Source organism: Talpa europaea (assembly GCF_964194135.1).
Source record: "Talpa europaea genome assembly, chromosome: 8".
In the NCBI taxonomy this organism is placed as follows: domain Eukaryota; kingdom Metazoa; phylum Chordata; class Mammalia; order Eulipotyphla; family Talpidae; genus Talpa; species Talpa europaea.
In genome coordinates, this window is record NC_140075.1 from 62,936,739 (window position 1) to 62,990,929 (window position 54,191).

The window sequence follows — 54,191 nt, forward strand, 5'->3', positions numbered from 1 at the left end:
ATGCAAGGGTGTTAAGTGGCTATGAAGCAATCCGCAGCCACAGTAGCACCGAGTTCAATCCCCTGCCAGGGAGGAGACCCACATGGCAGCAGATCTCTCCTGTTTTGCCTGCTTGCTCTCCTCAGCAGTGTATTTCAGCTAATCTGACTGCTCTGTTCTCCACTCTGTCTTTGATGAATCCTCTCCTCTGCACCTCTGGCCTGTACCCCAGTTCTTGTATGCATAAATAAATAAATCTTAAAGAGAGAGAGAGCAGTGCCTCCGTCCCTGTGCAAACTTCATATCCTACATTTTCTCTGTCATCAGCCATTGGTTTCTCAGTATTATAGATTTTTTTTCTCACCTCCAACCCCCTTCAAAGATTTTCTTTGTTAATTGTATTTTAGGGAGCTCCCCCTGTCTCCCCTGCTACCCTGAAAGGTTGTAAAGAGCATCTATACTGGTCTCTTTGCACCTCCTTGTGCAGTGAATAATAAAGGCCACTTCTGTGGTGCAGTTTATGAGACTGTTTTGTGTTAAAACTCTGAGCTTGCTGTAATTCCAAATCAAGCTCTTTACATCGCTCTTCAGCCTTAATCCTCTCCCAACAACACTCTCAGGACCTCCATTTCATAGATGAGGAAACTGAGACAGGGCGAAAGTCCTGTCTAGAGGCTCATAGCTCACCTGAGACCCAGCTGGGAGCTAAGTCTTCTCCTAACTCCAGATCCAGCTATCTTTTGCACAATCTTGCAGCCAATTCCTTATCACATGGGTGAAATCAGATTAAAAGTAAGCGTCCAGGCAGCCTTCCAATGAGGCAGCCAGACAGCCCAGAGGTTGGACTTCAGATTTTTAATCAAAAGTCCTGGGAGCCACGCTTGCCTTTGGCTATTGTCAACTATTTAGCTGGTAAAGTGCAGATAGACTGGTCCAAACAGCGCCTATGATTCCTTCCAATGGTAACTCTCCTGGAGCTAAGGTCACAAATGCAGTGTGCAGAGGTAGGAGATCCTAAAATGTAGACTACAAAGGCCCATCCCCTACTGCTGAAAGGGTGGAGTGGGAAAGGGATACAAGTTTGGGGTACATGGAAATAAATGGTAGAACTTTTTTGAGCCCTACTTTGCCTCTTCCCCTTTTCTTCATGTTCTTTAAGGATATGCCTCAGCTTCAGAGAGCAGACTGCTTTGTGCCTTGCCTTCCCTCATGCCAAGGGGGCCCTGGCCCTGCTCTGCCCTGGAACCCAGCCAGCCCCCACACCCTGTCTGCAGACACAAAGCCATGGGACTTGGATTTAGCCAGGTGTGGAAAGGCGTTATTACTCCTGATGTGACTGATGATACACGGTGTGAAAGGGTTTTCCAAAGCAGAGGAGATTAAGTTTCAATTTCATTTTGGATTGTTTTGTATGATTTTCTCTATCCTGAAAATTCTCACACTTCCTAACTTAGCACCCCGCTGGCTACTGACCACAGTCTCCTCTGGTTTTGATTTCCCTGTTTTGGGTGGATCTGGCTACACTCAGCTTCCGGCCTCCATCTGGACTCCCCATTGTTTCTTTGAGGTTGTAGTTGGTCAGGGTGACCTTCTTTCTCTTGCCCTCCCAAGAAGTAACACATTGTCACCAAAATTCTCCTTGGCTTAATTGTTAGCCATTCAAGATTCCATTGTTAGGCAATTTGCACTCAACAAGTATTCTTTTTATAAGGACTATAGAGCTGCAGGGAAAAGTGTTGTTCTCTTCTGGGATTAGAAAGGCATGCATGACAAAGGTCTACCTTCATGGTAGCAGCTATGATCAGAGCATATTCTATAGCCACATTTATTTATTCACATTTTAGGAGATCACTGTCTGGTGCCGTGAATGATTGGCATGGTGCTTTAATAACTTCTGCCTGTTATCTGTTGCTTTGCAACAAAGCACTTCAATTTGGTGGCTTAAATAATGAATTAAGTTTCCTCACAATCCTGTGGTTTCCTCTGGCACACTGATCTCACCTGGCACACTCACGAATCTGCCTTCAGTGGGTGGTTCAGCAAGTTGACCCTGGATGAATTCACACTTGCATCTGAGGCCCCAACTCGGGTGGCCAGAATGCCTGGGATGATTTTGCTTTTCTCTCACCACATGGTCTCTCCCTCTTGAGAGGATCCCAGGCTCCTTAACACAATGGCAGGGCATTCCAAGAGGGTGAAAGCTAAAGTCAAAAGGCCTCTTGAGATCTTGACTCAAGGCTGCAAATGTAACTCCCACTGCATCCTATTGGTCAACACAAGACTAGGGGCCAACCAGAATCAGTGGTTGGGGGAAATACTGGAGACACTCTGTTAATTTGTGTGTGTTTTTTTTTTTAAGATTTATTTATTTATCTATTTATTTAAACAAGCATTGGGTACAGTCAGAAGCGCGGGAGGGTGAGAGAATTCACCAGAGCCAGAGCGGGGAGCAGAGCAGGCAGAAGGACCGAAGTACACTGCTAAGGGGCGCAGCGGGCGGCAGGAGATGTCTGCGCACCATGTGGGACCCTCCTCTGGTGGCTGGGGAGCAGCCGGGGATCGAACCGGCTTCGCAACCCAGCGCTCAACCGCTGCGCCATCGGGGAGGCCCGACACTATTAATTTGTAATTTAATTGGGAAAAGTCCGGGTGCAGACGGTATAGGTATGGGAACTGTTGCCTTCGGAGACTGTGGGGGAGACATAGGGCCATTATCAATAATATAATCCTGTTTTGCTTGACTTACTTTGACCTCTGGAGCCCCCATTTGACAAGCTTTGCTCCCTACCCCTACCCCCATTTCTCAGTGGTTTCCAGGTGTATCTCAGCAGATACCCCAGGGTTCCCTCAGCCAGTTTGCCTGCCTCCAGGTAACTACTCATTCCACAAGCCCTACCACACCCATGTCAGAGGCTCATAGCTCTGAAACATTGTTGCTCCAGTTTTTTGCAGCAATTACCCAAAGTGCACTAGTGTCCTATAGCAGTGCTGGTGGGATAAGCATGGGAACTACTGGGGTCCTCGGGTGTCCCTGAGCAGCCAGGGAACAGATCCTAACAGCCCTGCCCCAGGCACGTTCTAGGAAAGGCTGGAGGTGCACCAAGGCTGAACAAGGCAGAGACCACAGTCTGATGTCAGTGACAGAGATTCTGCCAGCTCAAGCCAAGATAAACAGTAATCCTAAAGTCCTACGGATGACCCCCTGTTCCACAAATGAATCCCAGAGAAAAGTGGGAAAAAGTATTTTCTTGTCAGTTCTCATAACAGAAGCAAGAATTTTCTCTTTAGGTATGGATATATTTTCTCTAACAACAGGTGTACCTTTGCCATGTTAATATTATAAACCTATAAAGGCAATACTGACTTATTAAAAAGAAAACCCAAAGAAACTAAAGGACTGTGAAGCAGAAAGTGGCTGTCTCCTCCTGTGCTCCCTATCCACCCTCATTTTATTAATACAATAGTGCCTATGTCTTGTTCTGTAGCCAGTACCCTGCCCCTGCCCCCTTAAGAAACTGATCAATCATCTACCTCATTATTTTTATTGGTCACACAACTTTCCACAATATGAATGTATAAGTGAGCTATAATTCTGCCGAACAATCTAAACACACATGGCCTTTCATGCAGCAACACTGTTTCTACAAATGTATCCTATAGCAGCCAGCATTGCCCAGCCTGAAGGACTTTATTACCTGAAAGTTTGCCAGTGGTGAAACACTGGAGACACTCTGTTAATTTGTAATTTAATTGGGGAAAGACTAGGTGCAGACTGCTTAGGTATGGGAACCATTGGCTTTGGCAACTGTGGGGAAGACAAAGGGCCATTATCAAATAGGGGACATCTGTTTCTTACTAATAAAAGTTTCCCTTTTGGGGGTCAAACAGGATAGTGTCAGGCTACCAGGATTCCTGTGGTCTGAACCAGTAGGAGAGACACATTTAAATATAGACTTAAATATAAACACATACATACATATATATATACATATACAGATATATTCTTTTTTAAATATTGAAGACATAGGTTAGCAAGATGTGATGCATTTTAATTTCTGATAAAAATATAGAAAAAATCAAACTATTTTGCATATTAAAAAAGACTGACAGATACCACAAACACTTCTAAGATCCCCCCAAAGTGTCATGGTATTTTAAATCATTCCCAACTGCCTGACATGTGACTGTGTCCTCTCCCTTTGTGTGACCATTCCAGGTGTGGTGGCTCAGTGGGCATTAGGAATATTTTTGGAAGTCCTTTCAACACGGGAACAGCAAGTCATAACTTACTCCTTATGGAAGTTACTGCAAGCCACATAAATCTATACTGCTAAACTGCTACTGTATCTCCGACTCACCTTCCTCTTAGGCAGATCCCCAAAGTGCGCTTGGTGCCAGCTGACACAGGGACAGAAGTGTGACAGGAGAGAAGTTTGAAGGGAAAGACATTGTAGTCTTTTTTTTTTTTTTAAAGATTTATTTATTTATGCATACAAAAACTGTGGTACAGGCCAGAGGTGTGTGGGGGGGTGAGAAGATTCACCAGAGACAGAGTGGGGAGCAGAACAGGCAGACTGACTGAAATATATTGCTGACGGGAGCAGTAGGCAAGACAGGAGAGGTCTGCTGCACCATGTGGGTCAGCTCCTTGGCTGGGGATTGAACTCTTGGCTGGGGATCGAACTTGTGTTGCAGTGGCTGCTGATAGCTTTATTGTGCTAAGACTTAACCCCTTGTGCCACCAGGGAGGTCTTGTAAAAGGCATTATTTAAGTGTGCCTGCTACGTCACAGAACATATCCAGTTAAAATTTTCATGGACTGCTGCCCTGGGAGGATGTGCAAACAGGCCAACGCTGTGTGGGAGGGACCAACACTGTGTGTTAGCAAACTTTGCTAATTCTTGCTGCTTTGTAGGAGAAAACCCCTAGTTTGCTATAGTTTCAACTTGCATTTCTCATATTAGGGTGAAGGGGACTATTTTCTCAGATTTAAGAACCATGTAAGTTTCCTTTTTTCCTCATCTGTTTATATCCTTTCTCCATTTTTCTACTCTTAGTCTTTTCCTTATTGAGTTGTAAGAGCAGTTTAAATATCAAGGAAATTAGTCCTTGGTCTGTGATATAATTGCAAATATATTTTCCTAGCTTTTCATTTGTCTGTTAGCTCTATGGTGTTTATTTTCCCATCGAAAAAATTCTATATTTACTTAACTGGATGTTTAAGTAAAATTTACAATTTTAAAATGACTTCTGAAATAGCATCATTCTTAGAAAGGCCTGCTTCTCCCGATATAATAATAAAAACATTTCCCATGTTTTTTTGTAGTGCTTTTATTAATTCAGTTTTAACATTTAAATACTTGATCCTTCAGGAATTTGTTTTGGCTTTGGAGGTGAGATGCAGACATTTTATCTTAGAAGTTTCCCCCATCAGGGCCTCCCCGTTGGTGCAGCCATTGAGCGCTGGGTGGCGAAGCTGCCCGCAGCCTCTGCAGCACCAGTTTGATCCCCGGCTGCCAGAGAGGGTCCCACATGGCGCACAGACCTCTCCTGCCACCCACTGCTCCCCTCAGCAGTGTACTTCGTCAGTCTGCCTGCTCTGCTCCCTGCTCTGGCTCTGGTGAATTCTCTTACCCTCCCGCACTTCTGACTGTTCCCAGTGCTTGTATAAATAAATAAATAAAGAGATAAATAAATAAATAAAAGAAGTTTCCCCCATCATCCCAAGATCATTAAAGCACATCTTATCTCCATGGGCTAGAAGGTTACTTTATTCATATACAAAATGTCAGCTCTTCTGACATTAGTCTGTTCCATGGGGCAGTTTGTCTATTTATGGACTATTGCTCATTGCAGCTTTGTAGGTTTTGGTTCCAGACAAGGAGCTTCCAGAGCAGTGAGACAGTGCCTTTTGTTGTTTAAGACACCATTTTGTGATCATTTGTAACAGCAGCCCAAGGAAGCTGATAGAGTGCCAGGGCCAAGATTTGAACCCAAGCCTTCAGTTGTAAGCCCCGTGTTCTGAACGGAGGCACAACCCTTTTCCAGAGAAAGCATTTGTGAGGGGAAGTGTAGGGGAAACTAGTTTAATTAGCTTAATTCCACAGTCCTCAGGCCTCACCAGCATGTGGGTGCTGAGAAACTAAGGTTTTGCTGACTATTCTTTATCAGAAAGCTGACCTCAGCGGACTGCCTCAACCCCATTTTCTTATCCTCTGGCTTCTGATCAGGTTTGGCCAATGCTCACCACTGGAAGGTGGCTGTCCCAAGCTGGGCCACAGCTTGTCAGAGGCTGTGTGTGACCTCAGGGCCATATCTCCTGCTTGTGCCTTCTTCCTGCTCCAACTCCAGCCCATTGTTGGTCCAGTAACCACCTCTTCCTCTTTCCTATTCAGGCTTATGGGAGCATCCAGCCCTCCTGTTCCCATCCCACATTAGCTCTAGAGTACTGGACAGTCACTTATGGATTCTCCATAACTTTGCCCACCTCCCCATAAGAGATCCATTCTTTCAACACCTTTCTTTTTTTTTTAATTCTTTTTTTCTTAAAAATTTATTTTTATTTATTTATGCATACAAGAACAGGGGCTAGGCCAGAGGTATAGGGGGTGAGAGGCTTCACCAGAGCCAGAGTGGGGAGCAGAACAGGGGGATCTACTGCAATATACCGCTGAGGGGAACAGCGGGGAGGTAGGAGAGGTCTGCAGTACCATGTGTATTAGTCCCCTGGCTGGGGATTGAACTCATGTCCCATGTGGGTTAGTTCCCTGGTTGGGGGTCATACTCACACCACAGTGGCTGGTGATAACTTGATAGCACTGAGGGTTTAATCCCTGTGCCACCAGGGAGGTCCCTATCAACATCTTTCAATGACTCCTTCTGAGGGTGCTATGTAGTTCTGACTCAGACCCTGACCCCTGTGGGGGTGCCACCGCTAGAGCAGGCACTACAGTGTCCTGGGCCCTTACCTCCACTTGCTCCGTTTGCACCAACTGAAGTTCTGACCATCCCATGTGCCTCTGAGAATCCAGTCTGCTCTATAGGAGGTCTCCAAGAATGAAAGCTGCTCAGCTACTCTGGTAAAGGTGAGGAGGACAGAGGTCCCAAGCCAGTGTGTGGGTTGCTGGACAATGCCCTCAGCTCCAAGTGTGGATCTGGGCTTGGCAGGGAGACATTTCAATGCCAGAACACCTCTCCCTCTAGAGCCTTGGAGGGATAAGGATCTATTACTCTGTCAGGCTTATAGCTGGAGACCCCTCCTTTAATGGGGAGCTTTCTCCTGGAAGGTTTCTCATTCCTTATGCAAACAGGCTCCTGGCAGGGCATGCTTCCCTGCTGCCAGACATGCCTAGACATATTGAATTCTATTTGGACTTGAGCTGGGATCCTCTACACAAGTTTGGGAAAGTAAATTTGGGCCAGGTGGAGGAAGGCCTCCAACATAATCAAACAAGTTTTAAGCTAATATTTTAGGCAAGAAGTAGCTAACTGTATGTGAGCTGGGGAGAGAATTACATCAAAAATTGCTAAGAGCTCAAAACTCAGCACATAGCCATCTCAGTGCCTGCTCCTGCCCTCCCTCTAACTGAAATATCACCTGTCCTGGAGCCCCCCAAGGCACTCTCCATCACCACACCTTGTTTCACTCACCATGCCTTGTATCATTCCCTGAAGTCATGAAGTTTTCTTCTTTCTTTGCCCCTTGCATGAGGGCAGAGAAATGGGTGACTTAGTTGATGCTATATTCCCAGGGCCTGGCTCATAGTAGACACTCAATAAATATCACTGAATTTGTTGAGTGAGTGAATGAATTTGGCCCAATGAATGGATTTAGATGAGGAAGCCCAGAGAGGTCAAGAGACTTAGCTACCTGCTGAAAAGCCACAGAGCATTATGGGTGACACTATCCTGGAACAGGGTTATCTAACTGCACCTCATACATCCTGGTAGAGAGGTGGGAGGGTTGGGTCAGCAGCGCCCTATCTAGTAGTCAGGCTGGATACAAAAGGATGGGAAGTTGGTCCAGGGGTGGGGTATGGAGGGGCGCCAGGGAGGGAAGGTTAGGGCGGAAATCTGTGGGAAGGTATGGAGACAAGTGGCCTGAGCTGAGCTAGAGAAGAGACAAGATCTAGGTATGGGGAATGAGAGCACACTGGATGTCTCCTCTGTGCCAGGTACAGGCGTACCTGTGTGGTCTGACTCATGACTTGTGCTGGAGATATCACCGTCATTTTTATGAGCCAATGAAATGGAGGCACAAGAGTTTAAATAAATTACTCTCTTTTACCCACTTGATAAAGTACCTGACTCCTAAGTAAGACCTCTTGCCGCCCTCTGCTCCCCACTGTGCTCTTCTTTAACCCTTTCCTGGGAGGGAAAGGCTGAGCATAGTATTAAACCTGAGGGCTTTCCTTTGAGATGCTCTGGGGGTCAGGAATGTGCTAGCATGTCCCTGACCTGCATGTCCCTGGGGACACACTGAGGGACGAGTTGTGGACCAGGTTTGCAAGGCAAGACTGCTGCTCAGTGAGCAGCCCTCTTGCTATTTATTAGCAGTAATGATTAGCAGACAACGGCAGGAGGATCAGGGTCCAGGGGAGACAAGTGGTAATCAACTTTTATGGGGAACAGGAGGGGACATGTCAGCCACATATACAGGGAGGATGTCCCATGCAGGTGCTTGGTGTAATTTCTGAGCTTATCCCAGACCACCTCAGACCATGGCCACACAGTCAGTCAATGGCTACCTGGGCTTCCCTGACTGCCTCATGATGTGGGCCGTTGTCTTAAGGCAGTCACGCAGGACTGCCTCATCCAATTCTTTCACATACACACACACACACACATGCATAGAGAGGCCATACACACACAGGTGCAGAGGCCCCAAGTGATAGAGAGGCCACAAGATGCCACTGTGCTGGGTGATGAGGTGAGGGGGTTCATACTCAGAAGAGGATTTGAGTTAGCTATTTCTCTGGGAAGGAGTGGGGAGCGCCTGTGGCTCTCACCTGCTTTAGAGAAGGAATTGAGGCCTGAGAAGGCAGAAACCTCTTTCGAAAAAGGGAAAGCAGTGAGAGGTAGGGAGAGTGGAGAGGGGCTGAAATTGGCCCTGAGGGTCTTCTGCTTCCAGGGGCTGCAGAGGGCAGGGCAGGGATGTGCCAGGTGGCGCAGAGCAGAAGGCCTTAGAGTCAGAGGCCACACAGGTCACTTTTCCCTTTTCTGGATTCCAATGGAGGGAGAAGCAGGAGTGGGGGTGGGGTGGGAAGGCTGAGTCTAGTCTCAACTAGGAGTGGTGTGAACCTCTCTCTCCTCCCCCACTTGGGCCCCTTCCCTGGACTGGGGAGCTCCTGGCCCCTTGCCTGCAGGCATGCAAACACGCCCTGGCCCCACAGCCCAGATGTTCCAGGGCAGGCCTAACTTAAGGCCGTAGGTACACTTGTGCTTGTCGGACTGCGGCTCTGGATTTGGGTCTGGAAAATAAAGGTCACAGGGGCCCAGGACTAAGAGTCAGCAGAGCCAGCTTCTGTGCAGCCCCAGGGCTTCACAAGGCGTTCTTGGGGGGAGGGGCGGGTGACACGTCCAGGGCCCGTCCAGGGCCGGTTTTGGAGGCAGACCCCCAGCCCCAGGCCGGTGCCTGACCGCAGCTGCCTAGCAACTCATGTGGGTCAGGGGTTAGGGAACCTCAGGGCTTGAACCTCTCCCAGCCTAAAGCCTCCCCCCAAACTTGCTAAAAAGGGCTTTCATAAACAAGAAAGTCTGAAAGCAGCAGCTCTCTCCGCCCCTCCAGTCCTGGGGGCTTCAGGAGGGTCTGGGCCGCCTGCCAGCCCTGGCCGGCCCCAGACTTGGGGGGCGGGGAAGCGGTACAGTTGCCCTCTCCTTCCCGCGGCGTTTCCAGCCCAGAGTTTCCTCAGACCCCAGCTTCCCCACCCAGCTCTCCCTTAACCCTTTCCTCCGAGGGCAGGCGCAGGGCCGGCTCTCCGGGGAGGCTGAGCGCGGCGGTGAGGGCGAAAGGACCGGTCCCAGAGCTCCACCCCTCCCCACCTCCCGAGCGGCCCTCTCCTCTGCCTTCCACTTGGGAAAGGCGAGCGGGGAAGGAAATTAACTTTGACCCCTGGATTCTGGCTTTGGGCCCAAAACTTGGGTGGAGAGCGGAGGCTTCCAGGACCCTCCCGTTCCCTCCCCCTGCCGCCCCCTCCTATCCCCGCCCCCCGCGCCCCCTGAGCTTCCCGCAGACGGAGGTTCTCCTGCAGGGGCTGGCGCCCGGCGCGGGGAAGCCGGGGCGGAGGGAAGGGCGACGCGAGCCCGGCCGGCCCCACCCCTAACCGCAGCCCCTGGCAGGAAGAGGCTTTCGCGGGAGCCGCAGCGGAAAGGCACGGAGCCCCGAGGGGCAGCTGCCAGGCGGCGGGTGGGTCGGCTGCCCCGAGGGGGCGCGCCGCGGGGACCCAGGGGCGTGGCCTGCGCTCGCCGGCCGGGGCTGGGGCTCCTCGCGCGCTCGGACCCGGGTGACCCTGCTCCCCTCGTCCAGGGGCGGGCGGAGTAGTCATGCTCCTGTCTGGGGGCGACCCTCCGGCGCAGGAATGGTTCATGGTGCAGAGCAAATCAAAGGCCCGGGTGCAGCGGCAGCGGCTGCAAGTGCAGCGCATCTTCAGGGTCAAGCTGAATGCCTTCCAGAGCCGACCAGACACTCCCTACTTCTGGCTGCAGCTCGAGGGACCCAAGGAGAATATGAGTAAAGCCAAGGTAAACAGCTTCTCCCCACCCCCACCCATCCCTTATAGCCAGACCCTTGTGTGCCCCTTCCCACCCGTGACAGGGGAGTCCCCCACCTAGATGGCACTATGGGGAGAGGGAGGGGGGACGTCCTGGGCCATCCTCTTGCCTTTCCAGCTCTGCAGCCCTGGTTCCTTCCCTCTGATTCCTTCTTTCTTTTCTGCCCCACCCTCTCTTGCCTGACGCTCCTGTGTCCCTTAAGTGCAGAGAGAGCAGGGGTGTGAGCCCCTCCACCATGCTTCCCTAGCCAGGGCCCCTGCACCCACAACCTGGCTTCTCCATCTGGGGAGTAACCTAAAGTCCTGCCTGCCCATGATGCCTTCCACACATGGCTTTGTTCTCCACCAACACTCTGGAGGGCCCAGGTCCTTCTGGCTCCCTTTAAGTCTCCTTAAATCCTGGGCTTCCCCAAGAGTCTTTCAGAGTGCGGACCACAGGGGCCCTTAGAGGTTTCTAGAGACAAGCTAGCATTTTACAGATGAGATATTGAGTACAGGAGACAGTAAGGGGCCTCTGTGAGTGTTCAGGGCTAGGTAGTTGCCCGGTAGCAGGGTCTTAGACCAGACCTCGGGGCTCTGGGCTCTCTGCTGTGGATTTTCAATTCTCTAGGTAGTCTCTTGCAGGGTATGGGGGTTGGGGGTGTAGATGCCCTGGAAGATTCCAGCCTTTGGGAATGAGTGGGAATCTGGGAGGAGAGTGGTGGGCAGGTTAGGTCACAGGACACCTCTTGTGTTCTCCCTGACCTCTTCCCCAAGCTTCTCTACTTGGACCTTCTTGGTGAAGGTCTCCCTCTTCCCCCTGATTCCCTTATCTTATCTTTTCCTGGTCTGAGTGCTACAGCCAGAGACCACCAGCTTCCTGTCTCCTCCCCCCACCCCTCCTACTTCTTCTCCAGCTGGGTCTGTACCAACATCCTAATTGACCTTGGCTGGAAAGGGCCAGAACAGGCTGGAGAGCAGACTAGCAGGCAGCCTGGGAAGTTCCTCCCTTAGCCCTTCTGTGAAGCTGCTGTGTCAGCAGTTTTTCCAATTTTGACAGTGGTGCTGGGGGGAGGGTAAGGGTGCCTGCTCAGAGAACAGATGTGCAGGAGCCCCTGAGATGAAGAATTTTTGGCAGCTGGGATAAGGTGGGTTAACAAGAGGAGTCTTTGGTGTTGTTTGGCCTCTTAATCATTTTGTTAATTTGAAATACAGCAGCTCACCCTTTTGTAGGCCTGGCACTCAGTGAGGTGTGCTGTTCCCCTGCTCCCTGCTGGAATCTGGGATCAGCTTCTCCAGGGCAGTCTGCCCCAGCTCCCACTGCTGTTTTGGGGTTCCTGGGGCAACTGATCCCTCCCTCAACACCCCAGGTTTTGCTAACATAACCAGTGACCTCCTGGATCACCCCCCACACACACACCCGGTCACCTTTCACTTCAGAAAGGCATTGCTTCAGATGGAAACAATGTGCCCTGAGGGGTTCTGGGGGTGACTTCCTCCCTGCTGCACAGAATGAGTAGAAAGTAGAGCTGGCTGGAGGTTTGGAGCAGGAAGTCAGGGAAGGTGGGGAGTATTAGGCTTTGTCCCAGGAGTTAGGAGTCTGGGCTCAGTTTGCTGTCACTACTGGTAGAACAGAGGGGTGTGGTAGAGAGAGTTTAGATTGGGGTTTGCCATGTTTAACTGGATGCCCTGGGCCACATCATTTACCCTCTCTTTAGCCTTTTCCCTCATCCATAAAATAATATAATAAACCCACTTCATGAAAGGGTTGTGTCTGCTGAAATAATGCATGCTGAAATACTTTTGCAAAATGTGGAAACTGATAGAAGGTAGAGCTAGAAGCCAGTGCTTGTTGTTGTTAAGTAGCTGTCTAACCCCGAGCAAGTCCTTTCCCCTCTTGTGTCTCAATATTGTCCTGGGTTGTAAAGCAAGAAGTTTGAATTAAATGTTCTCCAAGGTCCAGCGATCTGGTACATGGGAATTCCCCAAGTGTAAGGCTGCCCCGGGGTCTCCATGGGGACCATGTGACTGCCCCCAAACCTAACTAGAGATGCAGAATTATCCCCTTTATAATAGCCTGCTGGCCATAGGCCACTGCAGAGAGGACTCCGTGAGACTAGAGCTTCAGGATGCAGGATGAGGAAGGTGGTGGGGGTTTGTGTGTGAGAGGAGGGGCCGTCAAGGATAGGTGTTGGTCTGGTAAAGGGCTTATGTGTATTTCTGCGTTACATGTGACTGGTTTCCCAGGAAAATCTCTGTAGAACTCAAGAGGACCTTTAAATTGTTTTCTGGTGGTGAGATTCAAAGAATAATGAAGGCATTGCTGGAAATCACACTCCCAGGCAGCAAAAACACACACTAGGGAGGTCTAGCCTCTCTGAGGTGAAATCAGCCAGTGGAAAGGAGGGTTTTTTTAGTGATCAGAGTGGCCCAGGGATAAGCCCTGCTCAGCTGCCTGTCCTCCTTGGTGATGATATGAGGAAGGGTGGGGTGCAGAGAGGAGAGGGGACCTGTTGGCTTCTCTCCTTTGCGCTAGTGATAAAGGGAGGTGATAGGAGCCAGAGACTAGGTCTGGAGCTGTCAGACGGACGTGATCTGCTGTGCTTCGCACCAACTGTGAACTGCACCATGGAAGTTGGTAGTGGCCAGGGCCATACTGGAGCTGGCTCCGTTGTTAACATTTCAGGAAGCTTTCAAGCCAGTGGCTCTCATTGCTAGTGTGAGATCAGCGTGGTGGGAGTATTTATACCACAGAAATTGGTGAATACTACAAATCAGGGCTATACCCTTAAATCTTTATGGTTAAACACTCACCAGCACAGTTAGTTGTGTTGTGGGTCACTCATCCTTCTCCTTTGTCGTTAAGCTCAGGTTTTCCTTTATCAAAGTAATACGCCATTGACAAGTCCAGTAGAGTTTTAAAGGCTCACAATAGAACACAAGAGATTTTCTTGCCTCTCTCAACTCCCTTTTCAGGGCCCTTTCACATAGGCACTATCCTGGCATCTCCACAGCTCTGCTTTCCTAAAAATATATGTAGATGCTGTTATCTTTTGAAGAATCAATTTGAGATGTTGTCTTTTTACTTCCTACTGTAGGGGAGGATTTAGCTCCCTTTTACTGCCATCCCTCTTTCTTGCCAATATTGATATATTTCAATTTTCTGCCGTCTATATTTACATTTAGTATTCTCAACATTATGCCTGTAAAATATTCACATCTGGGCCTCCCCGGTGGCGCAACGGTTGAGCGCTGGGTTGCGAAGCTGCCCGCGGCCTCTGCGGCGCCGGTTCGATCCCCGGCTGCTCCCCGGCCACCGGAGGAGGGTCCCACATGGCGTGCAGACCTCTCCTGCCGCCCGCTGCTCCCCTCAGCAGTGTACTTCGGTCCTTCTGCCTGCTCTGCTCCCCGCTCTGGCTCTGGTGAATTCTCTCACCCTCCCGCACTTCTGACTGTACCCAGTGCATGTATAAACAAAAACAAACAAACAAACCAGCAAACAAATAAATAAAGCATGCCTCTATATAAAAAAAAAAAATATTCACATCTAAGCATTTATGTGCACTGAGATCATGTTTTCTTTTTACATTTTTATTTCACCAAGGTGAAGAAACTCCTTGCTTTCTAATTTGCTTATTTTTCTTTACTTGTTAATTTTGACAACTGTCAGTAGTCTCAGTACAATTTTCTTCAAGGCCAATCTGTTGGCTGAAGGAATCCTTTTAGTTCCAAATTTTCTTTTGGAGTTCTCTCTCCTCTCTGGTCAGGCTGGCACTGCTGTCATCTTGGCACCTCTGCGCCTTTTTTCATTGCTAAATACCTTATTTCCTGGACCACATGCTTTTCTTTTCTTTGGGTTGGTGGGGGGAATCCATCAGCTTCATTATGTTCAAAGGACGGTGCTGTGCTAAAGAGTGCTAATAACTACGACATGCTCATCTCGCTTTTTTTTTTTAAAGATTTTTTTTTTAATAGAGGCATGTTTTTATTTATTTATTTGTTTGTTTGTTTTGTTTATACATGCACTGGGTACAGTCAGAAGCGCGGGAGGGTGAGAGAATTCACCAGAGCCAGAGCGGGGAGCAGAGCAGGCAGAAGGACCGAAGTACACTGCTGAGGGGAGCAGCGGGCGGCAGGAGAGGTCTGCACGCCATGTGGGACCCTCCTCCGGGGGCCGGGGAGCACCTGGGGATTGAACCGGCGCTGCAGAGGCCGCGGGCAGCTTCGCAACCCATCGCTCAACCGCTGTGCCACCTGGGAGGCCCTCATCTCGCTTTTTCTAACTGACAAAATTTTAATGAGGTAATATTGATGGATAACAACAATTTCAGATGTACAGCATTAGAATTCAACCCCTGTATGCTCTGTGTCCTGATCATTACCCTAAGTCCACCCATCACCACACTGTTCACCCCTTTACCCCTTTCACTTACCCCTACATGTTGGTCTCTGAGCCACACACAATCTCTAGTTAGAACTAGTTGTCCTCTATATCTGGAGACAGTTGTCATCTTAGAGCAGTGCCAGGCATGTTGTAAGATCTCAATACTGACTTGCTGAGCAGATGAACAGGTTTCTAGATTTCTCTTTGCTATCATCCTGGAGATCATCTTTACTTTTTCCTCTATGTTGCATCTCCTTTCTTGATTTCCTTCCCTTCTTTTTTTTTAAGATGTATTTATTTATACAAGAACTGGGGTACAGGCCAGAAGCGCGGGAGGGTGAGAGGATTCACCAGAGACAGAGCGGGGAACAGAACAGGCAGAGTGACGAAGTACACTGCTTGAGGGGAGCAGCGCGCCAGACAGGAGAGCTCTGCTTCGCCATGTGGGATTCTCGTTGGCCCGCGGGGATTGAACCTGCGCTGCAGAGGCTGTGGACAGCCTCACAGTGCGGCGCTCAACTGCCTGCGCCACCAGGGAGGCCCTTGATTTCCTTTCTTGATTGAAATTTCCTTTCTTGAGCTAGAAAATGCTCCCTGGCAGCTTCTGGAGAAGAGTTTATAGGAGGTAAAAGTTTGGAGTTACATCACTGCGTATCTACACTGCATACCTCAAGGTCACTTGATGACAGTTTGGCTGGTATCGAATGCATAGAAAGTTATTTTCCTTCAGAACTGTGAAGGCTTTAATCCACTGACTTCTTGCTTTTGAGAAGCCTGAAGCTATTCTGGTTCCTGCTCCTTTATAGGCGAGGTGTTTTCTGTCTGGCAGCTGGTCGTTCCCCTTGGTGCTCTGAGGTTTTCCAGTGAGACCCCTGGAGGTGGGTCTGTCTATCCATCCTTGCTTACTCTCACTGATGTGTTGGGTGGGCCCTTCTTTCTGGACGCTCATGTTTCTCTGAAGGAGCAAACATTTTGGCACTGGTTTGTGGATGACGTTGTCCCCGTGGCTTCGTTTCCCCTCTTTCTCTGCATGTCTGCTTCAGACTTTGGACTTTCTGGACTTGTCCTCCACTCTCCTCCTGGTTTCCAGTGCAAACCCTTTGCTCTGCTTCCTGGAGATGAGAAAGCAGAGCAACCCTTCAGCCCTGTGAGCCTCTCGTTTCTCTCATGGTATTTTTAACATCTAAAAGTTACTTCTCTTTCCTCTGAATACTCTTCTGGAAAATGGTATCCCACTTTGGTTTTTTGTGACCCATATTTTAGTGGTCTCTGCCAGGACAGTAATGAGGAGCGTTTTGAATTTTTATTTTCTGCCTAGTTTCTCTACCTTCAAGTTGCTCCCACCTCATCTGTTTGTTTCACATTAGAATTTTCCTCACATGACTGTAATCCTTGAATGATTAAAAGTGGAAGACAGAAAACCGATTGGGCACTGAGGCTGAGACTTGTTGATTTTGAGCTTGGGGACACGGGCTGTTGGGGAATCCATCCGAACAGTTCTGCTTCAGTTTAGTTCTGCCCCAGGCCTGGTGAGGTTTTCCAAAGTGTGTTCCTCTTCTGTCCTGGAGGCCCAGGGGCTGGCTGGTGAATCTCTGAATAGGAAGAATGAGTTTCTTTGCACTTTCACTGTAGACGTGTGGAAGTTCTCTGTATGGCCTCTGTGCGGTGCCCAACCCCACAAGGGTGCTCATAGGCCTCTAGACCTAAGGCCTTGCTTTCCCCTCTAGAGACCAAACCTCTGACTGGTAGGAAAGTGTGTTTGTGTGTGTGTGTGTGTGTGTGTAGAGTTGGGGTGGGGTGGTTAGCCTCCAGGATCTAATTGCTCCTTCAGACAACTTTACTTCAATCTGCCCTTCATTCCTAAGTCTAGAATTTTTTGTGCTGCCATTTTCTGAGAATTTTGAGTACGCTGTGGTGTAATTTAGGGGGAGGGTTCTGGAAAACTGACTGTAAGTGACAACTGACTTACAACAAAGAAGAATCCTAAGTCAGGTATGAAATGGTAGAGCAGCATGGGGTCAAGTGTAGAGCAGTGTTAACATATTTGGTGTTATTGTTTTTATTAGCTGACAAGTTAACAATGCCCGGTGGATATTGGGCAATACATTTTTACAAATATGCCACTCTTTTTTCTGTGCTTATTTTCTATTCTTTGTTGTTACCTCTTCTCTGCTTTTTTGCCTTTTAGAGGAAAAAGGTCTGGGAGGGCTTTAAGCAGGAAAATTGTTCCATATATTTTCTACATGCAAATGCCTGTTGCTTCCTTATCTCTCCCCACTCCCCCAAGGCACAGGCAGCAGCATGGTTAAGAGCCCAGCCTAGTTAAGATGGTTAAACATGGTTAAGATCTCAGCCTTGGGGCATCTGTAGGACTTCAATTTGTGTCCTTCCTTGTTCATGTAAAATGAGCATGATAGTACTTTCCTTATAGAACCAGAGAGGAATACATGAAAGAATGTGTGTAAGAGCCTGACACATAGTCAGCGTTCAATAAATATCAGTTTAGATTTATTATTTTGAAAATATCGCAGTTCCTATTATCTCAATCCAAAAAAAAAAAATCAGTTAATGGAACAATAAATATTTTAAGCTCTTTGCACAAAGAAAGAAACCACTCTTAGTTATCTGCCCCAACACGTGTCTTCATTTCCAGATGTGGGGTACATGGGGAGGGGTTGTTTGTTAAGGTCTGCGAGTTATCCCACACCCAGTCAGATTGCCCTTCTGGGCAGTAGCACCAGTTGAGGTTCTGGGTGGGAAGAGTTGGTTTGGGGGCTTAAACTGATCAGGTTTTGAGATCTTTCTTTTTTTTTTTTTTTTTTTTTAAACATTTATTTATTTATTTATACAAGTGTTGTAGAGCAACCCCGATACAAAACGGGGTGCCTGACTGTGGGTCCTCACCCGCGCGCTTAAAAGGACTTATCAATGCTCTACTGCAGGCACACGTGAAAGGTTAATAAAAGGTTTATTTACAAGGGAAGGGGAAATGAGGAAATGTACAGCTCTGGGAGAAAAGTGGGAGACAAAGTTTTAAATGAGTCCTACCCGATCTGCCCATTAGGAATCCCAAAATGGCGCTCTGAGAGCTGGCCGCCAGCCAGGAGTGGTGAAGCCAGGAGGCTAGCGATCGCGAGCCAGAGAGAGATAGAGTGCAAGGCCCACGTGTTTGGTTTTTTATATCCAACCTGGCTGCCCAACTCCACCCTCAGGTCCCAGCCACCCTCCCTTGGTGGTGATGGGATTTGTCTTTCCCAGAGTCTTGATGGCTTTAGTCTGGAGTGGGGGTGGAGTCCACAAAGCCTGTATGGGATTAACTCAGGACATCACTTCCCCGTAACAATTCCCCCCTTTCACTTTTTGCCACAGTCAGAAGTGCGGGAGGGTGAGAGAATGCATCAGAGCCAGAACGGGGAGCAGAGCAGGCAGAGGGACTGAAGTACACTGCTGAGGGGAGCAGCGGGTGGCAGGAGAGTTCTGCGAGTCATGTGGGACCCTCCTCCAGTGGAGGGGGAGCAGCTGGGGATTGAACCTGCGCTGCAGAGGCTGCGGGCAGCTTTGCAACCCAGCGCTCAACCGCTGCGCCACCGGGGAGGCCCATGATCAGGTTTTTAATTGATTGGAAAGGGGTTAGATCTGGGCCTTCATGCTTGGGTGTATTTCGGGTCCCTTTGGGAAGGGATTGGAGGTCTTCGGCCTAGTTCAGGAGAGGAAGCAAACAATGGCCTGAGCAGGGAAGGATGACCAGGGTGCTGAGCAGAGGGGGCTGGAGTGGCCTTCAGGATGACTGCAGAGGATCTCAAATGGAGCACTTGTTCCCTAGTGGAGCTGTCAGGGGAAATGGGAAGAGGGAGGGAGGCCTGTCATCATTATGGGGATAAGAGAGGACATGAGGGCAAGCACAACACAGACTGGCTGATGAAGGGCAAATGCTCATGCCCCCTTGGAACTCATGGGGTGATGCTGGTGGAACTTGGTCTCAGAGTGGAGGAACCCAGCTTTTCGGATCCCAGCCTCTGTGAATCTTGTACACCCAAGGACTTGGTCAACCAGCGAGCCAGAGGCCTCCCACTTCAGTTGTGTGAATCTGCGGGGTTGCCTTGGACACAGGCCTGGTGACTTATCTCCTCCTCTGTCCGCTCTAGGCAACACAGTTACTATAGTTACCAGTACAGGTTGCGCTAGAGACCTTCTGCAGGAGGATTAAGCCAGAGTCCCATAGAGGTACCGTGTAGTCACTTCAGTCAGCCTGAGGAGATGGAAGGTCTCTGGTTTCAGAGTCAGACAGATGTGGGTTGTGATCCTAGCTCAGTCCCCCCTAGCTATGTCTCTGGGCCAGTTAGAATGCCCTCTGAGACTGCAAGATGGGAACAAGCTGTGCTGGGCCCCATGCTAGGTGCCTTCTCAGCATTAACTCATTGAAGCTTCCTACTAGACTAATGAGATGGGCCTTGTTCTCCCCATTTTACAGTTGTGTAAACCCCCTCCCCCAGGCTGTTTCACAGGTTCACAATGCCGGAGTAGGACGGGACCTAGGAATATATCGTTTAGTCTGCCATTTTGTAGGTGAAGACACTGAGGCCTTGAGAAGATGATACATTTTCCACAATTCACCTCATCTATTGAGGTCAAGTTGGACCCAGAAGCACATCTCTTGACTGCAAGTCCAGTGCTCCCCATGCCTCCTCCATCTGTCAGAGTTCCTGGAAAGAGATGAGTGTGGGGGGAGCAGGACCAGGGCAAGAAGACTGGCCACGGGGTCACTGGCAGGCAGTGGGGCAGGCAGGGGAGGACACCTGCTTGGCAAGGTGTGTGCTTTCTAGGTGGGGGGGCATCAGCCAGTGGCAGGTGTGCCCCCATCCAGGGCTGACTTCCTTGTGCTCTCCTGTGGCTTCAGGAGTACCTGAAGGGCCTGTGTACCCCAGAGCTGTGGAAGGAGGTTCGCTACCCGCCAGTCCTGCACTGTGCCTTCCTCGGGGCCCAGGGCCTCTTCCTCGACTGCCTCTGCTGGAGCACCCTGGCCTACCTGGTGCCCGGCCCTCCTGGTTCCCTGATGGTGGGCGGGCTGACTGAGTCTTTTATCATGACCCAGAACTGGCTGGAGGAGCTGGTGGGGCGGCTGCGCTGGGGCCCTGCCCCGCTGCTGACCCCCCGCGGGATCTGGGAAGCAGAGGTGACCCGGGCCTTTGGGGCCCTGGTCTGGATCCGTGGTGACCAGCATGCAGGGGACCTGCTGCAGCTGCCTCCGGCGGTTCAGGAGCTGCTGCTGAGCCTGGTGCGAGATGCTGCGGGCAAGGAAGACATCATCGAATGGCTGGGCCGCATCGGCTCCTCTGATACCCGCTCTGACCCAGAGGTCCTGCACTGCCCTCCCCAGCAGCAGAAGGAAGGCCCAGCCATGGTGTCTGTGGCAGATGGCTCTGCACCCTTCCTGGAGATGGGGAGCCTCCAGAATGGTAGTTCAGAAAACTCAAAGAAAATTACTAGCCTGGGAGCCACCCTGTCCCCAGTTTCAGGCACCCCAAGCCAGACCGCGCAGCAGGAAACAGCAGACCAGCTGATGCGGTAAGTTCTGGCTTCTCTGACCCTACTCCTATCCCTCTACCCCCAAGGAAATAGTTTGGGACCTAAATAGCCTTCCCACATTTCCAACAAACTTGGGTTTCCTCCAGGGTTTGTTCCAACAAGCAAGGTGGTATGGACGGTGCTCGAGAGAAGGGGTCGGTACAAGCCACAGGCAGCCAGGACTCCGCAAGTCACACACAAGTCTTGTCACAAAAGAGGCAGGTCCAGAGGGTGGAAGATAAACTCCCCCTCCAGCCTTCCGTGTCCAGCCTGGGCGTGTGCCCCACCTGGAAGGCCTGGCCCCCTGGGCCAGCCTTTGGGCCCTTGTGGCCTGGTACCATCGCTGCCACCTTCTGGAGGATCAACGAACTGCATTCTCTCCACCTTGCCTGGCTCCTGTCCCAGGCCTGCTTCAGTTTCCCCTTTTGGCAGAGACCGCTGGTCCCCATTCAGTTCAAGCTGCCAGGGCAGAATCCTTTGCCCTTAAATCTAGAGTGGAAGCAGAAGGAGCTTGTTCCTCTGCCCCGTGTGGAGAGCCCAGATGGCCCAGGAGGACAGGCAGTCCTACAGAATTGTGCGAGGCCAGAGACCCCCTCAAAAGTAATGAGTTTACTGGTGGTCTCGGGTGTAAAGGACAAGGCTAGCTCTGGACTTCCACAGATTGGGCCACCTTTGCCTTCCACTCCCCAATTACAAGCTGGAAGTGAGACAAGGGACCAAGGAAGTGTACAGTGCAACTGTAAAGGGCCTGAAGAGAGGCCCACTCCAGCGCTCCCTAAGGGCCAAGGGGTGCCCACAGCTCAAGAGAGGCCCACATCTAAAGGAGAGCTGTCAGCTCGGTCAGGACCTGAAGCTAAAACAGTGCCTGAGCCTCTCCAAGTGCCTGTGGCTGCAGCAGCACCCACAGCTCAGAGCCCACCCACCACTCAAGTGCCGCCCGCAGCACCCAAAGTGCCTACAGCCAAGGTGACACCAGCAGCCCTCACAGAAGCTGCAGCCCCCAAAGTGCCTTTGGCTTCAACCAAGGCAGCAGCTCAAGTGGTGTCCACAGCTCAAAAGCAGGCCATGGATCAGCCAGCACTGGATGCTCAAGTGGGGCCTGTGACCCCCCAGGCTCCCACTACTCAGAAAATGCCTGCGGCAAAAACAGCACCGGCAGGTCTCAAAGCAACCAAAGCCCAAACTGGGTCTGCAGCTAAAACAGGGTTGACAGCTCCCAAAGGAACTACTGCTTCCAAAGCACCTGCCACCCCCAAAACTCCTGCAGCCTCCAAAGCCTTCAGAGCTCCCCAAATGCCTGCAGCTCAGAAGGCACCCACAGATGCTGGGCCAGCCTCCAACACAGCCAAACTCCTGAGTGACGTCCAGCCCTCTTCAACAAGGGGCATTGCCTCCTTCCCAAAGGGTCAGGGGGAAGCTGGAAGGCAGGGTCCCCAGCCTGGCAGCACCCTGGCCCCCAGCAATAAGCACCAACCTCAAACGGAGGGGCTTCTGGGGCCCTGGGAGGGGTCCCTGAGGCAACCGCCTCGCCACCCGCAGGCCAACAGCACAGTGACCAGTTTCCAGCGCTACCATGAGGCCTTGAACACACCCTTCGAGCTGAACCTGTCTGGGGAACCCGGAAACCAGGGCTTGCGGCGTGTGGTCATTGACGGCAGCAGTGTGGCCATGGTGTGAGTAACCGCAGGCAGGGGTGCTGGAGTTGGGCAGGTTATCCCTGCCGGGGCAGAGGGTGACTGTCTTCTTGACCTCTGCAAATGGGAAAAGATGGGAGGGAGGTGGCCCATGTCGAGTAGCTACTGCATGTTAGGCAGTGTACTCCAAATTGTCACTGCCTACAAGAGTGGGTTTCTATTCTTTTCCTTTGAGAGAAGCAGAAACAGGCTCAGGGAGGTGAGGAATCTTGCCTAAGGTCCCAGAGCCAGGGAGGGCCCAGCTGGCCTTTGGAAGCAGATCTTTTCACTGCCAAGGCCCAGGTCTTCTACGGCAGGCAGCCCGCTTCACACGGCATGGCAACTGCCAACCCCAGGCCACCTTTAGCCCAAACCTTAAGGCCCAGCACAGATCTCCTTGAAGACCCTCCTCACCAGGCCGACCTTAGAGATGGCTCTGCTCACACAGCACCTATTGTGGGATAGGTGTGTTAGCCTACTTCTACACCAGACTGCTTAATTTGCCACTTCCAGCACACTGCAGGTGGCCCTGAGTCAGGGCTTCCAGCCCTGAATCAAGCACTGAGTCTGATGCTTGCCTTCTTCCTCCCCTTGCCCTGGAAGCCACCCCAGGTGCTCACAGAATGTGTGATGATGGAGGGAGAGGAAAAAGGCGTCTTCGCTGCCTGTGTACTGCTGCTGTGTGGCCTGCTGGTTCTGAGGGAGGGATGAAGGGTGGGCCCACTGCTGGTGCAGGAAGTTGACCCTCACTTTCTACCCTGCCCCCAGGCACGGCCTCCAGCACTTCTTCTCCTGCCGTGGCATTGCCATGGCAGTGCAGTATTTCTGGAACCGGGGACACCGAGAGGTCACTGTGTTTGTACCCACCTGGCAGCTGAAGAAGAACCGCAGGGTGCGAGGTGAGTTTTTCTGTCCCCTCTGTGGTACTTTCCACTTAACTTCCCTCCCTCCCCCCAGTGGCTCTGATTTCTGCCTTTCACCCGCAGAGAGCCACTTTCTGACGAAGCTGCACTCCCTCAAGATGCTTTCAATCACCCCGTCCCAGCTGGAGAATGGCAAGAAGATCGCCACGTACGATTACAGGTGTGTGGGCCCCAGGCCTTCTCTCTGTGGTGCTTAGGGCTCAAGAGGGGCTGCCAGGTGGAGTCTGCTCCTGTGCCTGGGGAGGCTGAGGCTAGGGCCTTAGAGTGTAGGGCGTGCCCAGCCCTCTGCGGCAGAAGAGGGAACACAGCGAGGAGAGGGCCTCTAGATGGCTCTACCCAAGCCCTGGGCTCTACCCAGGTCCCATTTTCCTTAGCCTCCAGGCTTCCTTCCCCATGATCTGTGGGCTGATAGCCAGCACTTTGGGTGGGACTAGCCCTGGTTACTTCTGGTGCTTTGGGTGAGCTGCTTTTCCCAGCAGCTGACTTGGGGTACGAGTTTGGATTCAAGCTCATATCTCAAGAAACTGCTTCAGTTTCCCTTCCCCAGCCTATGTGGTTGGAGTCTGCCTGGGCCCTGACAGGAGTTAGATGGGCTTTATCTCCTAGCTGAGTCCTAAATGCCTCCCTACTTGTCAATTGTAAGCACACACTCCCCAATGTGACTGCAGGACTGGAGTGCACAGGAGGAGCCTGTGTGCTGCAGCTTCCCTGCTGTCCTCACTAGTCCTGGGCTCACTGGTCCTCACTGGAGTTGCTACCAGATGGACAGAGGTCTTGGCTTCACTCAGGCATCTCCCATGCCCAGCAGGAGATGTTCTTTCCCTCCTGCTTTTCCCAAGACCTGGTATTCACTCAGGCTAAGCCTAGGCAGGGTTGAACAGGGCAACTCAGGCATCATTCCTGGAAGAACGAGTCCCCCAGGATAAGACTTTTAAGTGCCTCCAAATTGGGTCTCGCTGTGAGGCAAGATGGCATTTCTGCAGAGGGCTAGTGGAGTGGCATGGTGGTGCACTGGCGTGCAGTCTGGGAATGCTGAGAAGGGGTAACCTGCACTTTCTCTCCTGGCCAAGGGCCTCTTTTGACAAGTGATCTTAGAAAAAACGGATTTGTCTATTCAGGTGTATGTTTTATATGTGCATACATACATCTATTGTGTGTAGGTCTGTCTTGGCATGTATATGTATGTTGTGCATTGGTGAACAGTAATAATGGAATATTTGCATGTATACTTGATGGCAGGCATTGACGCTTCAATGCATTAGCTCATTCACGTTAGTCCTCACAGTAATATAGGGTAGGTTTCTTTAAAAAAAATGTATTTATTTATTTTGTAGAAGAACTGGGGTGTAGGCCAGAGGTGCAGGGGATGAGAGAATTCACCAGAGACAGGGTGGGGAGCAGAACAGGCAGACTGACGGAAATACACTGCTGAGGGGAGAGTAGGCGAGACAGGAGAGGTCTGCTGCGCCATATGTGTTAGCTCCCTGGCTGGGAATTGAACTCAGGCTGCAGCTGTGATAGCGCTGAGGCTTAACCTCTAGGCCACCAAGGAGGCCTCTTAGGGTAGGTTTCTTATGTCCATTTTGAAGATATGACAATTGAAGCAGCAAAGGTATGTGTGTGCCTGTGGACAAGCCTGTGGGTTTCCATCTGTGTGTCTGCGTGGGTGATGTGGGTGCCTATGTGTAACAGAGTCTGTGTTTGTATATGCACTTGGGTGGTGCATCCCATTTCACCCTCTCAAGGTCTTGTGGGGACCCCAGGTGGCTGCATAGATGAGGGGTTGGGATCCTGAGCCCTGGCGTTCATTCCAACTACTGTGGGCAGCGTTTCTGCCCAACTTGTCTCCATGTGAAGTTGCAAGTTATTTTCTCAGAGGACAGGACAGTGTGGGGCTGATTACTGGGTGGTTAATGATTTCCTGTCTCCCTGCAGGTTCATGGTAAAGCTGGCGGAGGAGACAGATGGCATCATTGTTACCAATGAGCAGCTCCACATTCTGATGAATAATTCCAAGAAACTGATGGTCAAAGATCGGTGAGGCGGCTCCCAGGGCCTGGAGCCTGTGCTTCCCCTTGGATGTCAGGCAGCTTCTGGCAGGAGGGGGTCTTGGAGCTGTGCTCAGCCACACCTGCTAGGTCCAGATGAGGGCCTCGGCCCCAGTGGAGACGCCTGGGGGGCAGTGGGGTGTGGGTGGGTCCAACTCTGCTTTGTGACTGTGCCTTTTCTCTCCCTGGTCAGCCTGTTGCCCTTCACCTTTGCGGGGAACCTCTTCATGGTGCCCGATGACCCTCTGGGCCGTGATGGCCCAACACTTGATGAATTTCTGAAGAAGCCGAACAGGTAATGGGCCAGGCCTCTCTGGCTTCCCAGCCTCTCCAGGGACTTACCAAAAATTCCTTTCTGCTAGCCAACATTGGTCTGGTGCTTAATAAGGAGCAGGAGGATCTGACTTTTTCTGATTATCTTGCTTCCACCACATACTTACGGGTCCATAATCCACATCTCATGTAGTTTTGCAGGTTTATAGTTATACACACATCCGCTTTAATACTGGGCATGTCCTTTCGTGACTGGTGTTTGTGCTCCATGTTTTCTGGTTTCCCCACCTGTGTGCCATGTTAATTTACTTTATTGGCAGTGCGATATTCCAGGACATGAGTACCCAACAGAATCTTGGGTTCTATTGTCGAGGGCTGCTTGGCAGTTTCTGTGTTTGGCTGGTGGCCCCAGTGAGGCAGTGCAGGCCTTCAGGTACAAAGGGAGCCGTGTCTAAAGTATATAGCAAGTAGGGCCTCCCTGGTGGCGCAGAGGTTGAGCGCTGAGTTGTGAAGCTGCCCGCGGCCTCTGCGGCGCCGGTTCGATCCCCGGCTGCTCCCTGGCCACCTGAGGAGGGTCCCACATGGCGCGCAGACCTCTCCTGCCGCCCGCTGCTCCCCTCAGCAGTGTGCTTCGGTCTTTCTGCCTACTCTGCTCCCTGCTCTGGCTCTGGTGAATTCTCTCACCCTCCCGCGCTTCTGACTGTACCCAGTGCATGTATAAACAAAAAAACAAACAAACAAACAAATAAATAAATAAAACATGCCTCTATTAAAAAAAAAAAAAAAGAGGTTTAAAGTATATAGCAAGTAGAATTCTTTCCACATTTATTATCCTCTGTGATCTTCACAACTTGAACTAGATGTGCATGACCATCATTGCACAGATGAGGAATCTGAGACTCAAGTGACTTTCCCAAGGTCACTATGGAAGTGGTTATATACTAAGATCTTCTGACTTCTGCCCCCTCTGAGCCCCCTTGCCGCCCACCTTCCAGTTCCCTGGGCCCAGCAGGGAACCTTCCCGGCGGGGCACTGCTTCCTGGGCTGACTGTCCCCCAGTTCCATTTCCTGTTCTGGAACCCAGTGATGTGGATGAAGTGCCTCTGTTGTGCCTTCCAAAGCCCCTGCCGGGCCTCTTTGTGGTTTGCTCATCCTGGGGTCAGGTTGGAAATGCCAGTCATCTCACTCTTGTCAAACCACTGGCTCTCTTGTTGCTGTGTAGGTTGGACACTGACATCGGCAACTTCCTGAAGGTGTGGAAGACTCTTCCACCCAGCTCCACCAGCATCGCTGAGATGAGTGATGCCGCTGCCCCTGGGCCCCTAGAGAGCCCACAGAAGGTGGACGAAGTCAGGGAAGAGAAGGAGGACAGGAGGGACGAGGAGCAGAGAGAGGTGCAGGGGATGCAGGAGCTGTCTGAGGAAGAGCCTGCCCAGGAAGACAACCGGGACTCCTCCCTGGCGTCAGTGTTCAGAACCGAGTGCCCTGTGCTGTCAGAGGAAATCCTCCGGTGCCTCAGCCTCCACAACCCCCACGATGGGGCCCTTGACATCGATCTGCTGCCAGGGGTGGCTTCTCCCTCCCTGGGCGTCCTCTGGGATGGGAAGGCCCCCTGCCAGCAGGTTCTTGCTCATCTGGCCCAGCTGACCATCCCCCGCAACTTCACTGCACTCTCATTCTTTGTGGGGTTCATGGACTCCCACCGCGATGTCATTCCTGACTATGAGACCCTCATGGGCCCTCTACACAGCCTCCTTAAGCAGAAGCCGGACTGGCAGTGGGACCAGGGGCATGAGAAAGCCTTCCTGGCCCTGAAGCGAGCCCTGGTGTCTGCCCTCTGCCTGACAGCCCCCAACTCCCAGCTGCCCTTCCGCCTGGAGGTGATGGTGAGCCAAGTGGCCTTGACGGCCATTGTCTATCAGGAGCACTCAGGGAGGAAGCACCCCATAGCTTATACCTCGAAACCCCTTCTTCCCGACGAGGAGAGCCAGGGCCCCCAGTCTGGGGGAGACAGCCCCTATGCTGTGGCCTGGGCCCTCAAGCATTTTTCCCGCTGCATTGGTGATACCCCAGTGGTCCTGGATCTTTCCTATGCCTCCCGGACCACAGAGGACCCCCAGGCACAGGACGGCCGTAGGGATGCCAAGGCGTGGTTGATCCGATGGTCTCTCTTGGTACAGGACAAAGGCAAGAGGGCCCTGGAACTAACCCTTCTCCAGGGCCTGCTGGGGGAGAACAGCCTGCTGACACCTGCATCCTCCATGCCTCGTTTTTTCCAGGTTCTGCCTCCTTTTTCTGACCTGTCCACTTTTGTGTGCATCCACATGTCTGGCTATTGCTTTTACCGCGAGGACGAGTGGTGCGCTGGCTTTGGTCTCTATGTCCTGTCTCCCACCAGCCCCCCTGTCTCCCTCTCCTTCTCCTGCTCCCCTTACACACCAACCTATGCGCACCTGGCAGCCGTGGCCTGTGGCCTAGAGCGCTTTGGCCAGTCCCAGCTCCCTGTGGTTTTCCTCACCCACTGCAACTGGATCTTCAGCCTCCTCTGGGAGCTTCTGCCCCTCTGGCAGGCTCGGGGCTTCCTCTCCTCTGACGGGGCCCCACTACCTCATCCAGGCCTGCTCTCCTACATTATATCCCTCACTTCCGGCCTCTCAGCCCTTCCGTTTATCTACCGAACCTCCTACCGGGGCTCCCTGTTTGCTGTGACCGTGGACACCCTGGCCAAGCAGGGCGCCCAGGGCAGTGGGCAATGGTGGCATTTGCCAGAGGACATGCCAAGTCCTGTCGTGTCTCCCCATAGCATGGGCAAGAGGCCCGACTTGCTGGCATTGCAGCGAAGTGACAGCACGCTGGCTGATGTCATCGCCACGCTGCAGGCTGGGCAGAAACTGCCCAGCTCTTCACCCTTCAGTTCTGCCTTTAACTCACTAAGCCTCGACAAAGAGAGTGGTCTGCTGATGTTCAAGGGAGAAAAGAGGGCCAGGGTCTGGGTGGTCCCGAGGCAGCTCCGGAGGGATCTGATTTTCTCCGTGCATGACCTCCCCATGGGTGCCCATCAGAGGCCTGAGGAGACCTATAAGAAGTTGCGGTTGTTGGGGTGGTGGCCTGGCATGCAGGAGCATGTGAGAGATTACTGCCGGAGCTGCTTGTTCTGCATCCCCCGCAACCTCGTAGGCAACGAGTTGAAGGTCATTGAGTCCCTGTGGCCACTCAGGTCGACCGCCCCCTGGGCCAACCTGCAGATTGAGGTGGTGGGCCCGGTCACCATCAGTGAGGAGGGCCACAAGCATGTGCTGATTGTGGCCGACCCCAACACCAGGTGGGTGGAGGCGTTCCCCCTGAAGCCCTACACGCACACGGCGGTGGCCCAGGTGCTGCTGCAGCATGTGTTTGCCAGGTGGGGTGTTCCCATCAGACTGGAGGCCGCCCAGGGCCCCCAGTTTGCCCGGCATGTCCTGGTGAGCTGTGGGCTGGCCCTGGGCGCCCAGACTGCCTCCCTTAGTAGAGACCTCCAGTTCCCCTGCCTGGTGAGCTCGGGGGCCTACTGGGAATTCAAGAGGGCCCTTAAGGAGTTTATCTTCCTGCATGGCAAGAGGTGGGCAGCCTCCCTACCCTTGCTGCACCTGGCCTTCAGGGCCTCCTCCTCCCAGACCACCCCAATCCAGATCCTGACGGGGGCCGAGGTGAGGCTTACTGAGCCCCTGTGGTGGGAGATGAGCAGTGCCAATATTGAGGGGCTCAAGATGGATGTCTTCCTGCTGCGGCTGATTGGGGAGGTGCTGGAGCTGCACTGGAGGGTGGCTGACAAGGCCTGTGAGAAGGAGGAGAACAGGCGCTTCCAGCGGGAGATCCGGGAAAAGGAGTGGAACGTGGGCGACCAGGTCCTCTTGCTGTCGCTCCCCAGGAACGGCAGCAGTGCCAAATGGGTGGGTCCTTTCTATATCGGGGACCGGCTGAGCCTGTCTCTCTATAGGGTCTGGGGCTTCCCAACTCCAGAAAAGCTTGGGTGCATCTATCCTAGCAGCCTGATGAAAACCTTTGCCAAGAGTGGCACTCCCCTGTCCTTCAAGGTCCTTGAGCAGTGAGCTGGAGGGGTGGGGGAGCCCCTGTACCCCAGATCTGGGTGTCTGCTGCTAGGCCTCCCTCTCTCCCTGACAATGCTCTCGTAGTCCCCTGGGGGCCCTTAGTTGTGCCTTTTATAGACAAGTTATTTCATAAAGCTTTGTTGAATTGCCTTGAACTAGGGACAAGGGTCCCTATGGAAACTTTCCCTTTTTGGGGTATTGGGAGAATCTGCCAAAGGCTGTGAGTTATGGGCCCATGGCAATTTTACGCTGGGGGGTAGAAATTCCCCATACTAAGGTAAGCCAGGCTCAGTGTCATTCCCCTAAGTATTCCCTGTGCTGTCACACAAGTGCAACTGTGAGTGGGCTTGCACATGCATGTGTATGTGCATGCTTGCACACACACACACACACACACACACACTCTCCAGAGTCTTACTCCTGGCTGTTCTACCCATGAACTAGTGTGGTTCTGGATCTCAGAATCGGAACTGCATTCCCCACTGAAACAGAAACCTCAAGCGTGGTTCCCTCTCTACCCTGTTCATTTTGGAACCCCTTAACCTTGAGGTTGTCACAGCTGACACATCCATGCGGGCTTTGGAGAGACAGCCAGTGCAGTCTCAAGGCCTGCCCGGCTGTCAAGGAAGGGTTGGCAGTACTTTGAAGGGTGGTCAGCCTACCTCATTTGACTCCAGCTGATGGAGACAATCCCCACCCCTGCTTCCATGTTATCAATCCCACAGGAATCAAGGATCTCGATGCCAAGTGTGGCATCTCTACCTGAAGAGCTGCTTCAACTAGACCAAGGGGCCCAGGCCTCTTTTTTGGGGGGACTGAAATGAGCAGTCTGGCACATGGTGAGGTGCTGGCCTGATTCTACCTCCCAATCCCACCCCCTAGCCCATAGCCCTCTTTCCACCTGTACCCCTAGACCCTACAGAGTGTGTGACTGCTTTGTTTGGATCACCCCTCACCCTCACCACCCCCTGGTCCTGCCTTCTGTGTAGGGCAAAATCTGGGCTCTCTCAGAGCCACTTTTGTGTCAAGAGTGAATTTGTTGTAGGTGTGTGTGCTGTACTCACCCCTTGGGATTGCTGTGGTAACTCCACCTGCCACTGAGTGGTTTTCAGAAGGAGGCAGCACCCCTTCACTCTGGCTGGGCCTTAAGTGGTTTTATTTCTCCAAAGCTGAGCCAGTTTCCTGACCTTGTTCAGGCTGCCAAAACACTTGGCATTGCTAGGGCCAGAGTAGAACCTGCTATCAAGTCCAATTTGCTGGTTTTACAGCTAAAGAAAGAGCCCAAAGTCACATGGCTAGTTTGTGGCTGGATCAGCATCAGGACTCAGTTTACCAGAGACAGAATTCTGCTGACAGGCAAGTGAGAGAATCCCTCAAATATCTGTACCCACATTCTCTCCGACTCCCTAGCTCCCAAATCTCTGTAGACAAAGTGTTTTGATGTTGCCCTCAAACCATTTCCAGCTGTTAATTCTGTCCAGGAAAGAATGATTGGGTGGCAGCTGAGAAATGGAAAGATATGCTGTGGGTTTTTTAAGCAGAAACATTCTCCCCCTCCTTGTCTCCCCTCCCCCCTCCCCCTTCATGTAGCCGTATGTCCAACCTCATCTCTCTCCTTGGTGCTATACCCACCGCCCCTGTTAATCACATGTATGATCTTATACCCTTTTTATGTGACTTTTTCCCCTTTGATTTGTCAATAAACGGATCAAAATGGAGCCAGTGTCCAGTTCTTTTATAGCATCAGTCAATTATGGGAGTGTTGGGGGGCAGGCAAAATTGGGGCTGCTGCCTGTCCTCCAGGCTGACTCGCACATCTGAATAGTAGAAAGGTACTCACAAAATAGGTTTTCATAGTCAGAAAGAGGGTGGGACAGGGGGCCTTTTAGCTAAAGAAAACGTTGTTCCAGGCAGGGCCACCCTCCCTTAGGGGAAGGCAGGAAGTTCTTATGATGCAGATTATGTGCCATTGCCAATGCTGACTATATTCCTGGAAAGAGTTGAATTAAGTTAGATATTAAATCTAGGCTTGGTGACATGGGCTTGGCATGGGTGACTCCATTTTGGGTCTGCTGTTTCTTTTTCTTTTTTTAAAACAGGTCATTTCTGGTAAGCAGGCAGATGGGAATGAACATGAACTAGGGCTGGCGTGAGAGAAAGGTGCCAGTGCTGAAACAATTTAGTTGAGTTGGAAACAGTGTAGAACTGGGTTTAAATACTGAATCTATAGCTGCTACCCATGTGACCTGTTTCCTGAAGCTTCAGTAACAACAGCAGGAAAACAATTCTCAAGTTACCATGTGGTGCGAGGATTCAAGGATTCCACAAAACAATCTGTGCAGAGGGCCTCCCCGGTGGTGCAAGGGGTTAGGACACAACCTATGAAGATATCTGTAGCCACTGCAACATGAGTTCAATCCCTGGCCAGGGAGTTACCCACATGGTGCAGCAGACCTCTCCTGTCTTGCTAGCTGTTCCCCTCAGCAATGTATTTCTGTGGATCTGCCTGTTTTGCTCCCCACTCTGTCTCTGGTGAATCCTTTCACCCCCTGCATCTCTGGCCTGCACCCCAGCTCTTTTATGCATAAAAAATCTTAAAAAAAAAAAAAAGAAATCTGTGCAGAGGGGATGCAGTGCTAGGCATGAGCTGCATGTTTGCGTCCCAAGTTCATGTCTTGAACTCCTAACCCCTAATAGAAGGTCGCCTTGGAAGGCAATCGGTTTAGATGAGGTGATGAGGGTGGAGCCCCCGAGAGGGGCTAATGTCCTTCTACGGGACAGACAGACTAGAGCTCCCTTTCTCTCCATCATACAAAACTACAGGACAACAGACCTGTGCGTGCCAGGCTTTCTCCAGCCCTAGATCTCCCAGCACCTTGATCCTGAATATCCAGCCTCCAGAATATGAGAAATAAATATCTGTTATTCCAGCCACCCAGTCTTTGGTGTTTGTGTTAGAGCAGCTGGAAATAAGCTGTCTGGCTGCACGCAGCTGACATTCTCTTCTTCCTGCTCCTGGAGCTTTTGCCATGTCACCCCTCAGGTAAAGAGACCTTCCTAACGCAGGCCAGACTTCCCAACCTCAGGGCCCTGTCTCCCTGCCTCTTGTTGACTTTCTCCCCACCCACACTTCTGTTCAGCACTAGCAGTAGTGTGGCATGGCTCAAGGGAGCTCCCCACTCACGTGCACGCAGTTGTTTATTATTTGCAGAGACCCACTACGTGCCAGGCCCTGTCTAGGTGGGGCAGAGCTCATGAACAGGTGAGGGGGACAGACAATTCATCAAGTGAGTACAGTACAGAGCAGTGCAGGGGCCTGAGGTCTCTGCATTCACAGCCTTTAGAGAGGTCACCCAAAGTGAATAACCTGCTCTTAGTGTAAGTTTTGGATCTCCACATGGAAGGCCCATGAGAGAGGGGCCATTTTAAAACTACTTTACTGTCTACTCCAGAGAACCTTAAGCAACAATCAGATTTTACTTACACTGGCATTTAAGGCCTAGGAAGTTGAGACCTCTCTTTTTTGCTGTTGATCAGTTTATAAGGTCTGAGCAGAGACTTGAGATTCCTCCTGTTTTTGGAGGCGTGAATAGACAAGTTTGTCCAGAGAGTTGAGTACCGTAGACTCCTCCCTAGTCACTACTTCTCTTCTTTACACTCATCACCATTGTCCCTTCCCATTGGGGTGCTAGCAGGCAGGCTTCCCCGAGTCTCTAAGGGAGAAATTACCAAGTAGCCAGTGAGCAGACAGTCTCATCATATAATGCCCTCTAGAAAGATAAAGAATGTTCTATGCTGAATTCCCTTTCCATGTTAAAACTTATGTCAACCATCTGGTGAGACTGGAAGCCTTAAGCTTTGCTGTGCCACGTTTTCCTAGCCACGGTTTACTAAGCCCTTGTGTTGGTAGGTCCAAGTAAATATACCTAAAAGAAAGAAACATTGCAACAGAATGGCTACAATAAAACAAAACAAAACTTCTAGCTGCATTTTTAAGATTGTCAAGTATCTTTGGGACACACATGCACAAGTTTCAGCTTGTTTACTAATTCATATGATAATTTACAAATATAGGGTATTGTTCTGTGTCAGGCTCTCTTCTAAGTGCTTTTCAACCCTGCAGGGTAGATACAGTTGAAAAAAGGAGGCACGAGGAATTTAGGTAATTTGTTCAAGGTCAGGTGCAGCTGCTAAGTGAACAACTAGCGCTCTCTCCATTGTGTAAGGACACAACAAGATGGTCATCCCCAAGCCTCACTTGACAGTGGGTCTGTCGGCACCTTGGTCTTAAATGTCTATCCTCCAGAATTTCACCACTCAACTGTCTTAAGTGATTAAGTGTTATCACTGTGCTCCTTGCCTCATGCAAAGCTAATTCACTGTGATGTGACGATAGTTTCCCACCCCCCATCCATGACCTCTCCATCTTTTATTTTATTTATTTTTAACAAATATTTTATTGAGGGGCCTCCCCGCTGGCGCAGCGGTTGAGCACTGTGTTGCAAAGCTGCCCGCAGCCTCTGCAGCGCCGGTTGGATCCCCAGCTGCTCCCCGCTCCCCGGCCACTGGAGGAGGGTCCCACATGGCGCGCAGACCTCTCCTGCCGCCTGCTGCTCCCCTCAGCAGTGTACTTCGGTCCTTCTGCCTGCTCTGCTCCCTGCTCTGGCTCTGGTGAACTCTATCACCCTCCCGCGCCTCTGACTGTACCCAGTGCTTGTATAAATAAACAAATAAATCTTTAAAAAATATATTTTATTGAGACACTGAGCTGCCGCCGAGGTCTCAGCAGCCTCCCCGTCGAGCCCCCTCACTACCCAACGCTCAGACCACCTCCCCCACCCACTGCCATCTCCCATCGCCTTCTGCAGGCCATTTCCACTGAGGAAAAGGAATCGTATCGTATGTCTGCTATCCAGAACCTCCACTCTTTCGACCCCTTTGCTGATGCAAGTAAGGCTGATGATCTGCTTCCTGCTGGCACTGAGGATTATATCCATATAAGAATTCAACAGAGAAGTGGCAGGAAGACCGTTACTACTGTCCAAGGGATCACTGATGATTACGATAAAAAGAAACCAGTGAAGGGGTTTAAGAAGAAATTTGCCTGCAATGGTACTGTAATTGAGCATCCAGACTATGGAGAAGTAATTCAGCTACAGGGTGACCAGCACAATAACAAATGCCAGTTCCTCGTGGAGCCTGGACTGGGTAAGGACGACCAGCTAAAGGCTCATGGGTTTTAAGTGCTTTTGGCTCAGTGAAGCTTAGTGAGGATTTCCTCGCAATGAGTAGAATTTCCCTTCTGTCCCTTGTCACAAGTTTAAAAACCTCACAGCTTATATAATGTAACCATTTGGGCTCTGCTTTTAACTTGAACTAGTGTAACTCCTTCGTGCAATAAACTGAAAAGAGCCACACTGTCTAGTCTTGAAGTCCCTCATTTATTTTTTTTATTTTTTTTTTTTTATAGAGGCATGCTTTATTTATTTATTTAGTTTGTTTGTTTGTTTTATACATGCACTGGGTACAGTCAGAAGCGCGGGAGGGTGAGAGAATTCACCAGAGCCAGAGCGGGGAGCAGAGCAGGCAGAAGGACCGAAGTACACTGCTGAGGGGAGCAGCGGGCGGCAGGAGAGGTCTGCGCACCATGTGGGACCCTCCTCCGGTGGCCGGGGAGCAGCCGGGGATCGAACCGGCGCCGCAGAGGCCGCGGGCAGCTTCGCAACCCAGCGCTCAACCACTGTGCCACCGGGGAGGCCCAAGTCCCTCATTTAAACAGAGATCAAGCAGTAGGTGCCTGGCAGAGTCCAGCCTGTAACAGAGCAATAACTTGATGTTTCGGCCATGCCCAGAACCCCAAGATCACTATTGTCTCTGTTTGGTCAGAAGCTCCTCAGCTCTCCCTCTGTAGAGTTCCCAGCCCTAAGAGAATGGCACCACCTGAACAGCCTTCGGTGAGGCTGAGAGGAGAAAATGGGGTGAGGCAGCAAAGACAGCTGTAACCTACAGGGAGCCTTTGGTAGTAAAGGAAAGATGCCCTGATGTCTCCAACTTGGCCAGAGTCCGGAGTGGCCACCTTCCCTCTAGTGAGGCGACAGGACATCTATGATGAGACATATCCTAGTTAATCCGATGAACACACCAGAATATGAGGCCAGCTTTCTGTTTTCAAAGTCAAACTTTTGACAAGGGAACAAAGCTTGCAACTTACTAGCAGCAGCTGCCCAATGCAGCTGGTTTTTGGTGTTTTTTTTTTTTTCCCCTTCAGTTTTAATGTTATGTAATGTATTTAAACCCTTATTTAAATAAAACTTGTTTTCAGAAAAAAAAATTATTTCGTTATTTTTGTATAGAATTGGGGTGTAGGCCAGAGGTGCGAGGAGTGAGAGGATTCACCAGAGACAGAGTGGGGAACAGAACAGGCAGACTGACTGAAATACAGTGCTGAGGGGAGCAGTTGGTGAGACAGGAGAGGACTGCTGTGCTATGTGAGTCAGCTCCCTGATCCGGGATCGAATTCAGGCTGTCGTGGTGATAGCACTGAGACTTAACTCGTAGGCCACCAGGGAGGCCCCTCCATCTTTTATTAATGTATTAAATAGTGCCAGTTAAGATAGCGTAACTCACTGTCATTTCAGATTGTTCCATATTAGGTTGAATTACAAACTGAAACTGGGTCCTCCCTGGTGGCGCAAAGGGTTAAGCACCGCACTATGAAGCAATCCACAGCCTCTGCAGCACAAGTTCGATCCCCGGCTGGCCAGGGAGCAACCCACAGGGCACAGCAGCCTCTCCTGACTCGCCCACTGCTCCCCTCAGCAGTGTATTTCAGTCAGTCTGCCTGTTCTGTTCCTCACTCTGTCTCTGGTGAATCCTCTCACCCCCTGCATCTCTGGCCTATACCCCAGCTCAGGTATGCATAAATAAATAAATCTTAAAAAACAAAACAAAACTGAAATATGTCCTGATTTACCTCCATTGGGTCTAAGAATGATTCTCTTGACCTTGCTGAGTTCTGACTAGAATGCCATGCTCTCTTTCTGAGGGCACTAGCCACTCAGCTAATAAATGGTGCCAATTTAGAGATTTCCTCATTCTTGGAGATGGTGAAAGATGAATCAGGGGAGAGTGTAACAACTGGATTGCATGGGACCTCAAAATCATGCTAAGAAATTTGGATTTCATTCCAAGACACCTCTTCCATCTGCTAAAGGGCTTTGGGCAGTGAAGTTCACTGAGGTAGGTCATGATGGCCACCCAGTGTGGAGAATGGACTGAGGGTCATAGAACAGGAGGCCAAGGGGCCAGTCAGGAAGCTTTTGTAGAACTTTCTCTGAGAGATTGGCAGCTTGAGTCAGAGTGGTGGAAATAAGGGGTGGAAACCATGGATAGGAGAGAGTGGCTATGGGGGTGTTGGAGCGGGGGGAAGTAGAGAATACTAGCTGGCATTTAGTTGGGGGCAATAAGGAGAGTCTATTTATAGAAACAGAGAACAAGGGAGGTAGAACAGGTTTAGGGAGGAAAACTATAATTTTATCAAGTTGATTTTTAGGTGGGATACCAATGCCAAGATACAGGAGGAAGATCCTGGTTAGAGATAAACATGTAGACGTTGTGAGCACATAGATGGAAATCGGTGTTTTTGAGAGTGTGTCAGGACAGAAATAATCTTAGGGCAGAATCTTGAGGAAAACCAATATTTAATAGATGGGCAGAGGTAGAGAAATTTCTGAAAAAGAAACTGGGGCATGGGTGAGAGGTGGAGAAAGTCTAGAAGGTTGAGTGTAGCCAATAGGATCAGATCTTAGGGAGAGCCAGAGTGCCAGAAGGATTATCAAGTCTATTGACTTTAGTGACACAGAAGTTGTGAATGGCCAGATGCGGGCAGTTTAGGTGGAGCTCCAGAGGCCACAGTTGACTTAAGAGGTGAGCAACTGGTGAGCAAAGATATTTGGTTCCAATGAGGAGGAGATTTGACATTAACTAGCTGGAGAGACATAAGGAGCTGAGGATAACTACCCACCACTATTTCTGCATCCATCCTTTCTCTTTTAGATTGAAGAGACTTGAGTGCAATCAACTGCTGAAGGGAAGGAGTAAGCAGAGAGGGAGAAGTTGAACATACAGGAGAGAGAGGAAAAGAAAAGAGTATGTTTAGAGGAAGTGGAATCCCTGGCTGGTGGAGGAAGATGGCCTCCGTGACAGAAGTGACAATGCGCCTTCTACTGAGCGAGATAGAAAGAAGCAGAGATAAGAAGGAAGGTGAGTTTGTGAATATACTGGGAAGGGCTCCTGTCTGGTGTTTCTCCCTTCACAGTCAAGCACAAGGTGGGGTGTGTCAAGCACTGCTGCTGGCAGTGTGGGGAGAGCTGGTTGGGTAAAAGGTATAAGGAGAAAAAAAAAAAAGATATAAGGAGGGAACAGAAGGCTTCAGTCAGATTTGAGGGACTATGAGGAAAGAAACTGGCAAAGGAAACCACAGAATTGATTGGAGGGTTGAGGACCAGGGGTTGCTGGAGACCATGGATTTAGGTCCACAGCAGGGATCCACTCTCTCCAATAATCAGTTGCCAGGCGTGGGAGTAGGGAAGGTGAACAGTTGGATTCTATTCTTATGCTCCTTTACTGCTGAGGAGATTTTTGGATCTGGAGAAGATCTCTAATGACCATCTGTGATTATTTATTGTTTAATCTATTTACTTCACAAGTCTACTTAAGCAAATAATTTAAGCCCTTCTCAAATAGCCAACAAAGCCTATGCATTTTATAAATCAAATTATCTAAACATTCATTGCAACCTTAAATCCTCTTATATATTTCAAATGAATCACCAGCATAAGATGTCAGCTTCTCTAAAAGCATCAAACATTTTGGTAAAGCACACACATTATAAGGATGATACAAGGATGATAAAATTTATTACAGCCATACCTGAAACCATTATCAAAATGGCTTTGCAGACCCAGAAATGGACCCTCTCTTAGTTCAGACCAATTTTTTTGCATTTGGACATGCAAAAACAGAACATTATCTCAGATCAGACAAAGTGTTGGATGATGATGATGATGATGACTGACTTTTGGATTATTAATCAATGAATTCCAGTTGGGATCTGGGAACTAGTTCATCTTCTAAGATGATTAAAATCCCAGTCAGTCTTTATCTTGTATATTTTGGGAACTTTCTAAGCCCACACCTTTTCCACAGATTGGAAATTACCAGTTGCCAGGCATGGGAGTTATTATAACCAGAGAACTTGAAGTTTAATGACTATGATATGAAGATGCCCCAAAGATGTCTGTGCCCTAATCCCTGGAACCTCTGATTATGCTCTGTTTCAGGGCAAAAGGGACTTTTCTTAATTAAGGTAATGGATCTTAAACTAGGAAGATTGCCTTGGATTATTTGGGTAGGTTAATCAATCGCATGAGCCCTTAAAATCAGAGAAATTTCTCTACTGAAGTCAAAGACATGTGATAAAAGGGTGGATCAATGTTGTTGACTCAAAGATGGGAGGTGGGGTGCGGGGACCTCAGTGGACTAACATAAGGAGTGAATTCTAAATGAGCTTGGAAGTGACTCCTTCCCCTTTAGCAAGGAAGGCAGCCCTGCCCACAGGTTGCTTTTGAGCTTATAAAACCCTAGGTAAAGGGCCTCTCCAGTGGCGCAGCGGTTGAGCGCTGGGTTGCGAAGCTGCCCGCAGCCTCTGCAGCGACGGTTCGATCCCCGGCTGCTCCCCGGCCACCGGAGGAGGGTCCCACATGGTGGCCACCAGAGGAGGGTCCCACATGGTGCGCAGACCTCACCTGCCGCCCGCTGCTCCCCTCAGCAGTGTACTTCAGTCCTTCTGCCTGCTCTGCTCCCTGCTCTGGCTCTGGTGAATTCTCTCACCCTCCCGCGCTTCTGACTGTACCCAGTGCTTGTATAAATAAATAAATAAATAAATCTTTAAAAAAAAAAAAAAAAAACCCTAGGTAGAGAACCCAGTCATGTTCTGCTGGGCTTCTGACATATAGAAGCTGTGAGATAATAGGTCAGTGCTGTGTTAAGCTGATAGGTTTGTTGCAAATAGAAAACCAATACAAAAATTCTACTGTGATCATTGACACATTTATCTAGTCCATCTGCATTTTTGAAAAACATCAATTTGTTTTCCTCAATATTCATTATCCTCTTATTTACTATAATATGCCTAATATTTAGTTGCCAGGAATAGTCTATTTCCCATTCACTTTCCCTAGGCAGGTGTGACTAAATTCTTGCCAATGTACTACAATCAGAAATATCCGGTGCACGTTTCAGAAAAGAGTGTGCCCTTTTGTCCTTCCTTCTTCCTGGGCGTTATCATGGAAGGACAAGTAATGGCTGGCGCTCAAGGAGCTATCATGTGCCATGATACTAAAGATACTACAACAGCAAGAAGGGAAATTGGGTTATGGGGATCATAGAACTGCCAACTAACTCTGAACTCTTCACTTTCAGATTCTTCTGTGTGAGACAGAAATAATCTATCTTGTTTAAGCTATTATTATTTGGGGTTTTACTGTTCCTGTAACCTCATTATAATTTGTATGGTAATTGAGAGGGTCCCTTTTCCAAGAGGTGAGGATTGAGTTTGATCAATAAGTGGTTATCTTTGGGACCTTTGACTAACTCAATCTTGTAACATACCATTGGACTTTCTTTCTGGTCGTGACATAAGGCCAGATGGCGTCAATCAGTCTTTCATTCTTGGTACAGTTCCAACTTTTCTGGAATTACTCACAACTCTCTGTATCCACTCCTCCCTACTTACACAGATAAAGAAAAACAATTATGCCTCATGAGTAGATAAAACACCTACTATATTTGTACTCTCCTACTTATCAAAATTAACAAAAATATCCTATTATAGTCATTCTTCTTTCCTCAGTAGATTAACTACCTATTTTAACTCTTTCCTTTTTGAATATCACGATAGAGTCATGGATCTTTACAAATTTCACTTTGTTCCAATGAACTATATTACTTTCATTTTGAACATCAGATTATCATAGCACATTAGGTGGCAAATTTTAAAATTAGTTTCTTTGTTTTTCAGCATTACTCCATATATTTTCTAAAGTATCCCTGTTTGTTGTCATTAACTCAGTACTATGTTCCAGGCTAAGAGTTATATAAGACACGGAGCTATCTATATCCAAGGCACCTGAGTCCTTTTATAGGGGAATCATATTTGGGGCAAAGATCCAGGTGCTAAGAATGCATATCAGATTTTTCCTGCTGTTGCTTCTACTGTACTTTAGTGACAAAAGTTGAAAAAGTCATTTCTTTGGAAAACCTCAAATTCACATTGGTATTTCCTATTTATTTCAAGCAACTCCAATCCTTTTTTTGACTCTAATGCACGTTTTACATTTATTTTTGCTACAACATACTTGCATGTATCTTGTAACCCCCAATCCAAATTATAATGGCATCTTTTCTCTTCAGTGATCTATAGGGTCTCACTGACCATCATTTTCTAGTTATTTTATTGATAGATTGATCCATGCTGGGCCAAAGGGACAGCGAGGTAAGACAGTTTATAATAGTGGCAGGCGAGTGGCTGAAGAGAAGAATCATGAAATCCAAGGAAATAGGGATGGTCCCTGACGTGCTCCATGCCTGGAGAGCCATACCTGCCCACACATAACATCCACCCCCACCTGCAGCTGCCCAAGGAAGGTCTCTACCCTTAATATTGGCAGGAGCAAACATACATATCCCACGTCTTTGGTGGGAAGGTGAGTGCCAGAGTTCCTCTGGGGCCTGGTACTCCTGGCTGCCCTAATGTATATGGAAAATGTACCATATTTAGGCTGGGCACATGCCCCCTTCCTGTATCACCAGCCACAGGCTCCATGTGGATCATGGCCCTCCCCACACTCCTGCTGAACTCCCTGTCCTAACCCATACCGCTCTGGCTCAGCTCCTGACTGTGCTGGCTGAGATTTGTGATGCTGCCACTCCTTATAGGAAAGAGCCTGCAGGGTGTGCTGAGGCTGGTCCATCTGGGTCCCTGTGGGGGCCTATTTGGCTCACCTGTGCCATCTGTTCCCAAATAGAACTGAACAGGAAGCTGGTGGGGATGGAGCGGGGAGCAGGGAACTCAAAGGAACACAGGCCCCCTTACTGCCCAATACTAGGGCTGCAGGTACAAGGAGATGCAGTGCCAGCCTGGGAGGGCAGCTGGGATGGGGGTGGCGTGTAAGAGTGACCAGGACCTGAGATACCACAGCTCTACTCCTCATCGTGGGCATTTGGCACAGGGTCCCATGCAAGGAGATGGAATACACACAGCCAGAGGGAGCCCCTCTCCTGTCCCTAAGATGTTGCTTCTGGGGCAAGAGAGGACACGGAGCAGAGGTCAGGGGCTAGAGTCCTGTCCTTGAAAGGCTTGAGCCCTCAGAGTGGGAAGATGAGGAACCCAGAGAAACTTGAATATTTCCAGCCTCCAAGAAGATTCCCCCGACGAAGGCGCAGGGACACCCGGTCCCCAGGGTCCAGGGGCAGTAGCACAGAGCTGGTGGCTGCCTCCCGGGTCACATCAGGGTCATTGGCAAAGGCTGAGATGACAGGCCATGTGTTCAGCATCAAGCTCACCTGGGGAGGGGAGCCCAGTTAGCACTTCTCCCAAGCCCGTGTCCCTGGACCCCTAATATCCCAAGGGTTCCCTTTTTCCTCCAGGCCCACGTGGATGCTTTGGGAGTCCCCCAGGCCCCAATCCCCAGACTTTGGGAGTCTGGAAACCTGGGCTCAGAGGACTTTCCTGGGAGATTGAGAGGTGGTCAGTGTTGGATGTTGCACAGCCTCCAGACTCTCTGCTAGGCAGGCTCTTTACTCCCTGCTCCCTTGCCCCCAGCATACAGGCCAATGGAGGGTCTGCCCAGGGGTCATTGAGCTGTATTTATTCCCCTGCCCTCCCCTTCTGAGCTGGGGATGGGGCTCAGCACTCAGGTCACCTGGACAGTCTGGCGGTTGTAAACCTTCACCACGTGGAACCGGAAGCTGTAGACTCCCCGGACAGGGGCCACGAAGGAGCCTGAGGCCCGGTCAAAGCCACCGCCCTCATTCACCAGGACCTGGGGAAGCAGACCCTACTGAGTGGGGCAGGGAAATCACTTGCTGGGGGTGGGGGTCGGGGGGCAGGGCAAGAGTAAGGAAAAAGAAGGGGTGGCAAGTAGAGGGAACAGGAGAAATGTACAGATTCAAAAGAAGTGAGAAAGGAGGGGTGTGGGTTGGAATGTAGGGAGGGGAGACAGGCAGGCAGTGTGAGGGGCAAATTGCCATAGTACAGGCAGTTTCCTTAAAATCTAAGGGGTGGCAAAGTGGGCTGTCAGGGGATTACCTGGTCGAAGTAGATGGCCCCGCTGGTGCCATTGCTGATTTCCCCAGCAGGCTCGTGGTGGTGGCTTCGGACAGCAGCAAATGCCACTCTTCCAGGAGGCGCCTCTCCCAGGGCAGCTCCCCCGGGCCCTCCTGCAGCAGCTCGGCCAGGCTCACAGACCACCAGACACTCACCTTCCAAAAGGACAGGCTCTGCCCCCTCCTGGGCCCATCCGGCCCCCAGGACCAGAAATGTCAGGGCCAAGGGCAGATGGAGGGTGGGTGAGGGGCCTGGTGGCCAGAGTCTCTTAGCTGCCAGCATGGCTGAGGGCTGTGTGACACACGAGTCCTCTTCAATCAGCTCCTTTTCCCCAGACAACTGCCACCTCTCGCCTGCTCCTCAGCCCTCTCTCTGGGTCTCACTGTCACCTGGTCTTGGCATCTCCCTCTCCAGACCTATCTTTGCCCCTTGACTCTGTCCTGCCTCTCACTCCTGCTGTCACTGCAGTTCCCTCCTCCTTGGCAGGACACAAAGTGACAGCAATTGGGCTCTGGGAGGGAGAGGAGAGATGAAGCAGCCAGATAGGCGGGCTCCAGCCAGAACCCCAGGGCAGCTCCTCTGAGGGCTCTGAAGGCAGGAACTGGGATCTCAGAGGACAAGCGTGTGTGTGTGTGTGTGTGTGTGTGTGTGTGTGTGCGCGCAGAGACACAACTCCTACAGCTCCTTCCTCTCCTAATTCCTCCCCTCTTCAAAAATTCTTTACATGTCAGTAGCCCATTCGGTGGCATTTTTTCCAACGTGTAGCTTGTCTTCCCCCACAATAGCTCTGGTTGCAAAGTGCTTGGGGTGACAGTGTCACTCTCTTGTGACCCTAGGCCAGTCTTTTCCCTTCCTTGGTCTTCCAGATCGTCACGGGAAGGCAATCAGTGGGTCCTCATTTCCCAGAAACACTGTGGATCCGGGAGAGGGAGCGCCGGGGAGACAGGCAGGAGGCCGGCTGGGGCGGGCCGGGGCGGGCCGGGGCCGGCCGGGGCGGGCCGGGGCGGGCCGGGGCGGGCCGGTTCGGTCTGGGGCGGGGCCCGGATGACTCCGCCCCGGGCCAGGAAGTGACTGGGGATAAAAAACACAACAGTTCGAGATGCCGAGAAGAGTAGTTCCCGTTGGGTGAGAAATCGGGGAAAGCCCGCCCAGATTTGGGCCCCCAGCCCTTCACCCCCGGGCCCGGGGCGCGGGCGCAGCTGGGCCCCGGCGTGCTCCGAGAGGTGCGGGCGGGACTGGGGTCGCGGCGGGCGGCCGGGGGGCGCGGGCGGGACCCCCTGTCGGGGGACGGCGGGAGGCCGGGGCCGCAGTGCGGAGCGCGGCGGGGCGGGGCGGCTGGGGGAGGGGCGCGCGGCGCCTTCTTGGGGACCGCGGAGGGAGGGGGCGAGGAGCGGTTAGACCCTTGGAAATGGCAGACGAGGGACCCCGGAGGACAGCCAGGTTCTATCCCTGGTGAGGATTCTCTTTAAGTGACCGTCTTGGAACCCGAGATTGCACAGCCCCCCGAGGAGAGGGACTTTTTCGTTGCTTATCCACCCCTCTGGCCTCCGGGCCGAGCTGGAGTCCTCGCACCCTTCCTGCTCGGGACTGTGGCCCCGCGTCCACCCAGGTAGATAGCCTTGTTTTTCCCACTCCCTCTCCCGAGAGAAGGCCTTTCTTTGTCCGGAGAATCCTCTGCCTTTCCTACCCCAAGACAGCCTGGGATGCAGGGTATCTTCACCAGATCGGTAACTTGGTACGACCTGTTGATCGCTGGTGTAGGCCCGGAGACCAAGATGTGATTTGCAACGTTGAGGCCCTGAGCTGCCTCCCCTGCTTCCAGGTTTGGTCGGCCAAGCAGCCATGCCTACCTATGGGGCCAGCTGCCCGTCCCCTGACCGCTTTGCGGTGTCAGCCCAAGCCGAGGACAAGGTGCAGGAGCAGCGGACCCGCGTGGAGCGCATCTTCAGCGTGGGGATGAGTGTCCTCCCGAAGGATTGTCCTGAGACCCCTCACATCTGGCTGCAGCTGGAGGGTCGCAAGGAGAACGCCAGCCGGGCCAAGGTGAAAGCCCCTCCCCAGATCCTTTTGGAAATAGCTGTGACTCCCTCCTGGAGGGAGGCTGGGAGAAGAGAGGGTAGGGAGGATCTCCACTCCTTGGTTGGCACAGTGGCAACTTCAGAGGTGCTGAGCTTTAACTCTGTATTTCTAGTTTTAGTTTCGTTTCTGGTGAATGAGCCAGGTTACTCACCTTCTGCCAGGACTTGGAGACAGGTGATTCAGTTCAACTCAATTTGTGCTCTTTGCAAGAGTATAGAAAATCCGGTTGGGCAAGCAGGCTCCTTCGGGGAATTCTCTGTGGGGAGGGGGAGGTTGGGCCACTTTACTTCCTTTGGAGTCAGACTGGGGTTCCTGTATAGCTCTGCCACCTACCAGCCTTGATCTATAAAATGTAAATAATAGACTCCATCACATCAGGTGTGTTATGAACGAGATAAGCATGAGTTCAGTAAAAGTTGACCATCATAATGATGGATATATGCAATACCTATACAAGGGGGATCTTGAATATGGGGGGGGGGAGCTAGGGATTCTACCCCCTCCACCCCCATGCAGCTGAAAATCTGTGTATAACCTTTGATTCCCCAGAACTTAACTATAGTGTCCCATGGTATACCAGGGGGATTGGTTTCAGGACCCACTTAAATTTTGGTGTCTAAGAATGCTCAAATCTGGGCCTCCCCGGTGGCGCAGCGGTTGAGCGCTGGGTTGCGAAGCTGCCCGCAGCCTCTGCAGCGCCAGTTCGATCCCCAGCTGCTCCCCGGCCACCGGAGGAGGGTCCCACATGGCGCGCAGACCTCTCCTGCCGCCCGCTGCTCCCCTCAGCAGTGTACTTTGGTCCTTCTGCCTGCTCTGCTCCCCGCTCTGGCCCTGGTGAATTCTCTCACCCTCCCGCACTTCTGACTGTACCCAGTGCATGTATAAACAAAAACAAACAAACAAACAAATAAATAAAAAACATGCCTCTATTAAAAAAAAAAAAAAGAATGCTCAAATCCCATTTTAGTTGTCCTCCATATTCAGCCAACCGGCACCCAACATCGTGGTTGATGGAATCCATGAGTACAGATCCACTGACAGAAAAAAACCCGTGTGCAAGTGAAACTGTGCAGTTCAAACCCATGTTGCCCAAGGCTTAACTGTACCTTTAGACTCCACCTGATAACCAGTTAATTGTTACAGCGCCTTAAATTGAGTCAAGTTCTAAATGGAAATACTAGCTGTAGGCTGTCAGAAGTGGGAAAGAAGTGAATTTCTTTTTTTTAAATTTATGCATGCAAAAACTGGGGTACAGACCAAAGGTGTGGGGGTGGTGGTGAGAGGATTCACCAGAGACAAAGCGGGGAGCAGAACAGGCAGATCTACTGAAATACACTGCTGAAGGGAGCAATGGGCGAGTCAGGAGAAGTCTGCTGCGCCATGTGGGTAGCTCCCTGGCCGGGGATTGAACTCATGCTGCAGATGCTGTGGGGAAAATTCATAGGTTGTGTCTTAACTCCTTGTGCCACCAGGAGGCCCAGAAGTGAATTTCTTAATCCCCACCTTTGTTAGGATCTTGCGGTGGGGAAGTAGGAGGAGAAGAAATCCTTTGTTCTGCCCATGCATCCTGGCTTTCAGGGGAGAGCAATGAGCCTGAAGGGGGGTTACTGGGCCACTGATGATTCTAGTAGTCTCCTTTTTTCTTTCCTTTCCTCCCCAATCACCTCTAGGAGTACCTGAAGGGTCTCTGCAGCCCGGAGCTACAGCACGAAATCCATTATCCACCCGAACTGCACTGCATCTTCCTGGGAGCCCGGGGTTTCTTCCTTGATTGCCTGACCTGGAGTACAACGGCCCATTTGGTGCCTGGGGCCCCTGGTTCCCTGATGGTCAGCGGCCTGACTGAGGCCTTCGTCATGGCTCAGAGCCGAGTGGAGGGGCTGGTGGAGCGGCTGAGCTGGGACTTTTGGCCAGGGCCGACCCCTGGCACCTCTCAGTGTGCTGGAGTGCTGAGAGACTTTTCGGCCCTGCTGCAGCTCCGGGGCGATGCCCACAGGGAGGCCTTGCTGCAGTTGCCTCTGGCCATCCAGGAGGAACTGCTGAGCCTAGTGCAGGAGGCATCCAAGGGCCAGGGACCACAAGCAGTTCCCTCCAGGGAGCAGGGGAACCCAGGTCTTCTGGATCCTCAGCACTGGGGAGTCGGAGCTTCCCTGAGTGAAGGCAGGGAGTCCCTGGACACTGGACCTGCAAGGCAGCGAGAGTCACAAAGAGAAATACATAGTGGGGAGAAGGAGGGAGGGAAGCAGGATGATCCTTTGAGGTGGAAGGAGCTGTTTGGGAAAGAGACTTGGGAGCAAGAGTTGACCTTTAGGTCACAGCCAGGGGGAGAAGAGGCAGGGCCCCTGAAAGGGAAGACCCTGAGGAAGGAGGGAGTGGTTGAGGAAAAAGGACGGTTGTGTGTCCAGGGTGAGCCTCCTGGTGCCCACAGTCCCTGTCAGAGGGCATCTCAGCTTCGGGGAGCCTCCCTCCTCCAGCGGCTCCACAATGGGGAAACCTCACCTCCAAGAGTACCTAGTCCCCCACCTGCTCCTGAACCTCCATGGCACTGTGGAGACCGGGGAGACAGAGGAGATAAACAACAACAGGTTGGGGCTCGAGGTCGTGGCTCTCCATGGAAACCACGAAACACCCGTGGGGGCAACTTGGTGACTGGCACTCAGCGTTTCCAGAAGGCCCTAGAGGACCCTTTCACCCTGTGCCTCGCCAACGTGCCAGGCCAGCCAGACCTCCGCCATATTGTCATTGATGGCAGCAACGTGGCCATGGTGTGAGTACCTGGTGGGACTTAGGGTCCTGGGGAGGGAGATGAGGCGGCGCTGTAGGACATGTGCTGAGGGGTAGGCATGCCAGCCAGGCTGCTAACCTTCTCCTCAGGAGCCCCCTGTGCTGATCCCTCCCCTCGGCAGGCATGGCCTCCAGCACTACTTCTCCAGCCGGGGCATCGCCATCGCTGTGCAGTACTTTTGGGACCGGGGCCACCGTGACATAACTGTTTTTGTGCCTCAGTGGCGTTTTAGTAGTAAGGATGCCAAGATCAGAGGTGAGTCAGGTGTAGCCTTGGGGGCCCTGGGATAGGCCCTACTTTTACTTCACGATAACACTGCTGTGCTCCTCTCTCTAGAGAGCCACTTTCTGCATAAGCTGTACTCCCTCAGCTTGCTGTCCCTCACTCCCTCCCGAGTCATGGATGGCAAGAGGATCTCCTCCTATGATGACAGGTACTTGCTTCTCTCCTGGCCTCAGGCTTGATATTTAAGGAACAACTGAACTTTTGTGCTCTTTCTGAGCCTGGGCAGTGGAAGAAGGGCCAGGCTTCCCTTTGTGTGCCCTGATGGCACAGGGAAACCTCCCCTGCGGGCGAGACACGGATGGTGGACACCTGTGTGTGCTCGTTCCCGTTCGTCATTCATTTTTCACTCATAAAATTAAATGATGCCTCTTGTTTATGTAATGCCTTTCTGTCTGGAAAATACTGGTTTAGTGAAAAGATGGGAATGCTTCTGACATGGATAGCTGACATGCCTTCTTACAACCTAAATTTCCAAACATGTAGCAAAATTCCTCTGTGTATTCTAGAAAAACCAGAGTACATGTTCAAAATAAGTCAGATGAGGATACATAAACCTTGTGTAAGAAGACTGTACAAGCCATGGCATAATGGAAAGATTCCTGGGCTTGCTTAGAATTTGCTCTGCCTTTGAGCCCGGGTTGTATCACTCATTCACTCTTTTATTGTCAATAAAAGAGTGGGCCAATCTCTGGGCCAATCTCTCCCAGAATTAACTTTTTTTAAAAAGATTTATTTATTTATGTATACAAGAACTGGGGTACAGGCCAGAGGTGTGGGGGGTGGTGAGAGGATTCACCAGAGACAGAGTGGGGAACAGAACTGGCAGATTGACTGAAGTACACTGCTGAGGGGAGCAGCGGGGAGACAGGAGAGGTCTGCTGCCCCATGTAGGTAGCTCCTTGGCTGGGGATTGAACTTGTGCTGCAGTGGCTGCGGACAGCTTCATAGGTTGCATCTCACCCCCTGCGCCACCAGGGAGGCCCGGAATTAACTTTTTTTTGTCCTAAGGTCCTCTTCCATTCAGCATGCTCCTTGTAAATATCAAAAGAAGGTGAGATAAGTGCTTGCCTCACTCAAGGTGCTAGGCTAGTGATGTTTCTTAATTTTGCAGGGACCCAATCGAGTGTGGCAGAGGCTCTTATCTCTGCTGTGCACTAATAGGGACAGCGGCTAAGAGTGGATGTCGCTTTTGGCAAAGGCTACTCTGTGGCAAAGGAAAAATGAGAACTTAAAGCTGCCAGATGCTTTAAATGAACAAAGGGCACATTCCTTCAGTATAACAGACAGTGTAGGAAATGAGCAGATTTTAAAAGCTAATTAACCAATTAAAAAACTTGGCAAATACAAGTTCTTTATTTTCGAGGATTTTCAGTTTTAAATAAAAGACTCATTTCCTAACCATAGTGATTATATTTTTTGTCTTTTTTTTTTTTTAAGATTTATTTTCTTTCTTTATGCATACAAGAACTGGGGTGTAGGCCAGAGGGCCAGGGAGTGAGAGGATTCACCAGAGACAGAGTGGGGAGCAGAACAGGCAGATCCACTGAAATACACTGCTGAGGGAAGCAGTGGGCAAGACAGAAGAAGTCTTCTGTGCCATGTGGGTCATCTCCTTGGCCGGGGATCAAACTCAGGCCACGGTGGGAGGCAATAGCTTGATGGTGCTGAGACTTTACCCCTGCGCCACCAGGGAGGCCCTATTTTGTCTTTGTATTTATTTTTTTGTTTTTAATTTTTTAAAGATTTATTTATTTATTTATACATGCACTGGGTACAGTCAGAAGTGCGGGAGGGTGAGAGAATTCACCTGAGCCAGAGCGGGGAACAGAACAGGCAGAACGACAAAATACACTGCTGAGGGGAGCAGTGGGCGGCAGGAGAGGTCTGCGCGCCATGTGGGACCCTTGCTGGTGGCCGGGGTTCAAACCGGTGCTGCAGAGGCTGCACAAGGTGAATTTGGAATTTTGCCTAGTTGCAGTGAAGCAGCACAGTGACACCAGCACAGACCTACTGATTACAGTGTGACATGAGGCATGTGACATGTGCTCAACCTGAAAATGCCTTTTTGGTATATCATGTGATAACACATTTATTTCCCCAGACAGAAACCCCAAACCAGACATCCATCCTACCTCAGCCAAATTAGCTGTCCCCTCTCAACCGCCCTGTGTTTCAGATGCTGGCTATCCACTTCGTCCTTGGTACCTGCCTTGCTCATGAGGCAGGAATGCTGGGAATCAGGGAAGATCTGATTGTTGACTTCAAAGAGCCAAATCAAACAATAAGTCAAACACTTAGGTGCTCAGAGGAAGGGAACCCCCCTGGCTGGGGTTTTGTGGGTTTTGTGGGTTAGACTGAATTTTTTGTTGATTGAGAAGGACTTGAGCTTAGCTGAATCTCTTGGCTTCTAAATGTGTTCAAAAAGATCCCCACCTACCACATCATCAGTCCTCTCCTAGTCCTGTGAATTACTAAAAGTGGGACCCAGGCACCTCTTTTTTAAAGTTCCCCTGCTGATTCTGTTAGTGAGGTTTGACAAGTGCCTTCCAGATGGAGGAAGTAGTCTGAGAAGCAGGGAAGTCAGACAGCACAGGGCATATTTGGAGAAGAGAGTGTAATCTGATCAGTGATTTTGGCAGGAGTTGAGAGTACATCAGGGAATACCAGGAGAGAGAAGGTCATAAGGGTGGCTTGAGCTGCATTCTGGAAAACCTTAACTGCCAGCCCCGGGCATGTGGATTTTATTTGGTAGATAAAGGGCAAGTTTGTGTTCTCTTGGAGGAGAGTAAGAGAAATTGGAGGGCAGTAGGTAGCAGGGGGCAGGGGACCCTCTTATTCGGAGACAGTTCGGTATCATTTGGGACACTGGAAGAGCTGAGGTGGGAACTGGAATGGTGGGAAAAGAAAGGGGCAGAGAGGAAACCTTGTCAGAGGAAGAACATAATGGATATATGGCTGACTGGTGAAGCAGGGTGGAAGAAGATAGACCAGATCTCACTGTCTCTTAGTAATGAGATGCAGTGTCCAGTGGACTGTGGGAGTGGAAGGATGCTATTGGGAGACCATGTTGGAATTGTCTTTGTTTCTTCTTTAACCTATGATACCTGCATCCAATCACCTTGGGCTGGGTCAAGGTGAGGTTGGGGCCCAGATCTCCATCACCAAAAGTGTGTCATGAGAGTTGATAATGTTCTTTGGGATTGGGGCCTTGGGGAGTTCCAGAATGGTTGCCATGGTTTTCGATACAGGTTTATGGTGAAGCTGGCTGAAGAGACTGATGGGATCATTGTCTCCAACGACCAGTTCCGTGATCTGGCAGAAGAGTCTGAAAAGTGGATGGCAATCATCAGAGAGCGGTGAGGGAGTCCTCCCCTGAGCATAGGGCAGACCTTTCTCTAAACAAGCTCTGCTCTGCCGCCGGTGAGGCATGGGAAGGGGCTTGATGTTGCCTGGAAGGATGGTAGCCTGAAGATGCCAGTGGTGTTGGTCTAGGTGATCTGGGAGGAGGGTAAGGGCCCCTCTGTGACCACACATTCTCTGCCCATCTAGCCTGCTGCCTTTCACCTTCGCGGGAAACCTCTTCATGGTCCCCGATGACCCGTTAGGGCGCAATGGCCCCACGCTGGATGAATTTCTGAAGAAACCAGCCAGGTAATGCCTCATACTCTCCGTGGCCATCTCTCTGCAGGGGCCTTGCAGGCCCGGAGACTTGTGGAATTGTGACCTTAATTGTGACCTTAATGTGGGCCAGCTTAATTCTGAATTAATTAAAATTGCCTTGGACCTGCCCTCCCTTTAACTGCTTCTCAGAGAATCCTGACACAGAACCACCGGGCTGGCAGGGAAGCCCCTTGCTTCCTGTTTTATACATCAGTGTGTTGATGGAGTTATTTGGAAGGTGGTTGCTTTTACTTAGCGCCAGCCATGTTCAGCACGCCCCCTGCTGGACCGTTGGTTAATGTCTTAGACTAGGACCAGATCTTTTAGTGGTGAGCCCTTTCCCTTCAGAAGTGGGTTGATACTGCCACCCAGTGGTCATCTCGGGGAACTTCAGGAGTGCTCCCCCAGAGCAGGAGCCGCTTGCCTTTAACAAAGTGAAGAGCTGGAGGCCCACTGAGCTCTGATTTCTCTCCATGGCGCTTATCAACTCTTCTCGTTTTCTCTGCTTCATCCCAGGGCACCGGGGCCTTCTAAGGTTCAACCTCCTTCCATGGGCTTCGAACACCACGGAAATCAGCAGCAGGGGCAAGAGGCAGTGGAAAAAGACAGTGGCGGCATTCGGAAGACGCGGGAGACGGAGCGGCTGCGGCGCCAGCTGCTGGAGGTGTTTCGTGGCCAGGACCACAAGGTTGACTTCATCCTGCAGCGGGAGCCATACTGTCGGGACATTAACCAGCTCTCCGAGGCCCTGCTCAGTCTCAATTTTTGAGCCTCGTGTGCCTGAGCAGCTGCTGTCTGTCAGCTGCCACCTTGCCCGGCTCAGCGCGTTCTGTGACAGTCCCTGTGTGGCTCAGACCCTGACCCGAACTTACTCTGAGTTGGTGCTGTAGGTCACGGAAGCTCTGCCCTCCCAGTTAACTGCCCTGCCTACTCCTAGGTCTGGGGCAGCCATCCTGAACTTCCCCAGGCTGGGCAAGAGCATTGGTGTAGGGGGCTGGGGGCACTTTAGGGACAGGCCCATAAAGGGACCTGATCTTATTTTGAATCAGGACCTCAAGCAGCTCTCAAGAGGCTCTGCTCAGCCTTAACTCACATTCTTGCCTAAGCACAGGGTTGCTGGAGGAGTGGGAGCCACTGGATAGGGTCGGTCCTGGAGATCGGGACAGCAGCTCCTCCACGCTGAGCTGGGTGGAGGCTAGGGTGGGCAGGGGTGTGAAGAACAGCTGGCAAGGAAGCTAAGCCTTCCCTCTCTCTGCTAGCCATTCTGGATGGCCAGAGGGCACGTCCCAGGCTTGGCCAGGCTCCCAAGGAATGCTAGGGCCTAGAGAAACTAGTGTTTTGGGGCCTGGGTCACAGTGGGGCAGCAGGGAGCCAGGTGGAGAAGGGGAGACTTGGCTTCTGGTTTCGGCTGTGCCTGGTTGTGGCCTTGATTGAGCTGCTTGGCCTTTCTTTCTGCCTCTAAGTCGGGTAGAAATACCTGTTGGGATGAGAAATGAGAACATAGGGGGAGGCTGCTTGGAGGAAAGGTAATTGGACCAAGTCGCCGGTGTGTCTGTCTGTGGTGCACAGGCTTCTGAACCAAAACCTCACTTTCTGAGCTGAGGGGCCTCTGTCCCAGCGCCCATGCCCTAGATTTTAACACTGCTTCCTCAGTATAATGTGCCCTGTCATGGCTGCAGCCCTTTCGGGCAACCCCCAGATCACATTTTCAAAGTTGTTAATTAGGGGTGACTGTTTGCATTACCAAAATACTCTCAGGGTTCCTACAAATGGCAGCTCTCCTGTTGAATTCACATGTGTTTACAGATAAACGAATGTGTCAGAAAGCCCCTGATTAGTTGCACTTGCTGAAGTGTTGAGCATTCCCCAAACTGATGAAGCCATGCTCTGCAACGATGATGTTAGTGTGCTCTGCCCATATCATTTTCTCTACAGAATCACATATGTTGCATAAAGTGAGGCCCATTTATGCTTTGTGTGTGTGTATGGGGATGGGAGGGGTTTATGGAGCTTGTGTCTATACATACCAATTATCTGGAAAATGAAAACCGAAGAATCAGAGTTGGAAGTTAGGTGATTGGCCACTAGACCAACTACTGTCACATCAGGACATTCTGCCTGGATTCCTTCGGTCACTCTTGTATCTGTGCAGTCCTCCTGTGCCAGGGAAGTTATTATCTCCAGCAGACACTTCTCACCCATGAGCAGTATTAGTCAATAGTCCCTCCTTTTGTTCAGCCCCCAAATTTGCTTTTCTATTATTTTTCAGGCCAGTTATTCCCTCAGGCGAGAGCTGTACAGAGGAAGAGTACAG

The 54,191-nt window shown here is 50.9% G+C and overlaps 4 protein-coding genes across 4 annotated transcripts; 3 read left to right on the forward strand and 1 right to left on the reverse strand.

Moving 5' to 3' along the window:
• Positions 1–10,521: 10,521 nt before the first annotated feature.
• On the forward strand, positions 10,522–29,681 carry NYNRIN (NYN domain and retroviral integrase containing; the record flags this gene model as incomplete). The annotated part of the gene is made up of 10 exons (XM_084240257.1): positions 10,522–10,719; positions 20,009–20,676; positions 20,946–21,010; positions 21,620–21,768; positions 22,216–22,349; positions 23,118–23,248; positions 23,336–23,432; positions 25,208–25,309; positions 25,514–25,615; positions 26,816–29,681. The coding sequence occupies 10 exons, from the start codon at positions 10,522–10,524 to the stop codon at positions 29,679–29,681; spliced, it is 4,512 nt and encodes a 1,503-aa protein (XP_084096383.1).
• Positions 29,682–34,582: 4,901 nt separating this feature from the next.
• On the forward strand, positions 34,583–35,560 carry LOC311175858 (eukaryotic translation initiation factor 1-like; the record flags this gene model as incomplete). Its single annotated transcript, XM_084241018.1, has 1 exon — positions 34,583–35,560. The coding sequence occupies one exon, from the start codon at positions 34,583–34,585 to the stop codon at positions 34,922–34,924; it is 342 nt and encodes a 113-aa protein (XP_084097144.1). The 3' UTR covers positions 34,925–35,560.
• Positions 35,561–42,021: 6,461 nt separating this feature from the next.
• Positions 42,022–43,350, reverse strand: CBLN3 (cerebellin 3 precursor; the record flags this gene model as incomplete). The annotated part of the gene is made up of 3 exons (XM_084239679.1): positions 42,022–42,305; positions 42,665–42,784; positions 43,051–43,350. 3 exons carry the CDS (start codon positions 43,348–43,350, stop codon positions 42,108–42,110), a joined length of 618 nt encoding a protein of 205 aa, XP_084095805.1. The 3' UTR covers positions 42,022–42,107.
• A 1,560-nt stretch (positions 43,351–44,910) lies between these two features.
• Positions 44,911–52,646, forward strand: KHNYN (KH and NYN domain containing; the record flags this gene model as incomplete). Its single annotated transcript, XM_084240013.1, has 7 exons — positions 44,911–45,111; positions 46,818–47,914; positions 48,054–48,187; positions 48,269–48,365; positions 51,466–51,573; positions 51,767–51,868; positions 52,394–52,646. The coding sequence occupies 7 exons, from the start codon at positions 44,911–44,913 to the stop codon at positions 52,644–52,646; spliced, it is 1,992 nt and encodes a 663-aa protein (XP_084096139.1).
• Between the last annotated feature and the right edge of the window lie 1,545 nt (positions 52,647–54,191).